Source organism: Salvelinus alpinus, chromosome 11 (genome assembly GCF_045679555.1).
Source record: "Salvelinus alpinus chromosome 11, SLU_Salpinus.1, whole genome shotgun sequence".
In the NCBI taxonomy this organism is placed as follows: domain Eukaryota; kingdom Metazoa; phylum Chordata; class Actinopteri; order Salmoniformes; family Salmonidae; genus Salvelinus; species Salvelinus alpinus.
The window spans coordinates 19,099,876-19,158,888 of NC_092096.1; the positions used below are offsets into that span (position 1 = coordinate 19,099,876).

Genomic DNA, 59,013 nt, shown 5'->3' on the forward strand with positions numbered 1-59,013 from the left:
TCCCACTCACAGATTCCTGCCATCGCACTAGATATCAAAGTGAGGTCCAATGCAGAATCCTTCCCTGTCAATCCTAGTCCCTCAGCCATCATTCAGGCACACCAGATCTTTAACTTCTATCAGATGTTCCATCACTCGGCCATTTCCATCCATCTGTTTCCCCCCCAGGCATTAAAATCCCCACACCACATGACCTTAGTTCTATCCTGGCCCTGCACCCTCTCCACATGACCTTAGTTCTATCCTGGCCCTCCACATGACCTTAGTTCTATCCTGGCCCTCCACATGACCTTAGTTTATCCTGGCCCTCCACATGACCTTAGTTCTATCCTGGCCCTCCACATGACCTTAGTTCTATCCTGGCCCTCCACGTGACCTTAGTTCTATCCTGGCCCTCCACATGACCTTAGTTCTATCCTGGCCCTCCACATGACCTTAGTTCTATCCTGGCCCTCCACGTGACCTTAGTTCTATCCTGGCCCTCCAAGTGACCTTAGTTCTATCCTGGCCCTCCATGTGACCTTAGTTCTATCCAGGCCCTCCATGTGACCTTAGTTCTATCCTGGCCCTCCATGTGACCTTAGTTCTATCCAGGCCCTCCACATGACCTTAGTTCTATCCTGGCCCTCCACATGACCTTAGTTCTATCCTGGCCCTCCATGTGACCTTAGTTCTATCCAGGCCCTCCACATGACCTTAGTTCTATCCTGGCCCTCCACATGACCTTAGTTCTATCCTGGCCCTCCACATGACCTTAGTTCTATCCTGGCCCTCCACGTGACCTTAGTTCTATCCTGGCCCTCCAAGTGACCTTAGTTCTATCCTGGCCCTCCATGTGACCTTAGCTCTATCCAGGCCCTCCACATGACCTTAGTTCTATCCTGGCCCTCCACATGACCTTAGTTCTATCCTGGCCCTCCACGTGACCTTAGTTCTATCCTGGCCCTCCAAGTGACCTTAGTTCTATCCTGGCCCTCCATGTGACCTTAGTTCTATCCTGGCCCTCCACATGACCTTAGTTCTATCCTGGCCCTCCACGTGACCTTAGTTCTATCCTGGCCCTCCAAGTGACCTTAGTTCTATCCTGGCCCTCCATGTGACCTTAGTTCTATCCAGGCCCTCCATGTGACCTTAGTTCTATCCTGGCCCTCCATGTGACCTTAGTTCTATCCTGGCCCTCCATGTGACCTTAGTTCTATCCTGGCCCTCCATGTGACCTTAGTTCTATCCTGGCCCTCCACCCTCTCCACATGACCTTAGTTCTATCCTGGCCCTCCACCCTCTCCATATGACCTTAGTTCTATCCTGGCCCTCCAACTCTTCTAGGTCCAATACCTGACACAGACTATAGTAGTTCACTACCACTATCATCCCTCCTCTCAACCACACCTCCACATATTCCTGTTCAACACCTTTACCTAGTTCACTACCACTATTGAAAGATTAGTGGAATCTGTGTGGGTAGCTGGACAGGTAGGATGACTGACAGTGAAGGTGAACAGGTGGTCACGTGTCAGGTGACAGAAGAATGGATGAGACTGAGGCAGGAATTCCTTTAACCATAAAGTGGTATATTTACTGAGTAGTCTGTGCTGCATAACAAAGGATACAAGATAACACGTATCCGATCAAATTCATAATCACAAACATCAAATCATAACAATCATTCATTATAACATAATTATGGAATTCAACAATCCAGTTCATTAAGAAGTCAATAGTAATCACCCGTGAGTCATTTAGGCTCTTAACTATTTATCATAATCATGAAATAAATACAAACAGTGAATGGTCATTCAATCTATAATCCCCTTTAGTTTGATATCAAAGTCGATCAGTTAGCAAACAATGACGTTTCTCATTTCACCCTTTCAATTGTCTTCATGTGTACATGTAATTAATTTAATTACATATTAACCATATCGATTGCATAATTGGCCTATGAGGATCCGTAGGGCCGCGATCATTGACAATTCACATTACACCATATGTTTGAAGCGTGCGCTCCAAGCCGCGCTCCGCGGTAATAACTATATACAATAACTGATGGCCCACTCTCCCGATCGCAACAGAGTCGGTGGACTTACGTGGATTCATGGACGCACAGAACTTCTCGAGCAGACGGAGTTAAGGAAGAGAAAGCAGCGAGATCAAGCGATGGCGTTTTCCTCCTTTTATGTGGATGAGATCTGTCGGTCATTGCCACCTGACCTAATTAAAGCGCCCCTGGCCCAGCTGAGTAAGTGGCCATGAATTAAAGGATTATTCCACCAACTCCATTGGCCTTTTCTACAGCCACCCTGGAAATTTGTTAAATTCCACACTCCTCAAAAAGGCTCATTGCTCCCCGTCCTCCGTCATCTCAGGGAGAGGAATTAGTCGAGCAACTGGCCTAATATATGTCCGGTTCTTTACCTGGATCTCCACTGATCTAACGCGACCATCGATCCCAGGCATGGTCTTAGTGATACGTCCCACCGGCCAGGAGGCTCGAGGCAGCTGAGGGTCCACCATCATTACTACTTGGCCAGTTTCCAGGCTGGCCATTTCTCTCCGCCATTTCCCTCTGTGCTGTAGGCTTGGTAGGTAATCCCGAATGAATCGGGCCCAGAAATGGTCAGCCAAGATCTGGCTGTGTCGCCACCGGCGTCTGCCAACGAGGTTGGTATCAGCATACATGGCTTGAGGAAGTGACGCATCTCGGCGTCCCATCAAGAGCATATTCGGTGTAACCGGATCGGGGTCAGCGATATCTGCAGAGAGATATCACAAGGGTTTGGAGTTCCATATCCCTTCCACCTCTATCAGGACGGTCCGCAAGACAGTTTCAGTGACACTTTGGTCCCCCAGGACGACTCGTAAGGCCGTCTTTACAGATTTGATCTCTCGCTCCCATGTTCCTCCAAAATGAGGAGCTCCTGCAGGGTTAAATTTGAATAAGATTTGTTGGTCCATCAGCTGATCCTGGAGGCTGGGTTCCATGGCTTGGAAGGCTTCCTCCAACCTGGCTTCTCCTGCCTTGAAGTTTGTGCCTCTGTCAGCCAGGATCTCGTAGGGTTTCCCCCGTCGGGAGATAAACCGCCGTAGGGCCATGAGGAAGGCTTCAGTATCCAAACTCTCCAGTAGGTCCAGGTGGACACATCTAGTCGTCAAACACTTAAATAGAATGCCCCAGCGCTTTTCCACTCAACGACCTAGCTTGATTGTCAAGGGGCCAAAGCAATCTACTCCTGTTGACCAGAAGGGTGGTTTGAGGAGGCGCAAGCGTGCAGGGGGTAAATCTGCCATTTTGTGCACAGTGGCTCCGGCCCGCCATCTCTGACATTCTACGCAGGCGTATTGATGCTTACGAATGGCTCCTCGTCCTCCAAGTATCCAGTACTTCCGCCTCATCTCCCCATAGACCCTCTCTGGCCCTGGGTGGAGAAGCTTTTCATCATAACTCTTGATGAGGAGCCTGGTAAGAGGGTGTCTGGAGTCAAGGATAATTGGGTGGATAGCGTCGGGGTCCAAAACTTCTGCTCGGCACAGCCTCCCTCCGACTCTGATCACTCCAAGGATTTGATCATATTCTGGGGCGAGAGAGAGAAGACGGCTCTCCTTAGCAACTTCCCTACCGGCTTTCAGAGCTTTTAGCTCCCCAGGGAAGCTAACTGCTTGTGCATGCTGGAGGAGTAGTGTCTTTGCCGCGAGGGAGGTGGCTATAGAAGCCACCCCATCTGATGTCTGGTTTGTGGCGGCGATCAGATCCGGCAGTGTTTGGGATTGTGCTAGGTCAGGGAGAGCTGTTGTTGGTTCCGTAGAGATGCTGTAACATTGGGTGGACTTCATTATTAACTCATGAGCTTCAATTGGTTGCGGAGGAGCCGCACTCCTGGGGGCTTTCGGCCACTCGTTCTCTGGTTGGGACAAGAATGGTGGTCCCAAGCTCCAGCTATGGGGTTGAGCCAGTTCCTTAAGGGTTTTACCGCGAGTAACGTCATCAGCAGGATTGTTTATGCTATCAACATACCTCCAGTCCTGGACTTCTGTCAGGTCTTGGATTTCCGCAATGCGAGTTCCGACAAACAACTTATACCTGCAGGACTCCGATGTGAGCCAGGTCAATACAGTGACCTCACACCAACTATATGCCACATTATGGTTTTATGTTACACTTTGGGTTTATACCATCCCCACATTTCCCATACTCATGCTCCCCTCCACACCTGGCACATCTCTCTTTACATGCTGTTGCCACATGCCCAAACCTCTGGCATTCAAAACATCTTAAAGGCTTCGGTACATATGCCCTCACATAATAACTCATATACCCTATGGTAACTTTAATTGGTAGTACCTAGTCCTTGAAGTGTAACAGAATAGACGGGCTATCTGCCCTAACTCCACCCCTTGTTGCTTGCAATCTATGAACATTCACTAGAACGCCTCCTGTCAAATTGTCCCTAACCTCTTGAATGCTAATACTCACAGGCCCCCCTGTTATCACCCCTTTAATCATTCCCTCTGCTCCACACCACCTTACACTTCCCTATTTGCTTCACCCCGAGAGCTTTCTCCCTCTGCGTCATGCCCTTACAGAACACCAACAAACTCCCATCTCTTAACACTTTACCATTGACAACTTCCCCAGTCAACTCTTTTATCACAGCCGTCAACCTTATCGGACTCATCGCCCCTATTCCCCCTTCCTCCTTGAACGTCAGAATCACTTTATGCTCCTCTTCACCTCCATGCTCCCCCTCGCGTCTTATCTTGCCCTTCCTCCCTGAACGTCAGAATTACTCCTCTTCCTCTGCACTTTCTACATCCAAACTGCCACTAGCGTTAGAAACTGTTGCTCTCCTCAAACTTCCTTTTCTGCCTCCTCTCTACCTCCATAGACCTCTCGCTCCCCTTCAAACCCCTAACGTTACTCCCTTTCTCTCCCGCTTTCTTTTTCCTCTTTCTTAATCCCTCCTTATTTGTACCACTATGCTCCATCCTTTATTTTGTACAATTTTATTTCACCTTTATTTAACCAGGTAGGCTAGTTGAGAACAAGTTCTCATTTGCAACTGCGACCTGGCTAAGAAAAAGCAAAGCAGTGTGACACATACTTGCGTCACTTTCTTCTCCGTCACTATCTCCTACTATCTCTAACCGAGACACAGCTCAGCTGTGCCGAACCGTCGCCACACAGAGTAAAGTTTGATTGTTTGTTTTTCCGCTAATTCTAACTGTTCACACAACGTCGCTTTGAAAACGCCGTTCCCAACGAGTTTTCGTTCATTGCTCTACCACAAACAAAACAAAGCCTCCCTTTGTTTTACTTCCGTATTGTTTTGTTCTGTTTTTGTCAGCGGGTGGCAAGACCATAAACAGATCACAGCGGCCCCATGTGGATGGGGTTTTACTACAAATTACAGCCCAATGGTAACATTAGATTATTCAAATATGTTATACAAATCTCCAAACGTTGTGTTTTATTTATAGAGCTACATCAGGAATAAGCAACTGGTGACCAGGCCTTTTGAAGGCCCTCAGATCAATTTCCGTAAAAAGTTCAAACATTTCCTGCAATTATGCACATTTTGCCAAAGGGTGAAGAGAAATGTTTGCAGTTTTCAATATATCATCTGAGTAAGACAAATTCAATGGGGGCCCGCTGTCCGGTAATTCGACCATGATTACTAAATTTAGATAGCTGGGCGCTAATCTCATTTACCAGTCTAAAAAATGTTAGCTGACATGGGCTAATTGAATGACTGTCAGTGGCTGCAATAACAAGAGAGACACTGCTGATGCACAACCACATTTTTATATTGCACCTTGTGTGTTTAACTACATTACGTTAGATATTATAACTCTCAACAACAAGTGAAGACCCCAACTGATTAAAAAAAATGTATTTACTCTTTATGGAAATTGATCGGAGAGCCTTCAAAATGGGAGCTGCAGGCCGGGTCACCAGTTAACCATCCCTGATAAAGCACTATAAAATAAAACAAAACATTTGGGAGATTTGTATTACATATTTGAATAATTTAATGTTAGAATGAAACAATGAAGACTTCTAAGCCCTTCTTGGAAAATACATGTAAAAATGAAATGCCTTTTATGGTGTCTGACGGAGTTAGTTGCATTTTCAGAAAATATTTAAGAATTATGTGATTCTTTGGTTAATATTAAGAAAAATATTTCTGAAAAAAATAATTTGTCGCGTCATTCAAGAATCCCTGAACTACAGTATCTATTCCCAGTATCATTGGTCTGTAGCGCGTAGTAACCCCCATCACCATGGGGGCGCTGTGGTTTGTTTCTGGGCTCGTTACCCGCTGATAAAAACAGAACAAAAGGGAAGTAAATCTGAGGGCGGGTTTGTTTCGTTTGTGTACACCATCCTTTCCTCGTGGATGTATACATACTAGCTGAATACCCAGTTCTCAGTCGACTGAAACATGTCTAAACTACAGTCGTTTCGTGTGTTTTTAAATGAGCGTTTAACCGCGGCAGCTGTGGAGATTTTCGGGGCAGTTGAAGAAACGGTAGCCGAGTACCACGAGGAGAATGATCGGCTACGGAGACTGCTGCGGATCACACCGGAGATAAAACTATGTAGAATAGGTTCGTATGTAGATCTTCTGATAGCTACACTAAACAAAAAATATAAACGCAACATGCAACAATTTCAAAGATTTTTGTGAGTTATAGTTCATATAAGGAAATCAGTCAATTGAAATAAAATCATTAGGCCCTAATCTATGGATTTCACATGACTGGGAATAGAGATATGCATCTGTTGGTCACAGATGGTGATCAGGTGGGTCAGAAACCCAGTCACTATCTGGTGTGACCAACATTTGCCTCATGTAGTGTGACATCTCCTTCACATAGAGTTGATCAGGCAGTTGATTGTGGAGTGTGGAAGGCTGTCCCACTCCTCTTCAGTGGCTGTGGGAAGTTGCTGGATATTGGCTGGAACTGTCCTACATGTTGATCCTGAACATCCCAAACATGGTCAATGGGTGACATGTCTGGTGAGTATGCAGGCCTTTGAAGAACTGGGACATTTTCAGCTTCCAGGAATTGTGTACAGATCCATGCAACATGGGGCTGTACATTGTCATGCTGAAACAGGAGGTGATGGTAGTGGATGAATGGCATGACAATGGGCCTCAGGATTTCGTCACGGTGTCTCTGTGAATTCAAATTGCCATCGATAAAATGCAATTGTGTTTGTTGTCTGTAGCTTATGCCTGCCCATACCATAACCCCACCTCCTCCTTTGTCCCCAAAACATACATTGAATTATTTTCTAACATTTACATCTGAATATATTAACATTATAAACTCAGCATAAAAATAAACGTCCTTTCGCTGTCAACTGCGTTTATTTTCAGCAAACTTAACATGTGTAAATATTTGTATGAACATAACAAGATTCAACAACTGAGGCATAAACTGAGCAAGTTCCACAGACATGTGACTAACAGAAATTGAATAATGTGTCCCTGAACGAAGGGGGGGTCAAAATCAAAAGTAACGGGCGGAGCTAGCATGTTGGAGTGAACGGCGGTGTGTGAGAGGCTCCTGCAACTTTTTTGCGAAATAATCTAACTTAACCTACTTTATGATACTTTTTACAACAAACGTTTCTTTCTAATACAACATTGTAACTTACTGTGTAAAAATGCCGAGTAATAAGCGACCAAAGGACAATAAATCCACATCGGAGGCCTACTCCACACCAAACAACGAGACAGACATGGCGGAAGGCACAGGCAACAACGTGACACTTACAGAACTTACCCGGGCTTTGGGAGAACTACGTGTTGCTTTAGCTGAGGATCTTAAGGCTACTATTGCTGAACTGGACACCAAAATCGAGAGCACCATTCGAACGGTCGCTTCGCAGGGCCAGAGTATTGTGGACCTTGAGAAAGCTTCTGAATTCAACGCTGGTAGGATCGACGAGTTAGAGAAGCTATGCTCGTCACTGCAGGATAGGGTGCAGAGGCTTTCTGTGAAAGTGGTCGACCTGGAGGGCCGTTCCAGACGTAATAACCTTCGCGTTGTTGGTCTGGCAGAGGGGGTTGAGGCGGGCTCTCGCCCCCCGACTTCTTCGCCAAGCTATTGAAGGATGCAATGGGATCGGATGTTTTGGCTTCGGACCCCCAGCTGGACCGTGCACATCGCGCCCTTGTCCCAGTGCCTGGACCGGGCCAACGTCCTCGTCCAGTAATCATCTGTTGTCACAGTTTCAAGACCAAGGATCTTATCCTGCGCGAGGCCCGAATGAGGGGAAACCTGTTACATAAAGGGCACCCCTTCCGTGTCTATGATGATTATGCGCCCGATGTGGCAAAGCACCGCGGCGACTACAGAGATGTCATGACCAAACTCTACAAACTCCATCTTCGCCCAGCCTTGCTCTTCCCTGCAAGACTAAGAATTCCCCCGCCTTCCGGTGAGAAGATTTGGCTCTCCTCGGTTTTGGACGCAGAGAAGTTTATCCGGGAACATACGCCAATCCCCCGTACAGGTTAGAGTGCCTTGTCATTGTGTGTTAGGGTCTGCTCATAGAATCGAATCCATACTATACCATAACGGGTGAAACCGTATTGAACGGTCTCAACAAGGGCTACCGAACATGTAAGATGCTGTGGAGGGCGGTCAGAGCTCTCAGTTAAAGTCACTTTCATTCTGGCTGTGTTCAGAGCGATGCCTATTTAGGATGCCTTCCAGGTTTGATCATTGAAACTTTCGGATGAATATACTTATATTTTTTTTGTTTCGTTATTTATTTTTCAATTCTTACATTTATTGTTATTACAATACCATTTATTTATTGCTTTCAGGGGACTGGGGGTGATGGTTGGGATGGGGCAGACACAGACACCTGGATAGCAAGTTGATGTTTTGTGCCGTTCTGCCTTTGTTTTAGCCGAGGGCCGCTCTCCCGATTAGATCCCCACCAGCCCTCTGTAGTGTCTGTGTAGGTGTGCGTACATATAATTATTATTATTATTATTTGTACTTTATAATAATTTTCTCTTGCATTTTACTATTATGTATATTTTAAATTAGTGTAGATTATTATTCTGGGGCATGAATGTTTGTGTATGTATGTGTATGTATGTGTATATGTGTATATGTGCATATGTATATATGTATGGGTGTGTGTGTATATGTATATATTTTTTTTAAATATATATACTTTTATATGTATTTTTTGTGTGTGTATGTGTATGTACGTATGTATGTGTATATATATATGTGTATATATGTGTATGTGTGTGTATATATATTTTACCTCTTGTTCGAGGTTTTACCTCTTGTTCGAGGTCGCGCCGTGCTTTTTTGGCATCGGCCAGACAATGTGTTTATTATTTTTCTTTTTCAATTTTTTTCTCTCCTATTTGTGTATTCCTGTTAAAGGTGGGTTGATCGGGGGGGTAAATAGTGGGGAAAGTAGGGGAACAGGGTGGGAAGTAAAGGTGCTTGCAGGGGGGAGGGGCTGGTTGGATACTGCTCGGGTGTAGCTGCTACATATGCTGATCGTGATGGTTTGGTGCGCTTTCTTACCTTTTTATTGAGTTACATGTTATGCAGGCAACCATAGGAACTACAAATGAGAGGGGGGCGGGGCTCACATTCACTTCCTGGAATGTCAAGGGTTTAAACGAACCAATTAAGAGAGGCAAGGTCCTAGCCCACTTGAAAGCACTCTCGTCTGATATTATATTTTTGCAAGAAACCCATCTGAAAAATAATTCTCATAGCAGACTTAAATGTAGGTGGGTGGGGCAAGTGTATCACTCTAACTTCTCTGCCAAAACGAGAGGCACAGCGATTCTGGTACGGAAAGGAATTCCCTTTCTACATAAAACCACTATTGTGGATAAAGAGGGTCGTTATGTGATCGTAATAGGAGAGATCCACTCTACTTCTGTAACTCTACTAAATATCTATGGGCCAAACATTGATAACCCCTCTTTTTTCAAAAGAGTCCTTGCCCTGATCCCAGATATCTCCCATACTAACCTGGTCATTGGAGGGGACCTTAACTGTGTGCTAGACCAATATTTGGACAGATCCTCTACCCGGCGAACCCCCACCTCCTATTCAAGTGAATTCTTGAATACCTACATAAAGAATTCTAACTTATTTGATATATGGAGGATCACTAACCCTACGGGTAGGGAATACTCCTTTTACTCTCATGTTCACAATGTTTATACTCGAATTGACTACTTTTTGGTTGATGCTAAACTACTCCCCTATACCTGTAATGTGAGGTATCATGATATTATAATCTCGGACCACAGTCCACTCACCTTCTCCCTGAGATTGGGTGACATCGTACCAAACGAGAGGGTCTGGAGGTTGAATCCTCAGCTCCTCACAGAACCAACATTCTGTGAACATCTTAAAGACCAAATTACATTTTTCTTTGATACCAACGACAACACAGAGACTTCCCCAGCATTATTGTGGGAAACACTTAAGGCTTATTTGAGAGGCTGTATCATCTCCTATCAGACTGCCAGGAGTAGGCAAAACAGGGGAAAATTGGTAGAACTGGAGGGACAAATTCACTTACTGGATAGGGAGAATGCTAGACATCCATCTATGGAGAAACATCAAAAAAATTACCTCTTTAAAATTTGAATATAATCAGATTCTCTCAGCTAAAATTGCTAAATCTTTTCTCTACGCCAAGCAAAAATATTTTGAGTTTGGTGACAAACCACACAAATTACTCGCCAGACAACTTCGAAAAAATGTGAGTGACCGAATGATTCACAAAGTTAAATCTGCATCTGGGGAATTACTCTCTTCCCCCAAAGACATCAATGACAGATTCCGTCAGTTTTATGAGACTCTATATACAGTGAGGGAAAAAAGTATTTGATCCCCTGCTGATTTTGTACGTTTGCCCACTGACAAAGAAATGATCAGTCTATAATTTTAATGGTAGGTTTATTTGAACAGTGAGAGACAGAATATCAACAAAAAAATCCAGAAAAACGCATGTCAAAAATGTTATGAATTGATTTGCATTTTAATGAGGGAAATAAGTATTTGACCCCTCTGCAAAACATGACTTAGTACTTGGTGGCAAGACCCTTGTTGGCAATCACAGAGGTCAGACGTTTCTTGTAGTTGGCCACCAGGTTTGCACACATCTCAGGAGGGATTTTGTCCCACTCCTCTTTGCAGATCTTCTTCAAGTCATTAAGGTTTTGAGGCTGACGTTTGGCAACTCGAACCTTCAGCTCCCTCCACAGATTTTCTATGGGATTAAGGTCTGGATACTGGCTAGGCCACTCCAGGACCTTAATGTGCTTCTTCTTGAGCCACTCCTTTGTTGCCTTGGCCGTGTGTTTTGGGTCATTGTCATGCTGGAATACCCATCCACGACCCATTTTCAATACCCTGGCTGAGGGAAGGAGGTTTTCACCCAAGATTTGACGGTACATGGCCCCGTTCATCGTCCCTTTGATGCGGTGAAGTTGTCCTGTCCCTTTAGCAGAAAAACACCCCCAAAGCATAATGTTTCCACCTCCATGTTTGACGGTGGGGATGGTTTCTTGGGGTCATAGGCAGCATTCCTCCTCCTCCAAACACGGCAAGTTGGGTTGATGCCAAAGAACTCCATTTTGGTCTCATCTGACCACAACACGTTCACCCAGTTGTCCTCTGAATCATTCAGATGTTCATTGGCAAACTTCAGACGGGCATGTATATGTGCTTTCTTGAGCAGGGGGACCTTGCGGGCGCTGCAGGATTTCAGTCCTTCACGGCATAGTGTGTTACCAATTGTTTTCTTGATGACTATGGTCCCAGCTGCCTTGAGATCATTGACAAGATCCTCCTGTGTAGTTCTGGGCTGATTCCTCACCGTTCTCATGATCATTGCAACTTCACGAGGTGAGATCTTGCATGGAGCCCCAGGCTGAGGGAAATTGACAGGTCTTTTGTGTTTCTTCCATTTGCGAATAATCACAGAAACTGTTGTCACCTTCTCACCAAGCTGCTTGGCGATGGTCTTGTAGCCCATTCCAGCCTTGTGTAGGTCTACAATCTTGTCCCTGACATCCTTGGAGAGCTCTTTGGTCTTGGCCATGGTGGAGAGTTTGGAATCTGATTGATTGATTGCTTCTGTGGACAGGTATCTTTTATACAGGTAAGAAACTGAGATTAGGAGCACTCCCTTTAAGAGTGTGCTCCTAATCTCCGTTCGTTACCTGTATGAAAGACACCTGGGAGCCAGAAATCTTTTTGATTGAGAAGGGGTCAAATACTTATTTCCCTCATTAAAATGCAAATCAATTTATAACATTTTTGACATGCATTTTTCTGGATATTTTTGTTGTTATTCTGTCTCTCACTGTTCAAATAAACCTACCATTAAAATTATAGACTGATAATATCTTTGTCAGTGGGCAAACGTACAAAATCAGCAGGGGATCAAATACTTTTTTCCCTCACTGTACATCTAAAGCAGATCCTAACCCCTTAATTATGCAAAACTTTTTGGAGGACTGTAATCTTCCTGCCCTGAACCAGGAAGATTCTAACTTCCTGAATAAGGAAATATCTCTTGAAGAAATTCGAGAAACAATTAAATCTCTAAAGAGTGGCAAGACCCCGGGCCCAGATGGATACCCTGGTGAATTCTATAAAACATTCAGCAACATGCTCTCTCCCTACCTGCACAAAATGTTGGTTCAGGCCAAGGAGGATGGAGCTCTCCCATCTACTTTGGATGAAGCATTCATTACAGTTATACATAAGAAGGGTAAAGATCCGGAAGAGGTAGGGTCATACAGACCAATATCCCTCCTTAATACAGACCAAAAGATTTTAGCAAAAACCCTGGCTAACAGGCTTAGCACTTTAATTGGCAAATTGGTCCATTCGGACCAGACCGGCTTTATCCCGAACAGAAACTCATTCTTCAATCTCAGGCGCCTCTTCAACATTATGTATTCTCAGAGGTTACCAAACGTGGACCTTGCCGTTATATCTCTTGACGCCGAGAAGGCTTTTGACCAAGTTGAGTGGTCCTATCTATTCAAAGTCCTACAGAAATGTAATATTGGAGATGGGTTCATAAATTGGATCCAGCTTTTATATAGGAACCCCTGTGCGAGAATACTCACTAACCAATCATTGTCGCCCCGATTTAACCTTTACAGAGGGACAAGGCAGGGTTGTGCGCTGTCGCCTATGCTCTTCGCCCTAATCATTGAACCTCTCGCTCAGGCGATTAGATCTGATGCAGCAATACACGGCTATAATACTAAAGATACTCTAAATAAGATTTCCCTATACGCAGATGACATTCTCCTCTATGTAACAGAACCCCAAGCTAGTATTCCAGCTATTCTTGATGTGATTAATTTGTTTGGTACCTTCTCGGGATACAGAATAAATTGGAACAAGAGTGAATTAATGCCCATACGGTTACAAAACACCTCCTGGCTAGAACATCTTCCAGTTAAGTTATCTTCAGAAAAATGTACCTATCTAGGAATTGTAGTTACCAAACAATACTCCTTACTATTTAAAGAGAATTTCCCCTCTCTGATGCAAAAACTCAAGACAAACATACAATTTTGGAGAACTCTCCCAATCTCTCTGCTCGGAAGAATTAATGCCATTAAAATGGTCTTCCTCCCACAACTGCTCTACCTATACCAGAACATCCCAGTATTCATACCTAAATCCTTTCATAAACAACTGGACTCAATTATCAATCCATTCATCTGGGATTATAAAACACACAGGATAGGTAAAAAACACCTCTGCAAATCCAAAATGGAAGGAGGATTGTCTCTCCCAAATTTTATATTTTATTACTGGGCCGCTAACCTCCGCGCTGTTACGTTTTTGCTGGATGACGCACGTCCCTCACCCAGCTGGCTTAGTATGGAGCGGGAGGAGTGTCACCCCTTCTCTATTGGTGCTGTGATTTTGTCGCCTGTCAATCTGGAGAGGTCACTTTATCGTAACAATCCTATTATACATAGCACAGTCCGAATATGGAAGCAAATTAAAACCCACTTTGAGCTTAGACCATTGTCATTCATGCTCCCTGTTGCCAGGAACCCCTCCTTTGCCCCCTCTAACCTTGATAACACCTTTGAGCAATGGGGACAGTTGGGGATAAGTACCATAGGGGATTTATATATAGAAGGGACCTTTGCTTCCTTTGAGTTGCTGAGGGAAACTTATAATCTTCCTAGAAGTAACTTTTTCAGATACCTACAAATCAGAGACTATGTTAGAAAACACCTCCCAACATTTGGGAACGCTAAGCCTTCCATGTTTGACGGATGCATAAAGACATCCCCCACCTCAGACAAACTGATATCTCGTTTATATGATGCTTTTCAATCTGTTAGCACACCTTCTACAGATGCCATTAAGGCAAAATGGGAGGAAGAACTAGGGACTGACATTTCAGTGGCAGACTGGGAAGATAGCTTGGAGTATATCCACACCTGCTCCATTAACTCCAGACATCGTCTCATACAATTCAAGGTATTACACAGATTACACTATTCCAAAACCAAACTGCATAGGATATTTCCTGATACATCCCCTATGTGTGATAAATGTCAGGCTGCACAGGGTACACTACTCCACTGCTTTGCCCTATGCTCTAGCTTGTATGGTTACTGGTGTGGAATTTTTAGGATCCTCTCTGAAGTTCTGGAGACTTCAATTGACCCAGACCCGCTTCTGATAATCCTGGGAGTGTCTGATTCCCTAAACGGATTAACCAACCCTCAAAAACAACTCATCTCTTACAGTCTCATTTCGGCAAAAAAACTAATCTTGTTGTTTTGGAAAAAGAGGGAAGCGCCCACTACCAAATTATGGCTCAGCGAATTGGCAAACACTGTACACTTAGAAAGAATTAGATATATTCTGAACAATAAATTATCAACATTTGATCAAATCTGGCAGCCTTTCCTCTCTTACTTGGACCATTCGGCGCTGTGAATTTGTACTTTTTAACGCACTCTCAATTGTAATATTTTAATCCACCTTTGAGCAGCATGTGCTGGCACCGCCACCCGAGCAGTCGGGAGGGGAATAAGGGGGAGGGATAAAGGGGGGGAATAAGTGGGGGGTGACACCTACCCTCTTTCTTTCTACCTGTCCTTATTCTGTATGTCTTGTTTTGTAATATTTGTTTTGTACCCAGAACTCTGGGTCTTTTTGTTTCTGTCTGCTCTTTTATGTTTACATAAGAATTGTATACCTGTCTTATACCTATACACCATTCTTGTGTGTGCTCAATAAAAAATATTTGAACGAAAATCAAAAGTAACAGTCAGTATGTGGTGTAGCCACCAGCTGCATTAAGTACTGCAGTGCATATCTTCCTCATGGACTGCACCAGATTTGCCAGTTCTTGCTGTGAGATGTTACCCCACTCTTCCACCAAGGCACCTGCAAGTTCCCAGACATTTCTGGGGGGAATGGCCCTCACCCTCTGATCCAACAAGTCCCAGACGTGCTCAATGGGATTGAGATCCGGGCTCTTCGCTGGCCATGGCAGAACACTGACATTCCTGTCTTGCAGGAAATCACTCACAGGACGAGCAGTATGGCTGGTGGCATTGTCATGCTGGAGGGTCATGTCAGGATGAGCCTGCAGGAAGGGTACCACATGAGGGAGGAGGATGGCTTCCCTGTAACGCACAGCGTTGCGATTGCCTGCAATGACAACAAGCTCAGTCCGATGATGCTGTGACACACGGCCCCAGACCATGACGGACCCTCCACCTCCAAATCGATCCCCCTCCAGGGTACAGGCCTCGGTGTAACGCTCATTCCTTTGACGATAAACCCGAATCCAACCATCACCCCTGGTGAGACAAAACCATGACTCGTAAGTGAAGAGCACTTTTTGCCAGTCCTGTCTGGTCCAGCGAAGGTGGGTTTGTGCCCATAGTTTGACATTGTTGTCGGTGATGTCTGGTGAGGACCTGACTTACAACAGGCCTACAAGCCCTCAGTCCAGCCTCTCTCAGCTTATTGCGGACAGTTTGAGCACTGTTGGAGGGATTGTGCGTTCCTGGTGTAACTCGGGCAGTTGTTGCTATCCTGTCCCGCAGGTGTGATGTTCGGATGTACCGATCCTGTGCAGGTGTTGTTACACGTGGTCTGCCACTGCGAGGATGATCAGCTGTCTGTCCTGTCTCCCTGTAGCGCTGTCTTATGCGTCTCACAGTACGGACATTGCAATTTATTGCCCGGGCCACATCTGCAGTCCTCATGCCTCCTTGCAGCACGTTCACAAATATGAGCAGGGACCCTGGGCATCTTTCTTTTGGTGTTTTTCAGAGTCAGGAGAAATGCCTCTTTTGTGTCCTAAGTTTTCATTACTGTGACCTTAATTGCCTACCGTCTGTAAGCTGCTAGTGTCTTAATGACCGTTCCACAGGTGCATGTTCATTAGTTGTTTATGGTTCATTGAACACACATGGGAAACATTTTGGCACAGGAAGAAATGTTTCTGACTTATATCAAAGTCACATGCTGTTTTCAACGAGAGAAATTGGTTCTTGAGTTCAGTTCTGCTTTAAGAAGATGCAATTTAGAAATAGTCGGGGTTTATGGCTGTGGCTGTGCCAGCTAGTGACGACTGTCTAAAGGCTCTATGGATAACCTCTGCTCCTCTCTCCTTTCCTACAGACTCCCTGCAGCTCTCTCTCTCTGTCTCTGAAGAGGAGGTTCCCCCTGAGCAGCAGCACTGTGAGCAGGAGTGGAGCCCCAGTCTGGGGCAGGAGAACCCAGAGCTTCCACAGATTAAAGAGGAACAGGAGGAACTCTGGACCAGTCAGGAAGAAGAGCAGCTTCAAGGTCTGGAGGCTGATATCAAATTCACTCCTTCCTGTGTGAAAAGTGAATGTGATCAGGAGGACCCACTTCAGCCCTTCACTTCTCCCCAAACCCAGACTGTGGAGAACAGAGAGAGTGACCCTAAACAAGTGGATCTCACACCTTTTGTTACTGTGACCCACCTTAAGGGTCTCTACATTCACTGTGACCCTCCAGATAATCAGAACAATGCCTCCAGCCACAGCTCAGCCGTAAGCAGTGACCCAGTAGGACTTGACAGCAGCCCACCAATGGATCCCAGCTCATCATTTGATCCCAGCTCATCATTGAATCCAAACCCATCAATAGGTGAACACTATTCCAAACCCAGCACCACGTCTAGAAAAACTCACCACTGCCGTGACTGTGGTGAAATGTTTGCTCTGAAAGCTGACCTGCAGAGGCATGTGACTCTCTCCAAGAAGAGGCCCAGTGAATGCCGCTTCTGCAGAAAACGCTACAATTCCACCTGTAAACTGAAGGCCCATGTCAGCCTCTGTCACAGTGGGAAACCCTACACCTGCCCTGTTTGTAGCAAGACCTTCAAACTCAAAGGAGATCTGTCCAAGCACATGAGGATTCACACAGGGGAGAAACATTTTAAGTGTGGCGACTGTGGGAAAAGCTTCATTCATAAGTGGAACCTGAGGAGCCATACGCTGACTCACACAGACGAGAAACCATTTAGCTGTGATGACTGTGGGAAAAGCTTCTATCAGAAGGGGAACCTAAGAAACCATAAACTGACTCACACAGGAGAGAAACCATTTAGCTGTGATGCTTGTGAGAAAAGCTTCTGTCAGATAAGGTCCCTAAAGAAGCATACACTGACTCACACAGGAGAGAAACCATTTAGCTGTGATGACTGTGGGAAAAGCTTCAGTCAGAAAGGGTCCATAAAGAAGCATACACTGACTCACACAGGAGAGAAACCATTTAGCTGTCGTGACTGTGGGAAAATGTTCAATGCAAGGAACGCTTAACCATACACATGGTGACTCATACAGGAGAGAAACCATTTATCTGTGATGACTGTGGGAAAAGCTTTACTCAAAAGTCTAATTTACTGACGCATGTGAAAAACATCCACAAAGGTGGCAAACAGGAGGAAAACTGAAAGACGAAAGAAAATTAGGACAAAGATATATTTAGTCACAAGATCAGGATGTGTACAATATTCTGAGTACACTCTCATAGACACAAATAGCTGGAATAAGTAGATTGAGTCAATGAGAGGATAGATTAACTGATGACTAAATTAGCAGTGCAGATGGCACTATTTTGTTAAGTGCAGAGATGTATTATAGGTATGAATGTGTAGGGGACTTCTGAAATTCTACAGATTTTGTGGCCCAGCAGGAAGATCAGCATATCCCAAATCCAGAGGTTGTCAGTTCAAATCCCAGGTTGGGTCATATTGAAAAGTCTACTAAGTGAACATGTCAAATGTAATCATATTGTCATTGAGTACCTTTTTTTTTTTACACCATTTTTGCTAAACAGTGTATCACTAACCTTAACAGAATACATGGTTCCAAATAAAATACAATTGTATTGGTCACATACACGTGTTTAGCAGAAGTTATTGTGGGTGTAGCGAAATGCTTGTGTTTCTAGCTCCAACAGTGCAGTAATATCTAACAATTCACAGTAATACACACAAACTTAAAAGTAAAAGAATGGAATTTAGGAATATATAAATATTAAGATGATCAATGTGGCATGGACTAAAATACAGTAGAATAGAGTACATTATATACATATGAGATGAGTAAAGCAAAAATATGAAAACATTATTAAAGTGACTAGTGTTCCATTATGAAAGTGGCCAGTGAATTCAAGTCTATGTATATAGGGCAGCAGCCTCTAAGGTTCAGGGGTACGTAACCGGGTGGAAACCGGCCAAGAGAACATTCTCAAATATGTGGGTGTAAAACACTGTTAAAACCACTGTTTGTGTGTGGGGGTGGCTGTCCCTAGCATTGCCAAAAGACAAAGAGCTGTGACTGGATCAGTGGTTCACCCAGTCAGGGCCTTGATGGTTTTGGCAACAGTAACAAGGAGTGATGTGTAATACAACTAGGGTGCGGTGCCCTGGTAATGGGGGGGGGGGGGGTTTCTTTCTGTACATCAGGTGACGTCTCCAGGAACTAGACAAAAAACCTCTAGGGGACCATGACAGAACATCCTGACTACTTTAGGCGACCATTTTGTGACGTCCCGGGAGGTCCTAAAGACTCATTATTGTTTACAGGGAAGTTATGTTATTCATTAAAAAAGTTGCTTCTGACCTGATAACATAATAACCACCTGATAACATAATAACCACCAGATAACAGAATAACCACCTGTTAACATAATAACCACCTGATAACATAATAACCACCACCTGATAACATAATAACCAGATAACATAATAACCACCTGATAACATAACCACCAGATAACATAATAACCACCTGATAACATAATAACCACCTGATAACATAATAACCACCTGACAACATAAAAACCACTGGAAAACATAATAAGATTGGTTAATAATCAAGTAAAGTGTTAACTCTGTGTGTGTGTGTGTGTGTGTGTGTGTGTGTGTGTGTGTGTGTGTGTGTGTGTGTGTGTGTGTGTGTGTGTGTGTGTATCAGTGAGTTTGTGATTGGCAGTGGGTGGTGGTATGTGCATTAAATTCAGGGCAGTACTACATAAAGCATTGATTTTGTTATGTTATTACATTATTCATTAAAAAATGTGTTATTCACTGGTGAATGTAAACTTATTACATTTATTGGAAAAAGTTATTACGTTTACTGGCAAGTTTTTGCATTAACCAGGTTTATCACATAAAAACGTTAAGTTGTTACAAATAGAAAATGTATTACATTTACCAGTGTTATTTCATTTACCGTTGTTACATTAATTACTGAACTTAATTCATTCAGTTTTATCATAATTATTGATAGAAAAGATGTGTCAGCGGTATTTTGCGACGGGGGAACACTGACTGGATCAAGAGTACCCCCCCCCCCCCAATTCTCCCAAGGTGCACCACGGAGCAAAGAGATGCTAGATAGTCTAGCTCAGGGATTGACCCTCTATAATATATATGTTTTAATTGTCAGGGTCTCAAGTTACTGTGACGAGTTAGAATAGTACAAAACACAAGATGCAATTTTATAGTTTGGTTGTGCATCAGCAGTTTTTCTGTTATCTCTGTCACTGATAGTCACTCAATTAGCCCATGTCAGGTAACATTTGTTAGACTGGTAAATTAGTCTAGCGGCCAGCTATCTAAACTTGTAGTAATCATAGTCCCTGTTAGTGAGCATTTCTCCTTTGCCAAGATAATCCATCCGTCTGACAGGTGTGGCATATCAAGAAGCTAATTAAACAGCATCATTATTACACAGGTGCACTTTGTGCTGGGGACAATAAAAGGCCACTCTAAATTTTGCATTCTTGTCACACAACACAATGCCACAGATGTCTCAAGTTTTGAGGGAGTGTGCAACCGGCATGCTGACTGCAGGAGAGTCCACCAGAGCTGTTGCCAAAGAATTTAATGTTCATTTCTCGACCGTAAGCTGCCTCCAATGTCGGATTAGAGAATTTGGCGGTACGTCCAACCCGGCCTCACAAGCGCAGACCACGTGTGACCACGCCAGCCCAGGACCTCCACATCCGGCCTTTTCCCCTATGGGATCGTTTGAGGTGGTGGGGGGTGTTCAAATGAAGAATTTTCTGTATTTTACAAATATTTGTATGGACTTATTTTTTGTGGCACAAATAAGTCTGTTTTTAGTAGTTGTTGTCAACTCTGTCACCGCTGGCTAACCCCCTTAAGATATATATTTTTTGGTCAGTATTGAGAAAATCTATTTGAATCACTGTTCTGGAACAAATGCTTAAACTATTGATGTATTTGGTGTACTAGATCTAAGGCAGTGGAGGCTGCTGAGGGGAGGATGGCTCCTAATAATGTCAGGAATGGAGTGAGTGGAGTGGTATCAACCACATGGAAAACACATCTTTGTGTTTGATGCCATTCCGTTGAATCCATTCCAGCCATTATTATGAGCCGTCCTCCCTTCAGCAGCATGCACTGATCTAATGGATGTTAACATAATAAATGTTGTTTTAAGTTATGAATCTAGATAGACATGCCAAAATGCCCGCCATCCAGTAATTGGATCATGATTACTAAGTTTAGATATCTGGCCGTTAAACTAATTCACCAGTCTAAAAAGATGTTAGCTGATGTAAGATAATTGAGTGACTGTCAGTGGCTGACATATCAAGAGAGAAACTGCTGATGCACAACCAAACTTCGATATTGTACCTTGTGTATTTTGCATTTTCAGAAAGAAATGAAAGAATTAGGAGGTTATTTGGTCCATCAAAATTTATATTTTAAATGTTTTATATGAAGAAAAATATTTGTGTGAAGAAGGTAGAATTTGTCCCGTCTTTCAAGAATCCCTGAACTACAATATCTATTCCCAGTATCATTGGTCTGTAGCGTGTAGTAAAACCCCATCACCATGGGAACGCTGTGATTTGTTTCTGGGCTCCTTACCCGCTGACAAAAACAAAACAAAACAATACGGAAATAAAACGGTAGGGAGCGTTTGTTTGTGCTCGTCGACGAAGACATACATGTTGAATACCCAATTCTCAGTCGACTGAAACATGTCTAAACTACAGTCGTTTCGTGTGTTTTTAAATGAGCGTTTAACCGCGGCAGCTGTGGAGATTTTCGGGGCAGTTGAAGAAACGGTAGCGGAGTACCGCGAGGAGAATGATCGGCTACGGAGACTGCTGCGGATCACACCGGAGATAAAACTATGTAGAATAGGTTAGTATGTAGATCTTCAGATGGCTACGCTGAACAAAAATATTAACCCAACATTTAACAATTTCTAAGATGTTACCAAGTTACAGTTCATATAAGGAATTCAATCAATTGAAATAAATAGATTATGCCCTAATCTATGGATTTCACATTAACGGGAATGCAGATATGCATCTTGGTCACAGATACCTTAAAAGGTAGGGGGGTTGATCAGAAAACCAGTCAGTATCTGGTGTGACCACCAAATTTTATTTGTCACATGCACCGAATACAACAGGTGTAAACCTTACAGTGAAATGCTTACTTACAAGCCCTTAACCAACAATGCAGTAAAAAAATAATAATGAGAGCTGCAGTAAAATAACTGTAGAGAGGCTATAAACAGGGGGTACAGGTAGAGTCAATGTGCGGGGGCACAGGTTAGTCGAGGTAATTGAGGTAATATGTACATGTAGCAGGAGTTATAGTGAGTATGCATAGATATCATGGTCCAAACACACTAAGACAAAGTGACAAAGCCTCTTCCACCTCAGGAGACTGAACATATTTTGCAATTGTCCTCAGATCCTCAAAAGGTTCTACAGCTGCACCATCGAGAGCATCCTGACTGGTTGCATTACTGCCTGGTATGGCAACTGCTCGGGGCCAGGCTTCCTGCCATCCAGGACCTCTATACCAGGCGGTGTCAGAGGAAGGCCCTAAAAATTGTCAGACTCCAGCCAACCTAGTCATAGACTGTTCTCTCTGCTACCGCACGGCAAGCGGTACCAGAGCGCCAAGTCTAGGTCCAAAAGGCTTCTTAACAGCTTCTACCCCCAAGCCATGGCTCTGTTGGGGCGGTATGCAAATTGGAGTGGGCCTAGGGTTTCTGAGATGATGGTGTTGATGTGAGCCATGACCAGCTATATAAACCACGCCCCTCTGCAAACACGAGTTCTCCGATGTTTGTGACAATGCAGTACTTATTTAAAGAGAAGAGAATATTATGTTAGCACACAATAAAATTAAGTGATGTCACCTTGTCCCCTTAATAATATATCCAAGTGTTTGACATGGGGGAGGGAACCAGTAACTTTATGATCAAACTTTATCAATGTAGAAGCAACAGTCATTTTTCATACTTTGGTCATACTCCAATTTCATGAAAAACATGATTTTGACTGTTCATGACCTTTAACTGTTCATGTGCTCTGGCAGAGTTCCCGGTCACGTGCTGTTTTCAACGAGAGAATTGGTTCTTGAGTTCAGTTCAGTTTATGGCTGTGGCTGTGCCAGCTAGTGACGACTGTCTAAAGGCTCTATAGATAACCTCTGCTCCTCTCTCCTTTCCTCCAGACTCCCTGCAGCTCTCTCTCGCTGTCTCTGAAGAGGAGGTTCTCCCTGATCAGCAGCACTGTGCGCAGGAGTGGAGCCCCAGTCTGGGGCAGGAGAACCCAGAGCTTCCACAGATTAAAGAGGAACAGGAGGAACTCAGGACCAGTCAGGAAGAAGAGCAGCTTCAAGGGCTGGAGGCTGATAATAAATTCACTCCTTCCTGTGTGAAAAGTGAATGTGATCAGGAGGACCCACTTCAGCCCTTCACTTCTCCCCAAACCCAGACTGTGGAGAACAGCGAGAGTGACCCTAAACAAGTGGATCTCACACCTTTTGTTACTGTGACCCACGTTAAGGGTCTCTACATTCCCTGTGACCCTCCAGATAATCACAACGGTGCCTCCAGCCAGCTCTCAGCCGTAAGCAGTGACCCGGTAGGACTTAACAGCAGCCCACCAATGGATCCCAACTCATCATTTGATCCCAGCTCATCATTGAATCCAAACCCATCAATGGGTGAACACCGTTTTAAACCCAGCACCACGTCCAGAAAAACTCACCACTGTGGTGAAATGTTTGCTCTGAAACCTGACCTGCAGAGGCATGTGACTCTCTCCAAGAAGAGACTCAGTGAATGCCGTTTCTGCAGAAAACGCTACAACTCCACCTGTAAACTGAAGGCCCATGTCAGCCTCTGTCACAGTGGGAAACCCTACACCTGCCCTGTTTGTAGCAAGACCTTCAAACTCAAAGGAGATCTGTCCAAGCACATGAGGATTCACACAGGGGAGAAACAATTTAAGTGTGGCGACTGTGGCAAAAGCTTCCATTGCAAGCAACACTTAACAGTGCACATGGTGACTCACACAGGAGAGAAACCATTTAGCTGTGATGCTTGTGGGAAAAGCTTCAGTCAGAAAGGGTCCCTAAAGAACCATACACTAACTCACACAGGAGAGAAACCATTTAGCTGTGATGACTGTGGGAAAAGCTTCTGTCACAAGTGGTCCCTAAAGAAGCATACACTGACTCACAAAGGAGAGAAGCCATTTAGCTGTGATGCTTGTGGGAAAAGCTTCAGTCACAAGGGGTCCCTAAAGAAGCATACACTAACTCACACAGGAGAGAAACCATTTAGCTGTGATGACTGTGAGAAAAGCTTCTGTCACAAGTGGTCCCTAAAGAAGCATACACTGACTCACACAGGAGAGAAACCATTTAGCTGTGATGACTGTGGGAAAAGCTTCAATCAGAAGGGGAGCCTAAGAAACCATCAACTGACTCACACAGGAGAGAAACTATTTAGCTGTGATGACTGTGGGAAAAGCTTCTATCAGAAGGGGAACCTAAGAAACCATCAACTGACTCACACAGAAGAGAAACCATTTAGCTGTGATGACTGTGGGAAAAGCTTCTGTCACAAGGGGTCCCTAAAGAAGCATCAACTGACTCACACAGAAGAGAAACCATTTAGCTGTGATGACTGTGGGAAAAGCTTCACTCAAAAGTCTAATTTACTGACGCATGTGAAAAACATCCACAAAGGTGGCAAACAGGAGGAAAACTGAAAGACGAAGGAAAATTAGGACAAAGATATATTTAGTCACAAGATCAGGATGTGTACAATATTCTGAGTACACATAGACACAAATAGCTGGAATAAGTAAATTGAGTCAATGAGAGGATAGATTAACTGATGACTAAATTAGCAGTGCAGATGGTACTATTTTGTTAAGTGCAGAGATGTATTATAGGTAATGAATGTGTAGGGGACTTCTGAAATTCTACAGATTTTGTGGCCCAGCAGGAAGATCAGCATATCCCAAATCCAGAGGTTGTCAGATCAAATCCCAGGTTGGGTCATATTGAAAAGTCTACTAAGTGATTATGTCAAATGTAATCATATTGACATTGAGTACCTTTTTTTTTTCCACCATTTTTGCTAAACAGTGTATCACTAACCTTAACAGAATACATGGTTCCAAATAAAATACAGTTGTATTGGTCACATACACGTGTTTAGCAGAAGTTATTGCGGGTGTAGAGAAATGCTTGTGTTTCTAGCTCCAACAGTGCAGTAATATCTAACGATTCACAGTAATACACACAAACTTAAAAGTAAAAGAATGGAATTTAGGAATATATAAATATTAAGATGATCAATGTGGCATGGACTAAAATACAGTAGAATAGAGTACATTATATACATATGAGATGAGTAAAGCAAAAATATGAAAACATTATTAAAGTGACTAGTGTTCCATTATGAAAGTGGCCAGTGAATTCAAGTCTATGTATATAGGGCAGCAGCCTCTAAGGTTCAGGGGTACGTAACCGGGTGGAAACCGGCCAAGAGAACATTCTCAAATATGTGGGTGTAAAACACTGTTAAAACCACTGTTTGTGTGTGGGGGTGGCTGTCCCTAGCATTGCCAAAAGACAAAGAGCTGTGACTGGATCAGTGGTTCACCCAGTCAGGGCCTTGATGGTTTTGGCAACAGTAACAAGGAGTGATGTGTAATACAACTAGGGTGCGGTGCCCTGGTAATGGGGGGGGGGGGTTTCTTTCTGTACATCAGGTGACGTCTCCAGGAACTAGACAAAAAACCTCTAGGGGACCATGACAGAACATCCTGACTACTTTAGGCGACCATTTTGTGACGTCCCGGGAGGTCCTAAAGACTCATTATTGTTTACAGGGAAGTTTTGTTATTCATTAAAAAAGTTGCTTCTGACCTGATAACATAATAACCACCTGATAACATAATAACCACCAGATAACAGAATAACCACCTGTTAACATAATAACCACCTGATAACATAATAACCACCACCTGATAACATAATAACCAGATAACATAATAACCACCTGATAACATAACCACCAGATAACATAATAACCACCTGATAACATAATAACCACCAGATAACATAATAACCACCTGATAACATAATAACCACCTGACAACATAAAAACCACTGGAAAACATAATAAGATTGGTTAATAATCAAGTAAAGTGTTAACTCTGTGTGTGTGTGTGTGTGTGTGTGTGTGTGTGTGTGTGTGTGTGTGTGTGTGTGTGTGTGTGTGTGTGTGTGTGTGTGTATCAGTGAGTTTGTGATTGGCAGTGGGTGGTGGTATGTGCATTAAATTCAGGGCAGTACTACATAAAGCATTGATTTTGTTATGTTATTACATTATTCATTAAAAAATGTGTTATTCACTGGTGAATGTAAACTTATTACATTTATTGGAAAAAGTTATTACGTTTACTGGCAAGTTTTTGCATTAACCAGGTTTATCACATAAAAACGTTAAGTTGTTACAAATAGAAAATGTATTACATTTACCAGTGTTATTTCATTTACCGTTGTTACATTAATTACTGAACTTAATTCATTCAGTTTTATCATAATTATTGATAGAAAAGATGTGTCAGCGGTATTTTGCGACGGGGGAACACTGACTGGATCAAGAGTACCCCCCCCCCCCCCCCCCAATTCTCCCAAGGTGCACCACGGAGCAAAGAGATGCTAGATAGTCTAGCTCAGGGATTGACCCTCTATAATATATATGTTTTAATTGTCAGGGTCTCAAGTTACTGTGACGAGTTAGAATAGTACAAAACACAAGATGCAATTTTATAGTTTGGTTGTGCATCAGCAGTTTTTCTGTTATCTCTGTCACTGATAGTCACTCAATTAGCCCATGACAGGTAACATTTGTTAGACTGGTAAATTAGTCTAGCGGCCAGCTATCTAAACTTGTAGTAATCATAGTCCCTGTTAGTGAGCATTTCTCCTTTGCCAAGATAATCCATCCGTCTGACAGGTGTGGCATATCAAGAAGCTAATTAAACAGCATCATTATTACACAGGTGCACTTTGTGCTGGGGACAATAAACGGCCACTCTAAATTTTGCATTCTTGTCACACAACACAATGCCACAGATGTCTCAAGTTTTGAGGGAGTGTGCAACCGGCATGCTGACTGCAGGAGAGTCCACCAGAGCTGTTGCCAAAGAATTTAATGTTCATTTCTCGACCGTAAGCTGCCTCCAATGTCGGATTAGAGAATTTGGCGGTACGTCCAACCCGGCCTCACAAGCGCAGACCACGTGTGACCACGCCAGCCCAGGACCTCCACATCCGGCCTTTTCCCCTATGGGATCGTTTGAGGTGGTGGGGGGTGTTCAAATGAAGAATTTTCTGTATTTTACAAATATTTGTATGGACTTATTTTTTGTGGCACAAATAAGTCTGTTTTTAGTAGTTGTTGTCAACTCTGTCACCGCTGGCTAACCCCCTTAAGATATATATTTTTTGGTCAGTATTGAGAAAATCTATTTGAATCACTGTTCTGGAACAAATGCTTAAACTATTGATGTATTTGGTGTACTAGATCTAAGGCAGTGGAGGCTGCTGAGGGGAGGATGGCTCCTAATAATGTCAGGAATGGAGTGAGTGGAGTGGTATCAACCACATGGAAAACACATCTTTGTGTTTGATGCCATTCCGTTGAATCCATTCCAGCCATTATTATGAGCCGTCCTCCCTTCAGCAGCATGCACTGATCTAATGGATGTTAACATAATAAATGTTGTTTTAAGTTATGAATCTAGATAGACATGCCAAAATGCCCGCCATCCAGTAATTGGATCATGATTACTAAGTTTAGATATCTGGCCGTTAAACTAATTCACCAGTCTAAAAAGATGTTAGCTGATGTAAGATAATTGAGTGACTGTCAGTGGCTGACATATCAAGAGAGAAACTGCTGATGCACAACCAAACTTCGATATTGTACCTTGTGTATTTTGCATTTTCAGAAAGAAATGAAAGAATTAGGAGGTTATTTGGTCCATCAAAATTTATATTTTAAATGTTTTATATGAAGAAAAATATTTGTGTGAAGAAGGTAGAATTTGTCCCGTCTTTCAAGAATCCCTGAACTACAATATCTATTCCCAGTATCATTGGTCTGTAGCGTGTAGTAAAACCCCATCACCATGGGAACGCTGTGATTTGTTTCTGGGCTCCTTACCCGCTGACAAAAACAAAACAAAACAATACGGAAATAAAACGGTAGGGAGCGTTTGTTTGTGCTCGTCGACGAAGACATACATGTTGAATACCCAATTCTCAGTCGACTGAAACATGTCTAAACTACAGTCGTTTCGTGTGTTTTTAAATGAGCGTTTAACCGCGGCAGCTGTGGAGATTTTCGGGGCAGTTGAAGAAACGGTAGCGGAGTACCGCGAGGAGAATGATCGGCTACGGAGACTGCTGCGGATCACACCGGAGATAAAACTATGTAGAATAGGTTAGTATGTAGATCTTCAGATGGCTACGCTGAACAAAAATATTAACCCAACATTTAACAATTTCTAAGATGTTACCAAGTTACAGTTCATATAAGGAATTCAATCAATTGAAATAAATAGATTATGCCCTAATCTATGGATTTCACATTAACGGGAATGCAGATATGCATCTTGGTCACAGATACCTTAAAAGGTAGGGGGGTTGATCAGAAAACCAGTCAGTATCTGGTGTGACCACCAAATTTTATTTGTCACATGCACCGAATACAACAGGTGTAAACCTTACAGTGAAATGCTTACTTACAAGCCCTTAACCAACAATGCAGTAAAAAAATAATAATGAGAGCTGCAGTAAAATAACTGTAGAGAGGCTATAAACAGGGGGTACAGGTAGAGTCAATGTGCGGGGGCACAGGTTAGTCGAGGTAATTGAGGTAATATGTACATGTAGCAGGAGTTATAGTGAGTATGCATAGATATCATGGTCCAAACACACTAAGACAAAGTGACAAAGCCTCTTCCACCTCAGGAGACTGAACATATTTTGCAATTGTCCTCAGATCCTCAAAAGGTTCTACAGCTGCACCATCGAGAGCATCCTGACTGGTTGCATTACTGCCTGGTATGGCAACTGCTCGGGGCCAGGCTTCCTGCCATCCAGGACCTCTATACCAGGCGGTGTCAGAGGAAGGCCCTAAAAATTGTCAGACTCCAGCCAACCTAGTCATAGACTGTTCTCTCTGCTACCGCACGGCAAGCGGTACCAGAGCGCCAAGTCTAGGTCCAAAAGGCTTCTTAACAGCTTCTACCCCCAAGCCATGGCTCTGTTGGGGCGGTATGCAAATTGGAGTGGGCCTAGGGTTTCTGAGATGATGGTGTTGATGTGAGCCATGACCAGCTATATAAACCACGCCCCTCTGCAAACACGAGTTCTCCGATGTTTGTGACAATGCAGTACTTATTTAAAGAGAAGAGAATATTATGTTAGCACACAATAAAATTAAGTGATGTCACCTTGTCCCCTTAATAATATATCCAAGTGTTTGACATGGGGGAGGGAACCAGTAACTTTATGATCAAACTTTATCAATGTAGAAGCAACAGTCATTTTTCATACTTTGGTCATACTCCAATTTCATGAAAAACATGATTTTGACTGTTCATGACCTTTAACTGTTCATGTGCTCTGGCAGAGTTCCCGGTCACGTGCTGTTTTCAACGAGAGAATTGGTTCTTGAGTTCAGTTCAGTTTATGGCTGTGGCTGTGCCAGCTAGTGACGACTGTCTAAAGGCTCTATAGATAACCTCTGCTCCTCTCTCCTTTCCTCCAGACTCCCTGCAGCTCTCTCTCGCTGTCTCTGAAGAGGAGGTTCTCCCTGATCAGCAGCACTGTGCGCAGGAGTGGAGCCCCAGTCTGGGGCAGGAGAACCCAGAGCTTCCACAGATTAAAGAGGAACAGGAGGAACTCAGGACCAGTCAGGAAGAAGAGCAGCTTCAAGGGCTGGAGGCTGATAATAAATTCACTCCTTCCTGTGTGAAAAGTGAATGTGATCAGGAGGACCCACTTCAGCCCTTCACTTCTCCCCAAACCCAGACTGTGGAGAACAGCGAGAGTGACCCTAAACAAGTGGATCTCACACCTTTTGTTACTGTGACCCACGTTAAGGGTCTCTACATTCCCTGTGACCCTCCAGATAATCACAACGGTGCCTCCAGCCAGCTCTCAGCCGTAAGCAGTGACCCGGTAGGACTTAACAGCAGCCCACCAATGGATCCCAACTCATCATTTGATCCCAGCTCATCATTGAATCCAAACCCATCAATGGGTGAACACCGTTTTAAACCCAGCACCACGTCCAGAAAAACTCACCACTGTGGTGAAATGTTTGCTCTGAAACCTGACCTGCAGAGGCATGTGACTCTCTCCAAGAAGAGACTCAGTGAATGCCGTTTCTGCAGAAAACGCTACAACTCCACCTGTAAACTGAAGGCCCATGTCAGCCTCTGTCACAGTGGGAAACCCTACACCTGCCCTGTTTGTAGCAAGACCTTCAAACTCAAAGGAGATCTGTCCAAGCACATGAGGATTCACACAGGGGAGAAACAATTTAAGTGTGGCGACTGTGGCAAAAGCTTCCATTGCAAGCAACACTTAACAGTGCACATGGTGACTCACACAGGAGAGAAACCATTTAGCTGTGATGCTTGTGGGAAAAGCTTCAGTCAGAAAGGGTCCCTAAAGAACCATACACTAACTCACACAGGAGAGAAACCATTTAGCTGTGATGACTGTGGGAAAAGCTTCTGTCACAAGTGGTCCCTAAAGAAGCATACACTGACTCACACAGGAGATAAACCATTTAGCTGTGATGCTTGTGGGAAAAGCTTCAGTCACAAGGGGTCCCTAAAGAAGCATACACTAACTCACACAGGAGAGAAACCATTTAGCTGTGATGACTGTGAGAAAAGCTTCTGTCACAAGTGGTCCCTAAAGAAGCATACACTGACTCACACAGGAGAGAAACCATTTAGCTGTGATGACTGTGGGAAAAGCTTCAATCAGAAGGGGAGCCTAAGAAACCATCAACTGACTCACACAGGAGAGAAACTTTTTAGCTGTGATGACTGTGGGAAAAGCTTCTATCAGAAGGGGAACCTAAGAAACCATCAACTGACTCACACAGAAGAGAAACCATTTAGCTGTGATGACTGTGGGAAAAGCTTCTGTCACAAGGGGTCCCTAAAGAAGCATCAACTGACTCACACAGAAGAGAAACCATTTATCTGTGATGACTGTGGGAAAAGCTTCACTCAAAAGTCTAATTTACTGACGCATGTGAAAAACATCCACAAAGGTGGCAAACAGGAGGAAAACTGAAAGACGAAGGAAAATTAGGACAAAGATATATTTAGTCACAAGATCAGGATGTGTACAATATTCTGAGTACACATAGACACAAATAGCTGGAATAAGTAAATTGAGTCAATGAGAGGATAGATTAACTGATGACTAAATTAGCAGTGCAGATGGTACTATTTTGTTAAGTGCAGAGATGTATTATAGGTAATGAATGTGTAGGGGACTTCTGAAATTCTACAGATTTTGTGGCCCAGCAGGAAGATCAGCATATCCCAAATCCAGAGGTTGTCAGATCAAATCCCAGGTTGGGTCATATTGAAAAGTCTACTAAGTGATTATGTCAAATGTAATCATATTGACATTGAGTACCTTTTTTTTTTCCACCATTTTTGCTAAACAGTGTATCACTAACCTTAACAGAATACATGGTTCCAAATAAAATACAGTTGTATTGGTCACATACACGTGTTTAGCAGAAGTTATTGCGGGTGTAGAGAAATGCTTGTGTTTCTAGCTCCAACAGTGCAGTAATATCTAACGATTCACAGTAATACACACAAACTTAAAAGTAAAAGAATGGAATTTAGGAATATATAAATATTAAGATGATCAATGTGGCATGGACTAAAATACAGTAGAATAGAGTACATTATATACATATGAGATGAGTAAAGCAAAAATATGAAAACATTATTAAAGTGACTAGTGTTCCATTATGAAAGTGGCCAGTGAATTCAAGTCTATGTATATAGGGCAGCAGCCTCTAAGGTTCAGGGGTACGTAACCGGGTGGAAACCGGCCAAGAGAACATTCTCAAATATGTGGGTGTAAAACACTGTTAAAACCACTGTTTGTGTGTGGGGGTGGCTGTCCCTAGCATTGCCAAAAGACAAAGAGCTGTGACTGGATCAGTGGTTCACCCAGTCAGGGCCTTGATGGTTTTGGCAACAGTAACAAGGAGTGATGTGTAATACAACTAGGGTGCGGTGCCCTGGTAATGGGGGGGGGGGGGGGGGGTTTCTTTCTGTACATCAGGTGACGTCTCCAGGAACTAGACAAAAAACCTCTAGGGGACCATGACAGAACATCCTGACTACTTTAGGCGACCATTTTGTGACGTCCCGGGAGGTCCTAAAGACTCATTATTGTTTACAGGGAAGTTATGTTATTCATTAAAAAAGTTGCTTCTGACCTGATAACATAATAACCACCTGATAACATAATAACCACCAGATAACAGAATAACCACCTGTTAACATAATAACCACCTGATAACATAATAACCACCACCTGATAACATAATAACCAGATAACATAATAACCACCTGATAACATAACCACCAGATAACATAATAACCACCTGATAACATAATAACCACCAGATAACATAATAACCACCTGATAACATAATAACCACCTGACAACATAAAAACCACTGGAAAACATAATAAGATTGGTTAATAATCAAGTAAAGTGTTAACTCTGTGTGTGTGTGTGTGTGTGTGTGTGTGTGTGTGTGTGTGTGTGTGTGTGTGTGTGTGTGTGTGTGTGTGTGTGTGTGTGTGTGTGTGTGTGTGTGTGTGTGTCAGTGAGTTTGTGATTGGCAGTGGGTGGTGGTATGTGCATTAAATTCAGGGCAGTACTACATAAAGCATTGATTTTGTTATGTTATTACATTATTCATTAAAAAATGTGTTATTCACTGGTGAATGTAAACTTATTACATTTATTGGAAAAAGTTATTACGTTTATTGGCAAGTTTTTGCATTAACCAGGTTTATCACATAAAAACGTTAAGTTGTTACAAATAGAAAATGTATTACATTTACCAGTGTTATTTCATTTACCGTTGTTACATTAATTACTGAACTTAATTCATTCAGTTTTATCATAATTATTGATAGAAAAGATGTGTCAGCGGTATTTTGCGACGGGGGAACACTGACTGGATCAAGAGTACCCCCCCCCCCCCCCCAATTCTCCCAAGGTGCACCACGGAGCAAAGAGATGCTAGATAGTCTAGCTCAGGGATTGACCCTCTATAATATATATGTTTTAATTGTCAGGGTCTCAAGTTACTGTGACGAGTTAGAATAGTACAAAACACAAGATGCAATTTTATAGTTTGGTTGTGCATCAGCAGTTTTTCTGTTATCTCTGTCACTGATAGTCACTCAATTAGCCCATGTCAGGTAACATTTGTTAGACTGGTAAATTAGTCTAGCGGGGGGATTGAGGAGTATTTCTGTCTGTAATAAAGCCCTTTTGTGTGGAAAAACGAATTGGCTGGGTCTGGCTCCCCAGTGGGTGGGCCTGTCTGCCAAGGGGGTTGGCCAATGCCCTCAAAGGCCCACCCATGGCTGCACCCATGCCCAGTCATGTGACATCCATAGAATATGGCCTAATGAATTTATTTCAATTGATTGAATTCCTTATATGAACTGTAACTCACTAAAGTCCTTGAAATTGTTGCATGTTGCGTTTATATTTTTGTTCAGCATGGCGGCTGGCAATGTTGCTAAACTTTAGAAATTACAAAAATAGCGTTAATTATTGGGTTATTTAAGCAATAAGGCCCGAGGGGATGTGTTATATGGCCAATATACCTTGGCTAAGATTTGTTCATAAGCACGATGCAACTCGGAGTGCCTGGATATCGACCTTAGCCGTGGTATATTGGCCATATACCACAAACTCCCGAGGTGACTTGTTGCTATTATAAACTGGTTACTAATGTAATAAGACCAGTTTATAGTATTTTTTTGTCATATCCATTGTATATGGTCTGATATACCATGGCTTTCAGCCAATCAGCATTCAGGACTCGATCCACCCGGTTTATAATGTCTGATATACCACAGCTTTCAGCCAATCACTATCCAGGACCCAAACTACCTGGTTTATAAGATACTATATACCAATGTAGCAGTTGTACTGAACTCCTAAGGCCTACAAGTTCTTAAAGAATTAATGTGCATCATTCATTACAATGACCATTAAACAGGCAAAGAGGTCTGCTTAGATAACCTACGCAGAAAAATATACATATTGACATTATGATTATGACTCTGTAATGACGTTGGCCTTTTGGGGGAGGTTTATGACCCACGTAAATACCTTTCCTCTTTTCTCTCTCTCTACTTTATAGAGTTGACTCTTGTAAAGCCTTTGTAACATAGAGAGTCTGGTAACATCAAAAGGTGGGAAACGGAACCATATTTCGGTAATCCAACCAGTAGAAAATATGCGTTGGGACTTAATGAATATGATCTCAGATCAATTGTTGTCTGAGACATTATTACTAATGACAGGATGACATAAACTGTATCTTGGAAAGTTGACACATTCTAGTTATCAGATTCACATGGAATTGTTGTGCAATTTAAAAGTTTAAATATGAAACTATTTGTGAAAAGATTAAATGTAATTTTAGCTTCTTAAATGAGAGAACGGTTTGTCATAGAGAAACTCTGCTCACTCAGAGGCCCCGCCCAAGTGAACAGACTTTGGTTGTAAACTATGAAACACGCCCTTCTTTCACCACTATATAAACCCGTTGATGAAAATTCCACTTTCTGTTCCAAGGACGAGAGGACGGCGGTCCCCACGTTAAAAGGACAAGATCACCAACAGAACTAAGCCAACCTCAGCGTGAGCTCTGGTTGAACGACAAGAACCTAACGAAATTAGCATCGAATTTCAACGTGAAGATGACGATCCATAATTAAACCAAATTTTGTATTGCTGATTCAACTTGTTAGCCAGGGTTCGTGAAGATAACCAAGAATTTACAACTTTCAGATGAGACTAGTTAATTACATTTACATGATTAGCTTAATCAGGTAATATTAATTACAGATAAATTATTTTATAGAATAGCATGTCATATCACTTAATCCGGCATAGCCAAAGACACATCAACTTTAGCTTGCAGGAAAAAGCAGTTTCAGGTGTTTGAAACACACTACATTCTCTGAACCACGCCCCCTCGAACCTCACGTACTTCATGCCCCCTCTAAAATAATGGGTGCATGATGCCCCTGACTCTTACCAATTACTAAACACATTTAAACACACACACTGTATTACGGCCAAACAGGACCATGCTAAACGGAACCAGACATGACTGACCTGGACTGACCATGTGAGAAGATGTTGTAGATGTTGTGTACTGTGGGGTCAGAGTTGACTGTAAATCAGGATTAGGTTCACAACACCAGGAGAGTCAAAGTAAACAGGTGTGTGTTATCCATATTGACCACAATTGTCAAGGTATGCGTGAAGGGCTGTAGAAAGTTGTAACGTCCTGACCAGAGTTATTATGTGTTTTGCTTGTTTAGTGTTGGTCAGGACGTGAGCTGGGTGGGAATTCTATGTTGTGTGTCTAGTTTGTCTGTTTCTATGTCCAGCCTAATATGGTTCTCAATCAGAGGCAGATGGTAATCGTTGTCCCTGATTGAGAATCATATATAGGAGGCTTGTTTTGTGTTGGGATTTTGTGGGTGTTTGTTTCCTGTCTCTGTGATTGTCTGCACCAGATAGGTCTGTCTCGGTTTTTGCACATTTGTTATTTTGTATTGTTGTTTGTAGTCTTTCACTTGTTCGTTATTAAACATGTTTAACACTAGCCGCGCTGCACTTTGGTCCTCTCCTTCACCCCTGGAAGAAAACCGTTACAAAAGTCAGGCGCAGGAGAGCAGATAGTTGGTAGTAACACGGAGCCTTTTATTTGGCGAACCAAAAGCACACGGCACAAACGAACACGAAATACAAAATACTGGTTGAACATAACCCAGCGCAACCAGCCTAGTGTGCGCATACATGAACACAGAATAAACAATACCACACAAAGACATGGGGGAAACATAGGGTTAAATACGCAACACATAATGAGGGAAATGAGATCCAGGTGTGTGGGAAAACGAGACAAAACAAATGGAAAATGAAAAAGGGATCGGTGATGGCTAGAAGACCGGCGACGTCGACCGCCGAACATCGCCCGTACAAGGAGAGGCATCGACTTCGGCAGAAGTCGTGACAACAATGTGGAGGAGTGGGACTTTAACTGTATGCATTAGTCTACTACAATAGAAAGAGGTGTAGATGATGTATCTGCTTAAATGTTCCCCAAAGGAGGACATCTTTTCATTCTATACATACAGGCTTCTAGACTAATGCATGTTGAGTAAATAAAACTAAACACATGTTTGCTCCTCAGTGTCCCTCTGATTAAGAGGTGTCTGCATTACATCCTACTACAGCAAAAGGAAATTGGCTAGCTGGCCAATGAAGTGGATCTATTACACTAACGTGGATCCTTTCAGTAGGCTACAACAACATGAGAAGTGAGAATGTCAATTGTATATTTCATCCTTCTCTTTCCTTCCAGGTGTGTGTCTCGCACTCTCAGCCAGACCGACAAGACATGACTACATACTAACCTATGTGTCCAGCCAGCTGTGTATTTACATTTATGTCATTTACTAGACACTCTTATCCAGAGCAACAATTAGTGCATTCATCTTAAGATGGCTAGGTGAGACAACCACATGTCGTAGTTTATACATTTTTCCTCATGACACTAACTGTTTGAGTGTCAACAGTTGGACTCAACAGTGTAAAGCCCTGTTTCCATGACATATGAACTCTGTCTGAGTGGAACACAGTGAAGTGCTTCTATCTAGTGACTGACATGTGAAGTTGTAGGTAAAGTAATGATGACAATATTTTGCTAGACATTCGCACAACAGGACAAAGCAGCACAACAGGACATTATAGAGAGATAGTCACAACACTCTCCTGTTTCTCTCTACTAGATCTCCTAGTATCCTGTGGAGTGAAACGGAAGTCAGTGTTCTGGTAACAGTATTCTCTCTCTCGCTCAGTCTCTCTCCCGCTCACTTGCACGCTAGCCCGTCCTGTCCATGAGTGTGACTATCTTGGGTGCAAAGTCTGGTACCTTTTGGAAGGTAAAGTGAATAAATCCATTTTGGAACACACAGGTGCGTGATAAAGCTAGCCAAAATCAAGATGGACAGCTCAGGGATTCTTGAGAGTCGGAACAGTTCTTGTCCAGCAGGAAACTTTATTTTTGTAGTTGAAAAAAAAGAAGATTTTCTTGCATTATTTGAGTTAAACAATGTAGGGGAATTGTATAATATTTGTAATATTATTAATTTCCATGTCTGCACTTTGCTCTTGTCTGGAGCAAAGGATCCCAATTTCAAACCCTCATTGTGTTTTTAAAATTCTAATAATAAATGTTAACTGAAAAAGTATAATATAGTTTTATTGCAAGGATCTATGTCTGACTTGAAATCATATTTATCTGAAAACTGTAATTCCTAAAAAATTGTCTGGAGATTTGGTCAACTCATTCAGATTTGTCTAAAATGAATAAATGAATCAGGAATGAGCAAGGACCCCTTCTTCACCTCCTCATTACATGTAGTGCAACAAGACCAGTGTGTTACGTTATAAACTTTTGATAGATTTAAACAAATAATATTGAAATCACTATAGTTTATGGTTGTGACCATTAACTCCATCTCCCTGAGAGGATATTATATTTGGTTTAAACATGTTGAAACAACTGAGGGAAAAGAAAATTGCTACTTTGCATACCACTTGAATGAAGTAAACACAGTTACCAGCCCTTTCAAGCTTAACATCCTTATCATTTATCGCCCTCCAGGTTCCCTTGGAGAGTTCATCAATGAGCTTGACGCCCTGATAAGTTCCTTTCCTGAGGATGGCTCACCTCTCACAGTTCTGGGTGACTTTAACCTCCCCACGTCTACCTTTGACTCATTCCTCTCTGCCTCCTTCTTTCCACTCCTCTCCTCTTTTGACCTCACCCTCTCACCTTCCCCCCCTACTCACAAGGCAGGCAATACGCTTGACCTCATCTTTACTAGATGCTGTTCTTCCACTAATCTCATTGCAACTCCCCTCCAAGTCTCCGACCACTACCTTGTATCCTTTTCCCTCTCGCTCTCATCCAACACTTCCCACACTGCCCCTACTCGGATGGTATCGCGCCGTCCCAACCTTCGCTCTCTCTCCCCCGCTACTCTCTCCTCTTCCATCCTATCATCTCTTCCCTCTGCTCAAACCTTCTCCAACCTATCTCCTGATTCTGCCTCCTCAACCCTCCTCTCCTCCCTTTCTGCATCCTTTGACTCTCTATGTCCCCTATCCTCCAGGCCGGCTCGGTCCTCCCCTCCTGCTCAGTGGCTCGACGACTCACTGCGAGCTCACAGAACAGGGCTCCGGGCAGCCGAGCGGAAATGGAGGAAAACTCGCCTCCCTGCGGACCTGGCATCCTTTCACTCCCTCCTCTCTACATTCTCCTCTTCTGTCTCTGCTGCTAAAGCCACTTTCTACCACTCTAAATTCCAAGCATCTGCCTCTAACCCTAGGAAGCTCTTTGCCACCTTCTCCTCCCTCCTGAATCCTCCTCCCCCTCCTCCCCCCTCCTCCCTCTCTGCGGATGACTTCGTCAACCATTTTGAAAAGAAGGTCGACGACATCCGATCCTCGTTTGCTAAGTCAAACGACACCGCTGGTTCTGCTCACACTGCCCTACCCTGTGCTTTGACCTCTTTCTCCCCTCTCTCTCCAGATGAAATCTCGCGTCTTGTGACGGCCGGCCGCCCAACAACCTGCCCGCTTGACCCTATCCCCTCCTCTCTTCTCCAGACCATTTCCGGACACCTTCTCCCTTACCTCACCTCGCTCATCAACTCATCCTTGACCGCTGGCTACGTCCCTTCCGTCTTCAAGAGAGCGAGAGTTGCACCCCTTCTGAAAAAACCTACACTCGATCCCTCCGATGTCAACAACTACAGACCAGTATCCCTTCTTTCTTTTCTCTCCAAAACTCTTGAACGTGCCGTCCTTGGCCAGCTCTCCTGCTATCTCTCTCAGAATGACCTTCTTGATCCAAATCAGTCAGGTTTCAAGACTAGTCATTCAACTGAGACTGCTCTTCTCTGTGTCACGGAGGCGCTCCGCACTGCTAAAGCTAACTCTCTCTCCTCTGCTCTCATCCTTCTAGACCTATCGGCTGCCTTTGATACTGTGAACCATCAGATCCTCCTCTCCACCCTCTCCGAGCTGGGCATCTCCGGCGCGGCCCACGCTTGGATTGCGTCCTACCTGACAGGTCGCTCCTACCAGGTGGCGTGGCGAGAATCTGTCTCCGCACCACGTGCTCTCACCACTGGTGTCCCCCAGGGCTCTGTTCTAGGCCCTCTCCTATTCTCGCTATACACCAAGTCACTTGGCTCTGTCATATCCTCACATGGTCTCTCCTATCATTGCTATGCAGACGACACACAATTAATCTTCTCCTTTCCCCCCTCTGATAACCAGGTGGCGAATCGCATCTCTGCATGTCTGGCAGACATATCAGTGTGGATGACGGATCACCACCTCAAGCTGAACCTCGGCAAGACGGAGCTGCTCTTCCTCCCGGGGAAGGACTGCCCGTTCCATGATCTCGCCATCACGGTTGACAACTCCATTGTGTCCTCCTCCCAGAGTGCTAAGAACCTTGGCGTGATCCTGGACAACACCCTGTCGTTCTCAACTCACATCAAGGCGGTGACCCGTTCCTGTAGGTTCATGCTCTACAACATTCGCAGAGTACGACCCTGCCTCACACAGGAAGCGGCGCAGGTCCTAATCCAGGCACTTGTCATCTCCCGTCTGGATTACTGCAACTCGCTGTTGGCTGGGCTCCCTGCCTGTGCTATTAAACCCCTACAACTCATCCAGAACGCCGCAGCCCGTCTGGTGTTCAACCTTCCCAAGTTCTCTCACGTCACCCCGCTCCCCCGCTCTCTCCACTGGCTTCCAGTTGAAGCTCGCATCCGCTACAAGACCATGGTGCTTGCCTACGGAGCTGTGAGGGGAACGGCACCTCCGTACCTTCAGGCTCTGATCAGGCCCTACACCCAAACAAGGGCACTGCGTTCATCCGCCTCTGGCCTGCTCGCCTCCCTACCTCTGAGGAAGTACAGTTCCCGCTCAGCCCAGTCAAAACTGTTCGCTGCTCTGGCACCCCAATGGTGGAACAAACTCCCTCACGACGCCAGGTCAGCGGAGTCAATCACCACCTTCCGGAGACACCTGAAACCCCACCTCTTTAAGGAATACCTAGGATAGGATAAAGTAATCCTTCTAACCCCCCCCTCCCCCTTAAAAGAGTTAGATGCACTATTGTAAAGTGGTTGTTCCACTGGATATCATAAGGTGAATGCACAAATTTGTAAGTCGCTCTGGATAAGAGCGTCTGCTAAATGACTTAAATGTAAATGTAAGTAACATAACATTTTTGTCAACTCTGTAAAACATCAGATTTTGTCTGACGTCAACTCTGTCAGAGTGCTGAAAGATACGTTTTTATTCTTGATTTTCAAATGAAGAATTTTCTGTATTTTACAAATATTTGTATGGACTTATTTTTTGTGGCACAAATAAGTCTGTTTTTAGTAGTTGTTGTCAACTCTGTCACCGCTGGCTAACCCCCTTAAGATATATATTTTTTTGGTCAGTATTGAGAAAATCTATTTGAATCACTGTTCTGGAACAAATGCTTAAACTATTGATGTATTTGGTGTGCTAGATCTAAGGCAGTGGAGGCTGCTGAGGGGAGGATGGCTCCTAATAATGTCTGGAATGGAGTCAGTGGAGTGGTATCAACCACATGGAAAACACATCTTTGTGTTTGATGCCATTCCGTTGACTCCATTGTAGACATTATTTATTTTCTAAGGCCCTGCATCTCAGTGCAAGAGTGCACTGTAGTCCCTGGTTCAAATCCAGGCTGCATCACATCCAACCCTTATTGGGAGTCCCATAGGACAGTGCACAATTGGCCCAGCATCATCCAGGTTTGGTCGGGGTAGGCCGTCATTGTAAATATGAACTGACTTGAGAATTTGTTCTTAACTGACTTGCCTAGTTATATTTTTAATGTATGTATTATTATGAGCCGTGCTCACCTCAGCAGCCTCCAGTAATCTAAGGGATAATGTTTAACTTTTTAAATGTTGTTTTATGTTGTCGATCTAGAAAGGTATGCTAAAATGCTAACTAAATTAGCCCTAGAGCATTATATAGTGCAGGGATGGACAACTTTGATGGGGGTGGGGGCCACAAAAAATATGAACTCATCAAGTTTTAAAGTTAATTTCGTGCAATTCTACACATTTTGCCAAGAGGCGTAGAGAAAATGTTGCAGTTTTAGAGGACGTTTGCTGCAATTCTACACATTTTGCCATAGGATGAAGGGAAATGTTTGCAGTTTTTAATATATTATCTGAGTGAGACCAAATCAAGTTTAGATAGCTGGCCGCTAAACTCATTTCCTTGTCTAAAAATATTTTGCTGACATAGGCTAAGTGAATGACTGTCAGTGGCTGACAAGAGAGAAACTGCTGATGCACAACCAAATTTCAACATTGCACCTTGTGTATTTTACTACATTACATTAGATATTCTAACTCTCAACAATAAGTGGAGACCCCAACTGATTAAAAAAAATATATATTTACTTTTTACATAAATTGATCAGAGGGCCTTCAACAGGACGGGTCACTAGTTGCCCATCCCTGATATAGCGCTATAAAACAAAACATTTGGAGATTTGTATTACATATTTGAATAATTTAATGTTAGAATGAAACAATCAAGGCCTGTAAACACTTGTTGGACAATGTAAAAAAGAAAATGCCTTTTATTGTCTCTAATGAAGTTGCCATAAATCCAGTTAGTTGCATTTTCAGAAAGAAATGTAATAATTAGGAGAGTATTTGGGTCCATCAAAATTTATATTTCAAATGTTAATATTAAGAAAAATATTTGTGTGAAAAGGGTAGAGTTTGTCCCGTCTTTCAAGAATCCCTGAACTACAGTATCTATTCCCAGTATCATTGGTCTGTAGCTTGTAGTAAAACCCCATCACCATGGGGACGCTGTGATTTGTTTCTGGTCTCGTTACCCGCTGATAAAAACAGAACAAGACAAGACGGAAGTACAACTGAGCGCGCGTTTTTTTTTGGTGACCACAACTTTTTCATCGAGGACGAAGCCATACTAGCGCAATAGCCAACTCTCAGTCGACAGAAACATGTCTAAACTACAGTCGTTTCGTGTGCTTTTAAATGAGCGTTTAACTGCGGCAGCTGTGGAGATTTTCGGGGCAGTTGAAGAAACGGTAGCGGAGTACCGCGAGGAGAATGATCGGCTACGGAGACTGCTGCGGATCACACCGGAGATACAACTATGTAGGATAGGTTCGTATGTAGATCTACAGATAGTGGCACTGAACAAAAATATAAACGCAACATGCAACAATTTCAAAGTTACAGTTCATATAGGGAAATTGAAATAAAATCATTTGTCCCTAATCTATGGATTTCACATTACTGCGAATAGAGATATGCATCTGTTGGTCACAGATACCTTAAAATGTAGGTGGGTTGATCAGAAAACCAGTCACTATCTGGTGTGACCACCATTTGTCTCATGCAGGGGGACATCTCCTTCACATAAGAGTTGATCAGGCAGTTGCTTGTGGCGTGTTGAATGTTGTCCCACTCCTCTTCAGTGGCTGTGCGAAGTTGCTAGATATTGGCGGGAATTGGAACTGTCCTAAATGTCGATCCTGAAAATCGCTAACATGCTCTATGGGTGACATGTCTGGTGAGTATGCAGGCCTTGGAAGAACTGGGACATTTTCAGCTTCCAGGAATTGTGTACAGATCCATGCAACATGGGGCTGTACATTGTCATGCTGAAACAGGAGGTGATGGCAGCGGATGAATGGCATGACAATGGGCCTCAGGATTTCGTCACGGTGTCTCTGTGAATTCAAATTGCCATCGATAAAATGCAATTGTGTTTGTTGTCTGTAGCTTATGCCTGCCCATACCATAACCCCACCGCCTCCTTTGTCCCCAAAACATACATTGAATTATTTTCTAACATTTACATCTGAAGATATTAACATTATAAACATCAAAAAAAGAAATGACCTCACTGTCAACTGTGTTTATTTTAATCCAACTTAACATAGTCACTTTAATAACTCCCTCTACATGACTAATAAAATTTGATTTGATTAAAATGAATGTGATCCCCTTAATAATCACCTTATCCCTTAATAATATATCCAAGTGTTTGACATGGGGGAGGGAACCAGAAACTTTATGATCAAACTTTATCAATGAAGAAGCAACAGTCATTTGTCATACTTTTGTCATCATACTTTGATCTGGTTTCCTTCAAGTTTAATGAAAAACATGATTTTTGAATGTTCGTAACCTTTAACTGTCCACGTGCTCTGGCAGAGTTCCCGGTGGTGGAGCATGTGTAACAGTAGAACTTTAGACCAGTCCCCTCGCCCCGACCCGGGCGCGAACCAGGGACCCTCTGCACACATCAACAACGGTCGCTCACGAAGCGTCGTTACCCATCGCTCCACAAAAGCCGCAGCCCTTGCAGAGCAAGGAGCAACACTACTTCTAGGTTTCAGAGCAAGTGACGTAACTGATTGAAACGCTATTAGCGCGTACCCGCTAACTAGCTAGCCATTTCACATCCGTTACACATGTTCGTACGATACTGCCGTCTGTCCAGTGTGCACTGTGCTAGTACGTAGGTGTAGTCGTATCAGTTAAACCAGATCTAGGAATATGGCAGAAACCACGAAACGTGAGTGGATTATGTTAGAAACAACGGTCGTCATTCTTGGACACTGTCTCCAGTTAATTTATAGCTCCGTAGCCGAGAAACGGTGCATTACTCGTAGCGTTTAAAACAAAAGTGTGGCTGGGGATCCAACTTTTCACCTGCATTTTTTTCAAATGTATGTCCCACGTGTTGATCACGTTCTGCGCTTGTGTTTCTTTACAAACACATTTTTGTGGTCTACTTCCCTTCACATTTCTCACTGTCAACCGTGAATGACACATTTGAAATGTTTACCGGTGTAACGTCGATGCAGCATCTGCATAGCAACCATGTGATCTCGGGCCGGGACGATACCAGTATCACAATATTCTTTCCAATGAAAACACCAAGCAGATCAAACTCTTTGGTTCTTTAAAACCTGCTGTATGTAAAACATTGTGTATTATAGCTTGGAAAATAAATGTGTCTTTGGATGACAACATAATGATGTTTGTTTCCAACATTAGGGCTGTTTTCCTGAAGAAGTTAAATCCTCTTCGTGTTTCGTTTCCATGACACAATACTAACGAGTATCGTAATACTGGTATCGTTTCGGCCCTAATTTGGTGTTAATCAGTTTCATGGGGATTTACGTTTAGATCTTCTTGAGTTATACAGTGTTGTTTTGAATGATGCACAGTGAAGTTTAGAGCAGATGGTGCTGTCAAACTGTAGCATAGCCTACCTGTGTATTTTGCCTGGTGGCACCTTGTTGAGTCTTGGCCATTAGAGAAAAATGCGTTGGTGTTTCTGTCTTACAGTAACGTTATGCTGTCTTCTGTTATGTAGAATACTATCATTTATAAGATCTTGCAGACATTGATTCAGCTTTGATATAACTTTATTAAATTAGCAGAGTTACCTGTTCTTTACGAGTAGAGCAGAGACTGTGCGTGAAGTAGAGAATAAACACATGCGCAGAACATGATCCACACATGCACAGAAGCTTCTGGACCTTTAGTCTGGGTGGAAAAGGGTTTCAGCCTTGAGTACTTTTGTAAGTTTAACCCCACGGTCTGTGTGGGCAGTTTTGTTGAGCAGGCGCTTCAATGCCATGACAGAGGGTATCACGTCTGCTGCAGACGCAGTTGATGAGCTTATTTCTCCAGTCAGTTGTTCCAATGGCGCTAGGAGAGTGTTCATGTTTCCATGTTTCAAACATGTTCTCAAATGGATGCTCGACCAGTCCGGTACACACTACCAAGTAGGCGCTACTGTTTATGTTAGTTGAAACACACATCCATGGGTGTCACTGCTACTAGCTTCCCACTGACATTTGGACCAGCGATGTCAGCGCCATTAGCATGCCACAGTGGGTTGACGAGGATTTCGTACTGAGGAAGGCTGTACATGCTCAAGAATGTGCTGGGTCTCATACCGCTGCTGCCATTTCAATGGCATTTGAGAACATGTTTGAAACATGGGAACTCTCCTAGCGCCATTCGAACAACTGACGCCGGTCAGTTGTGTGTACCGGTGCTCGACCAGTCTGCAAAAGCCCTCATCATCCACGACAGAGAACGGTTGATTGTCAAGGGCAATGAATTCCATTATCTTGGCTTTAATGGATTTAGCCTTTTGCGATGTCTCTCTGAAATTGTCTTTCTCTTTCAAATGACTGCTCTACTTGCTTAGTTGTTGGAGGTGTGCGCTTAGTTTCTTTCAGCTTTTGTTTTAAGTAGTTGCTGAACGTCTGGGGGTGATGCACTTTCAAATTAGCATTTAGGTTTGTGGTTTTGAAAGATGTCACTTTCTCCCCTCAGGAAATAATAGCAGCACAAATGTTGCATATGGCCTTTTTGTTATCTTCCTTTGAAACTTCAAAATAGATCCACACAGCAGACATTGTGGGCTAGGTTAGGAATGCTGTGTTGCACGTGTAGCGCTGTATTCTTTGTGGCGTCATTACGTCATCTACCTACGTTAAATAAGGAATGCTTTGACATCGGTTTTGCACTTCGGCGTTAAACTAGACATCGGGTCGATGCCGATGTTGGCATTTTTAGCTAATATCGTCTGATTCCGATATGCTTACGATATATCGTGCATCCCTAGTTCAGATAACTGATTTGGGAAAAAATAATATCAAAACTCTGTAGTGCGGTGGTTAGTCGTGGTGGTTAGTCGCGGGGTCACAGGCTTTGAACACCTAAATAGTAAGAATACGAGGTAGGCATCTTATATTCCACTTCCCTTTATTGCCTCAATTCAAAAAACTTCTAAAACTGAATCTATGCCGTTATTTAGGAGGATGTGAGTGTGACAAAAGCTTATTATGTCGCCTACTAAATTAAATGAATTATTAGAACCACAATGTGCAGATAGTGTGGTTTCACATAAAAATAAATCTAAATATTGTGCTTTTGCTGTGATTCGACCCTGTCTTATCGTAAGTGTTCTATGGTTCCCAACCCTTCCTGCTGAGCTACTGTTCAATTGTAACTTTGAAGAAGAAAAAAATCTCACATTTTGCAACACACATTTCTGAAAAGCATGTGATCGAACAAAGCTTCGGACATCATTGATTACGGTGTAATATACGTTTTATACAAGCATCAGCTGTACTTTTGTATAGGATCAGACTGCTTTGAAAATGTTACAAGCCTCGAAGCACCGGTGTCATTTGGTATGTAAATCTCTTCCCTACATTTAGTATGATGTATTACATTCGATTACATTATAAACGTGTCATAGCCTTCGTACAATATTATATGAATTAGAGAAGCTATAGTATCATATGTCTTACCTGGTCGTACAATGGCATACGAATTAGTTGAGCTAACTTATCATCTGTATTTGAGGAGCTATAGTATTATACGTCTTTCTCTGAGACCAGGTTGCTTGTTGCATCATACCAACAAAGGAGAATTATGGGGAGAATTTACATTGGGGGTTAGGAGAACTAACAACAAAGGTTAGGAGAATTGGGTTAAGGTTAGGCGAAGGGTTAGCTAAAATGCTACAGTTGTCCCCATCACGACTCAAAGGCTATTGTGGAAATCTAAATCGTACCCTCAAATCTCACAACTCTGTTTTGGAAGATACTTTATGGCCAAAATGTACCAACCATTTTGACACTGGAATACATTTTTCGAACAAATATCGATGTCACAAATAACGTTTTCAATGAGAGACATTGGTTCTTGAGTTCAGTTCTGCTTTAAGAAGATGCATGTTAGAAATAGGCAGGGTTTATGACTATGGCTGTGCCAGCTAGTGACGACTGTCTAAAGGCTCTATAACCTCTGCTCATCTCTCCTTTCCTCCAGACTCCCTGCAGCTCTCAGTCTCTGAAGAGGAGGTTCTCCCTGAGCAGCAGCAGCACTGTGAGCAGGAGTGGAGCCCCAGTCTGGGGCAGGAGAACCCAGAGCTTCTACAGATTCAGGAGGAACTCATGGCCACTCAGGAGGAAGAACAGCTTCAAGGGCTGGAGGCTGATATCAAATTTGCTCCTTCCTGTGTGAAACGTGAATGTGATCAGGAGGACCCACTTCAGTCCTTGATTCTTCCCCAAACCCAGACTGTGGAGAACAGAGAGCGTGACCCTAAACAAGTGGATCTCACACCTTTTGTTACTGTGACCCACGTTAAGGGCCTCAACATTCACTGTGACCCTCCAGATAATCAGAACAATGCCTCCAGCCACAGCTTAGCCGTAAACAGTGACCCAGTAGGACTTGACAGCAGCCCACCGATGGATCCCAGCTCATCATTTGATCCCAGCTCATCATTGAATCCAAACCCATCAATGGGTGAACACCGTTATAAACCCAGCACCACGTCTAGAAAAACTCGCCACTGTGGTGAAATGTTTGCTCTGAAACCTGACCTGCAGAGGCATGTGACTCTCTCCAAGAAGATACTCAGCGAATGCCGAGTCTGCAGAAAACGCTACAACTCCACCTGTAAACTGAAGGCCCATGTCCGCCTCTGTCACAGTGGGAAACCCTGCACTGTTTGTAGCAAGACCTTCAAACTCAAAGGAGATCTGTCCAAGCACATGAGGATTCACACAGGGGAGAAACAGTTTAAGTGTGGCGACTGTGGGAAAGGGTTCAATCGTAAGGAACACGTAACAGTGCACATGGTGACTCATACAGGAGAGAAACCATTTATCTGTGACGACTGTGGGAAAAGCTTCAGTCAGAAAGGGTCCCTAAAGAAGCATACACTGACTCACACAGAAGAGAAACCATTTAGCTGTGGTGACTGTGGGAAAATGTTCAATCGCAAGGAACGCTTAACCATACACATGGTGACTCATGCAGGAGAGAAACCATTTAGCTGTGATGCTTGTGGGAAAAGCTTCTGTCACAAGGCATCCCTAAAGAAGCATACACTGACTCACACAGGAGAGAAACTATTTAGCTGTGATGCTTGTGGGAAAAGCTTCTGTCACAAGGCATCCCTAAAGAAGCATACACTGACTCACACAGGAGAGAAACCATTTAGCTGTGCTGACTGTGGGAAAAGCTTCAATCAGAAGGGGAACCTAAGGAACCATCAACTGACTCACACAGAAGAGAAACCATTTAGCTGTGATGACTGTGGGAAAAGCTTCACTCAAAAGTCTAATTTACTGACGCATGTGAAAAACATCCACAAAGGTGGCAAACAGGATGAAAACTGAAAGAAGATATTTAGTCACAAGATCAGGATGTGGACAATATTCTGAGTACACTTTCATAGACACAAATAGCTGGAATAAGTAAATTGAGTCAATAAGAGGATAGACAGATTAACTGATGACTAAATTAGCAGTGCAGATGGCACTATTTTGTTAAGTGCAGAGATGTATTATAGGTATGAATGTGTAGGGGACTTCTGAAATTCTACAGATTTTGTGGCCCAGCAGGAAGATCAGCATATCCCAAATCCAGAGGTTGTCAGTTCAAATCCCAGGTTGGGTCATATTGAAAAGTCTACTAGGTGATCATGTCAAATGTAATCATATTGTCATTGAGTACTCTTTTTTTTTTTTAACCATTTTTGCTAAACAGTGTATCACTAACCTTAACAGAATACATGGTCCCAAATAAAATACAATTGTATTGGTCACATACGCGTGTTTAGCAGAAGTTATTGTGGGTGTAGAGAAATGCTTGTGTTTCTTGCTCCAACAGTGCAGTAATATCTAACAATTCACAGTAATACACACAAACTTAAAAGTAAAAGAATGGAATTTAGGAATATATAAATATTAAGATGATCAATGTGGCATGGACTAAAATACAGTAGAATAGAGTACATTATATACATATGAGATGAGTAAAGCAAAAATATGAAAACATTATTAAAGTGACTAGTGTTCCATTATGAAAGTGGCCAGTGAATTCAAGTCTATGTATGTAGGGCAGCAGCCTCTAAGGTTCAGGGTTACGTAACCGGGTGGAAACCGGCCAAGAGAACATTCTCATATGTGGGTGTAATACACTGTTAAAAGCACTGTTTGTGTGTGGGGGTGGCTGTCCCTAGCATTGCCAAAAGACAAAGAGCTGTGACTGGATCAGTGGTTCACCCAGTCAGGGCCTTGATGGTTTTGGCAACAGTAACAAGGAGTGATGTGTAATACAACTAGGGTGCGCGTGTCCTGGTAATGGGGGTGGGGGGTTCTTTCTGTACATCAGGTGACGTCTCCAGGAACTAGACAAAAAAACTCTAGGGGACCATGACAGAACATCCTGACTACTTTAGGCGACCATTTTGTGACGTCCCGGGAGGTCCTAAAGACTCATTATTGTTTACAGGGAAGTTATGTTATTCATTAAAAAAGTTGCTTATGACCTGATAACATAATAACCACCTGATAACATAATAACCACCTGATAACATAATAACCACCAGATAACATAATAACCACCAGATAACATAAAAACCACCTGATAACATAATAACCACCAGATAACATAATAACCACCAGATAACAGAATAACCACCTGATAACATAATAACCACCTGATAACATAATAACCACCTGATAACATAATAACCACCTGATAACATAACCACCAGATAACATAATAACCACCAGATAACATAATAACCACAAGATAACATAAAAAACACCTGATAACATAAAAACCCCCAGATAACATAATAACCACAAGATAACATAATAAGCACCAGATAACATAAAAACCACTGGAAAACATAATAATAAGATTGGTTAATAATCACGTAAAGTGTTAACTCTGTGTGTGTGTGTGTGTATCAGAGAGTTTGTGTTGTGATTGGCAGTGGGTGGTGGAATGTGCATTAAATTCAGGGCAGTACTACATAAAACATTGATTTTGTTATGTTATTACATTATTCATAATGTAATTCACTGGTGAATGTAAACTTATTACATTTATTGGAAAAAGTTATTACGTTTACTGGCAAGTTATTACATTAACCAGGTTTATCACATAAAAACGTTAAGTTATTACAAATGGAAAATGTATTACATTTACCAGTGTTATTTCATTTACTGTTACATTAATTACTGAACTTAATTCATTAAGTTTTATCATAATTATTGATAGAAAAGATGTCAGCGGTATTTTGCGACGTGGGAACACTGACTGGATCAAGAGTACCCCCCCCCCCCCCCCCCCCCAATTCTCCCAAGGTGTACCACGGAGCAAAGAGATGCTAGATAGTCTAGCTCAGGGATTGACCCTTTATAATATATATTTTTTACTTGTCGGGGTCTCAAGTTACTGTGGCGAGTTGGAATAGTACAAAACACAAGATGCAATTTTGTCGTTTGGTTGCGCATCAGCAGTTTTTCTGTTATCTCTGATAACTGATAGTTACTCAATTAGCCCATGTCAGCTAACATTTGTTAGACTGGTAAATTAGTCTAGCGGCCAGCTATCTAAACTTGTAGTAATCATAGTCCCTGTTAGTGAGCATTTCTCCTTTGCCAAGATAATCCATCCGTCTGACAGGTGTGGCATATCAAGAAGCTAATTAAACGTGGGGACAATAAAAGGCCACTCTAAAATGTTCATTTTTGTCACACAACACAATGCCACAGAAGTCTCAAGTTTTGAGCTGCGCAATCTACCGAAGCGCAGCTCAGAGTAAATATTTATTCCATTTTCCTTTTTCAAATAGGTGGTTATTTAGAATGCATAAAATACTGTATTTACGATAGCATAGCTGCCTACGGCCCGATAGATACACAAAATCTTTTTGTTCCTCAGTCTTCCCGCTCTTTCATTCAAAACCCAACCCCCTTTCTTTGTGTAACCAGCCGTCATATCTGTTCCGTCCGCTAGGGCCGTTTTCCTTTATGACATAATTCGTAATCAATGTATGATCCATTCTGTGTAGATGTAATTCTGTGTGATTATTTAGGTATTTAGTAAATAAATAATTAAATAATTTTATATTGCTGATTCAACTTGTTAGCCAGGGTGCGTGAAGATAACCAAGAATTTACAACTTTCAGATGAGACTGAATAAGGCGACGATTAAATATTGACTGCTATTGAGGTAAAAGATTACCAGGTCTTTAAGAGTTTATTCAGAAGATAACAGCTCTAAACATTATTTTGTGGTGCCCCGACTTTCTAGTTAATTACATTTACATGATTAGCTTAATCAGTTAATATTAATTACAGATAAATTATTTTATAGAATAGCATGTCATATCACTTAATCCGGCATAGCCAAAGACACGACAACTCTAGCTTGCGGGGTAGGCCGTGTTTGAAACACGCTACATTCTCTGAACCACGCCCCCTCGAACCTCACGTACCGCGTGCCCCCTCTAAAATAATGGGTGCATGATGCCCCTGACTCTTACCAATTACTAAACACATTAAAACACACACACTGTATTACAGCCAAACAGGACCATGCTAAACGGAACCAGACATGACTGACCATGTGAGAAGATGTTGTAGATGTTGTGTACTGTGGGGTCAGAGTTGACTGTAAATCAGGATTAGGTTCACAACACCAGGAGAGTCAAAGTAAACAGGTGTGTGTTATCCATATTGACCACAATTGTCAAGGTATGCGTGAAGGGCTGTAGAAAGTCAGGCGCAGGAGAGCAGATAGTTGGTAGTAACACGGAGCCTTTTATTTGGCGAACCAAAAGCACACGGCACAAACGAACACGAAATACAAAATACTGGTTGAACATAACCCAGCGCAACCAGCCTAGTGTGCGCATACATGAACACAGAATAAACAATACCACACAAAGACATGGGGGAAACAGAGGGTTAAATACACAACACATAATGAGGGAATGAGATCCAGGTGTGTGGGAAAACGAGACAAAACAAATGGAAAATGAAAAAGGGATCGGCGATGGCTAGAAGACCGGCGATGTCGACCGCCGAACATCGCCCGTACAAGGAGAGGCATTGACTTCGGCAGAAGTCGTGACAACAATGTGGAGGAGTGGGACTTTAACTGTATGCATTAGTCTACTACAATAGAAAGAGGTGTAGATGATGTATCTGCTTAAATGTTCCCCAAAGGAGGACATATTTTCATTCTATACATACAGGCTTCTAGACTAATGCATGTTGAGTAAATAAAACTAAACACATGTTTGCTCCTCAGTGTCCCTCTGATTAAGAGGTGTCTGCATTACATCCTACTACAGCAAAAGGAAATCGGCTAGCTGGCCAATGAAGTGGATCTATTACACTAACGTGGATCCTTTCAGTAGGCTACAACAACATGAGAAGTGAGAATGTCAATTATATATTTCATCCTTCTCTTTCCTTCCAGGTGTGTGTCTCGCACTCTCAGCCAGACCGACAAGACATGACTAAACTTGATTTAATCTACAAAGGTTACCTTTTAAGCATGCCATTTGTTCCCCAGTCACCCCAGTGTCAAACCCCAGTGTTTGGTCACCACAGGACCACTGGCTAGAATAGCAGTAGGTTACAGGCCTAGAACTCTCAGGATGGGCATACTGTAGGTATACATGCATGGGGACGGACTGTGTTTGTGCATACGTGTCCAGCCAGCTGTGTATTTACATGTTAGTCATTTACTAGACACTCTTATCCAGAGCAACAATTAGTGCAATCATCTTAAGATGGCTGGGTGAGACAACCACATGTCGTAGTTAGTACATTTTTCCTCATGACACTAACTTTTGATAGATTTAAACAAATAATATTGAAATCACCATAGTTTATGGTTGTGACCATTAACTCCATCTCCCTGAGAGGATATTTTATTTGGTTTAAACATGTTGAAGCAACTGAGGGAAAAGGAAATTGCTACTTTGCATACCACCTGAATGAAGTAACATAACATTTTTTTTTTTTTATTCTTGATTTTCAAATGAAGAATTTTCTGTATTTTACAAATATTTGTATGGACTTATTTTTTGTGGCACAAATAAGTCTGTTTTTAGTATTTGTTGTCAACTCTGTCACCGCTGGCTGACCCCCTTAAGATATTTTTTTTTTGGTCAGTATTGAGAAAATCTATTTGAATCACTGTTCTGAAACAAATGCTTAAACTATTGATGTATTTGGTGTGCTAGATCTAAGGCAGTGGAGGCTGCTGAGGGGAGGATGGCTCCTAATAATGTCTGGAATGGAGTCAGTGGAGTGGTATCAACCACATGGAAAACACATCTTTGTGTTTGATGCCATTCCGGTGAATCCATTCCAGACATTATTATGAGCCGTCCTCCCTTCAGCAGCCTGCACTGATCTAATGGATGTTAACATAATAAATGTTGTTTTAAGTTATGAATCTAGATAGACATGCCAAAATGCCCGCCATCCGGTAATTGGATCATGATTACTAAGTTTAGATAGCTGGCCGTTAAACTAATTCACCAGTCTAAAAAGAGGGTAGCTGATGTAAGATAATTGAGTGACTGTCAGTGGCTGACATATCAAGAGAGAAACTGCTGATGCACAACCAAACTTCGATATTGTACCTTGTGTATTTTACTACATTACATTAGATATTATAACTCTCAACAATTAGTGGAGACCCCAAAATGTTTTAACTTCTTACGGAAATTGATCTGAGCGCCTTCAAAAGGCCGGGTCACCAGTTAACCATCCCTGATATAGCTCTATAAAATAAAACACAATGTTTGGAGATTTGTATTACATATTTGAATAATCTAATGTTAGAATGAAACAATCAAGGCCTTAACACACTTGTTGACAAATGTAAAAATGAAATGCCTTTTATTGTATCTAATGAAGTTGCCATAAATCCAGTTAGTTGCATTTTCAGAAAGAAATGAAAGAATTAGGAGGTTATTTGGTCCATCAAAATGTATATTTTAAATGTTTTATATGAAGAAAAATATTTGTGTGAAGAAGGTAGAGTTTGTCCCGTCTTTCAAGAATCCCTGAACTACAGTATCTATTCCCAGTATCATTGGTCTGTAGCGTGTAGTAAAACCCCATCACCATGGGGACGCTGTGATTTGTTTCTGGGCTCGTTACCCGCTGATAAAAACAGAACAAAACAATACGGAAGTAAAACGGTAGGGAGCGTTTGTTTGTGCTCGTCGACGAAGACATACATGTTGAATACCCAATTCTCAGTCGACTGAAACATGTCTAAACTACAGTCGTTTCGTGTGTTTTTAAATGAGCGTTTAACCGCGGCAGCTGTGGAGATTTTAGGGGCAGTTGAAGAAACGGTAGCGGAGTACCGCGAGGAGAATGATCGGCTACGGAGACTGCTGCGGATCACACCAGAGATACAACTATGTAGAATAGGTTAGTATGTAGATCTTCAGATGGCTACGCTGGACAAAAATATTAACCCAACATTTAACAATTTCTCAGAATTTACTAAGTTACAGTTCATATAAGGAATTCAATCAATTGAAATAAATTCATTATGCCCTAATCTATGGATTTCACATTAACGGGAATGCAGATATGCATCTTGGTCACAGATACCTTAAAAATGTAGGGGGGTTGATCAGAAAACCAGTCAGTATCTGGTGTGACCACCAAATTGTACAAGCCCTTAACCAACAATGCAGTTAAAAAAAAAATATATAAATAAAAAATAATGAGAGCTGCAGTAAAATAACTGTAGCGAGGCTATATACAGGGGGTACCGGTAGAGTCAATGTGCGGGGGCACAGGTTAGTCGAGGTAATTGAGGTAATATGTACATGTAGCAGGAGTTATAGTGAGTATGCATAGATATCATGGTCCAAACACACTAAGACAAAGTGACAAAGCCTCTTCCACCTCAGGAGACTGAACATATTTTGCAATTGTCCTCAGATCCTCAAAAGGTTCTACAGCTGCACCATCGAGAGCATCCTGACTGGTTGCATTACTGCCTGGTATGGCAACTGCTCGGGGCCAGGCTTCCTGCCATCCAGGACCTCTATACCAGGCGGTGTCAGAGGAAGGCCCTAAAAATGGTCAGACTCCAGCCAACCTAGTCATAGACTGTTCTCTCTGCTACCGCACGGCAAGCGGTACCAGAGCGCCAAGTCTAGGTCAAAAAGGCTTCTTAACAGCTTCTACCCCCAAGCCATGGCTCTGTTGGGGCGGTATGCAAATTGGAGTGGGTCTAGGGTTTCTGAGATGATGGTGTTGATGTGAGCCATGACCAGCTATATAACCCACGCCCCTCTGCAAACACGAGTTCTCCGATGTTTGTGACAATGCAGTACTTATTTAAAGAGAAGAGAATATTATGTTAGCACACATTAAAATTAAGTGATGTCGCCTTGTCCCCTTATTAATATATCGAAGTGTTTGACATGGGGGAGGGAACCAGTAACTTTATGATCAAACTTTATCAATGTAGAAGCAACAGTCATTTTTCATACTTTGGTCATACTCTGGTTTTCTTCAAATATCATCCAATTTCATGAAAAACATGATTTTGACTGTGTATGACCTTTGACTGTCCATGTGCTCTGGCAGAGTTCCTGGTCACATGCTGTTTTCAATGAGAGAAATTGGTTCTTGAGTTCAGTTTATGGCTGTGGCTGTGCCAGCTAGTGACGACTGTCTAAAGGCTCTATAGATAACCTCTGCTCGTCTCTCCTTTCCTCCAGATTCCCTCCAGCTCTCTCTCGCTGTCTCTGAAGAGGAGGTTCTCCCTGAGCAGCAGCACTGTGAGCAGGAGTGGAGCCCCAGTCTGGGGCAGGAGAACCCAGAGCTTCCACAGATTAAAGAGGAGCAGGAGGAACTCAGGACCAGTCAGGAGGAAGAGCAGCTTCAAGGGCTGGAGGCTGATATCAAATTCACTCCTTCCTGTGTGAAAAGTGAATGTGATCAGGAGGACCCACTTCAGCCCTTCACTTCTCCCCAAACCCAGACTGTGGAGATCAGAGAGAGTGACCCTAAACAAGTGGATCTCACACCTTTTGTTACTGTGACCCACCTTAAGGGTCTCTACATTCCCTGTGACCCTCCAGATAATCAAAACAATGCCTCCAGCCACAGGTCAGCTGTAAGCAGTGACCCAGTAGGACTTGACAGCAGCCCACGATTGGATCCCAGGCCATCAATGGCGGAACATTGTTCCAAACCCAGCACGTCTAGAAAAACTCACCACTGCCGTGACTGTGGTGAAAAGTTTGCTCTGAAAGCTGACGTGGGGAGGCATATGACTCTCCACAAGAAGAGACTCAGTGAATGCAGCTTCTGCAGAAAACGCTGCTCCTCCACCTGTAAACTGAAGGCCCATGTCCGCCTCTGTCACAGTGGGAAACCCTGCACCTGTCCTGTTTGTGCCAAGACCTTCAGCCTCAAAGGATATCTGTCCAAGCACATGAGGATTCACACAGGAGTCGGGGAGAGAACATTTAGCTGTGGAGACTGTGGGAAAAGCTTCAATTTGAAGGGGAACCTAAAGAACCATATGTTGACTCACACAGGAGAGAAATCATTTAGCTGTGTTGACTGTGGGAAAAGCTTCATTCATAAGTGGAACCTAAGGAGCCATATGCTGACTCATACAGGAGAGAAACCATTTAGCTGTAGTGACTGTGGGAAAAGCTTCAATCAGGAGGGGAACCTACGGAACCATAAACGGACTCACACAGGAGGGAAACCATTTAGCTGTGATAACTGTGGGAAAAGCTTCAATCAGAAGGGGTCCCTAAAGAAGCATACACTTACTCACACAGGAGAGAAACCATTTAGCTGTGCTGACTGTGGGAAAAGCTTCAATCAGAAGGGGAACCTAAGGAACCATAAACTGACTCACACAGGAGAGAAACCATTTAGCTGTGATGATTGCGGGAAAAGCTTCACTCAAAAGTCTAACTTACTGACGCATGTGAAAAAAATCCACAAAGGAGGAAAACTAGGATAAAAACTGAAAGAAAATTAGGACAAAGATCTATTTAGTCACAAGGTGAAAATAAAAAGTCAGGATGTGGACAATTTTGAGTACACGCTCAGACACATAGCTGGAATAAGTAAATGAAGTCTGAGAGGATAGTCAGATTAACTGATGACTAAATTAGCAGTGCAGATGGCACTATTTTGTTAAGTGCAGAGATGTATTATGGGTATGAATGTGTAGGGGACTTCTGAAATTCTACAGATTTTGTGGCCCAGCAGGAAGATCAGCGTATCCCAAATCCAGAGGTTGTCAGATCAAATCCCAGGTTGGGTCATATTCAAAAGTCTACTAAGTGATCATGTCAAATGTAATCATATTGTCATTGCTTACACCATTTTAGCTTAGCAGTGTATCACTAACCTTAAACAGAATACATGGTCCCAAATCAAATTGTATTGGTCACATACACGTGTTTAGCAGATGTTATTGCGGGTGTAGCTATAATGCTTGTGTTTCTAGCTCCAACAGTGCAGTAATATCTAACAATTCACAACAATACACACAAACCTAAAAGTAAAATAATGGAATTAAAGAATATATAAATATTAGGATGAGCAATGTTGGAGTGGCGTAGACTAAAATACAGTAGAATAGAATACATTATATTCATATGAGATGAGTAAAGCAAAGATATGTAAACATTATTAAAGTGACTAGTGTTCCATTATGAAAGTGGCCAGTGAATTCAAGTCTATGTATGTAGGGCAGCAGCCTCTAAGGTTCAGGGTTACGTAACCGGGGTGGAAACCGGCCAAGAGAACATTCTCATATGTGGGTGTAAAACACTGTTAAAAGCACTGTTTTCGTGTGTGGGGGTGGCTGTCCCTAGCATTGGCAAAAGACAAAGAGCTGTGACTGGATCAGTGGTTCAACAATCAGGGCCTTGATGGGCTTGGCAACAGTAACAAGGGGTGAGGTGTAATGAAACTAGGGTGCGCGTGCCTTGGGTAAACCATTTTTTGGGGGGGAGAACATTTCTTTACGGCATTGGGTAACGTCCTTGGAACAAACCGGGAACTAGACAACAACCTCCAGGAGAGCATGACACAACATCTCAAGAATGCCTTCAAAACGTCCTCGAGACCAGCCAGGAACTAGACAAATCCTCTAGGGAACCATGACACAACGTCCTGACGACGTTAGGCGACCATTTTGTGACGTCCTTTATTGTTTACAGAGAAGTTATGTTATTCATTAAAAAGGTAACATTTACTCTTATTTCATAAACCCATATGTTCTTTACATCTTTTCTGCTACAAAAGTAGGCAAAGCTGTCATCAAGGCAAAGGGTGGCTACTTTGAAGAATCTCAGATATAAAATATATTTTGATTTGTATAACACTTTTTTGGGGGGTTACTACATGATTCCATATGTGTTATTTCATAGTTTTGATGTCTTCACTATCATTCTACAATGTAGAAAATAATAAAAAATAAAGAAAAACCCTTGAATGAGTAGGTGTGTCCAAACTTTTGACTGGTACTGTACATACATTTTACATACATTACTGAACATAGACTCCTTAATGCCACTCTCAGCCCATCTTACCTATCGCCATAGACCACCGCCGTTTGGTTTACATGTGCCATATATTTTTTAATTGTGCTGTGTTGTTTTATATATATTTTTAACCTTTCTAATCGTATAGTATTCACAGATTGTGAGCCAAAGATGAAAACCTTTCCTACGAGTAATATTATTTGACCCACTATGG

The 59,013-nt window shown here is 42.7% G+C and overlaps 4 protein-coding genes across 4 annotated transcripts; all 4 read left to right on the top strand.

Moving 5' to 3' along the window:
* Nucleotides 1–6,261: 6,261 nt before the first annotated feature.
* Nucleotides 6,262–18,450, top strand: LOC139533694 (oocyte zinc finger protein XlCOF6-like). The gene is made up of 2 exons (XM_071331983.1): nt 6,262–6,606; nt 16,702–18,450. The coding sequence occupies exons 1-2, from the start codon at nt 6,441–6,443 to the stop codon at nt 17,868–17,870; spliced, it is 1,335 nt and encodes a 444-aa protein (XP_071188084.1). The 5' UTR covers nt 6,262–6,440; the 3' UTR covers nt 17,871–18,450.
* A 3,035-nt stretch (nt 18,451–21,485) lies between these two features.
* LOC139533691 (gastrula zinc finger protein XlCGF57.1-like) lies at nt 21,486–25,566 on the top strand. Its single transcript, XM_071331978.1, has 2 exons — nt 21,486–21,739; nt 23,072–25,566. Exons 1-2 carry the CDS (start codon nt 21,574–21,576, stop codon nt 24,616–24,618), a joined length of 1,713 nt encoding a protein of 570 aa, XP_071188079.1. The 5' UTR covers nt 21,486–21,573; the 3' UTR covers nt 24,619–25,566.
* A 2,553-nt stretch (nt 25,567–28,119) lies between these two features.
* LOC139533690 (gastrula zinc finger protein XlCGF57.1-like) lies at nt 28,120–32,205 on the top strand. The gene is made up of 2 exons (XM_071331977.1): nt 28,120–28,373; nt 29,706–32,205. The coding sequence occupies exons 1-2, from the start codon at nt 28,208–28,210 to the stop codon at nt 31,250–31,252; spliced, it is 1,713 nt and encodes a 570-aa protein (XP_071188078.1). The 5' UTR covers nt 28,120–28,207; the 3' UTR covers nt 31,253–32,205.
* Nucleotides 32,206–42,237: 10,032 nt separating this feature from the next.
* On the top strand, nt 42,238–58,754 carry LOC139533269 (zinc finger protein 665-like). Its single transcript, XM_071331339.1, has 4 exons — nt 42,238–42,537; nt 47,245–48,603; nt 54,523–54,690; nt 56,001–58,754. The coding sequence occupies exons 1-4, from the start codon at nt 42,372–42,374 to the stop codon at nt 57,263–57,265; spliced, it is 2,958 nt and encodes a 985-aa protein (XP_071187440.1). The 5' UTR covers nt 42,238–42,371; the 3' UTR covers nt 57,266–58,754.
* Nucleotides 58,755–59,013: the final 259 nt, after the last annotated feature.

Excerpts from the sequence above, each read along its gene's own strand:
- LOC139533690 (XM_071331977.1), top strand. The coding sequence starts at position 28,208 with ATGTCTAAACTACAGTCGTTTCGTGTGTTTTTAAATGAGCGTTTAACC. Across the intron at positions 28,374-29,705 it reads GATAAAACTATGTAGAATAG|ACTCCCTGCAGCTCTCTCTC; the intron begins GTTAGTATGTAG and ends CCTTTCCTCCAG.
- LOC139533694 (XM_071331983.1), top strand. The coding sequence starts at position 6,441 with ATGTCTAAACTACAGTCGTTTCGTGTGTTTTTAAATGAGCGTTTAACC. Across the intron at positions 6,607-16,701 it reads GATAAAACTATGTAGAATAG|ACTCCCTGCAGCTCTCTCTC; the intron begins GTTCGTATGTAG and ends CCTTTCCTACAG.
- LOC139533691 (XM_071331978.1), top strand. The coding sequence starts at position 21,574 with ATGTCTAAACTACAGTCGTTTCGTGTGTTTTTAAATGAGCGTTTAACC. Across the intron at positions 21,740-23,071 it reads GATAAAACTATGTAGAATAG|ACTCCCTGCAGCTCTCTCTC; the intron begins GTTAGTATGTAG and ends CCTTTCCTCCAG.
- LOC139533269 (XM_071331339.1), top strand. The coding sequence starts at position 42,372 with ATGTCTAAACTACAGTCGTTTCGTGTGCTTTTAAATGAGCGTTTAACT. Across the intron at positions 42,538-47,244 it reads GATACAACTATGTAGGATAG|ACTCCCTGCAGCTCTCAGTC; the intron begins GTTCGTATGTAG and ends CCTTTCCTCCAG. Across the intron at positions 54,691-56,000 it reads GATACAACTATGTAGAATAG|ATTCCCTCCAGCTCTCTCTC; the intron begins GTTAGTATGTAG and ends CCTTTCCTCCAG.